The following is a 70,559-nucleotide window of genomic DNA, read 5'->3' on the forward strand; positions in this document are numbered from 1 at the left end:
TAGAGAGTGCTTTGTCACCTTAACCACGACTTGGTACTCAATCTCTGCGTTTCCCCTGCGCCAGCACAGTACACACGCCTGCTTCCCACACATAAGCACACACACACACACTCATTTCTGATGGGCATTGACCCATATTTCCATAAACATTGTTATAATGCAAGAGTACAGACTGGGCTGCGAAGAGATGGCTCAGCCTGGCTAAGCGCACGACCTGCGCTTCCAGAGGTCCTGAGTTTCCCATTCCCGTAAACCCACATGGTGGCTCCCAACCATCCAAAAATGTATACCCCTACAGACATAATAAATGCTGAAAAAAAAAAGAAAGAGTACCGAACCACCCCCCACGTAACACACCACACACCACTACACACACACACACACACCCCCACACCCACACACACCCACATCCACAAACACATCACACTCACCTAAATTCAGTCCCATCACCGTTTTCCCCACTGTGCTTCTGTATACTGTGTTCTAGTATGACCGAAACTTACTAATAATACCATCAATTGACCTATTATCCACGGGCTATTTTGTATAAGTATTTCTCATTCTATTTGATATCCCGATTTTCCAACCTCTGCCATGGCATCTCATTTATGATTAGACTGGACCTAGATCTTCCTTAAATTGCATTTTAGGACTTTATCTTATCTATTCACAATAGCTAACCTTTTGGTTTTGGTTTGTTTTGGCTTCATTTGGATTTGGTTCATAGATTTCATTTCTAGTAAATTATGGCCAACAGTCTTTGACTTTAAGATCTTTGAAGCATTAAGCATATTCTTTACTTTTCCCACTTATTATTTCCTACCTAATTTTTTTCTTTCCTCTTTTCTATCATTTCTCCTCCTCCTCTTCCCCCCCCCAACTCCCTTTTCTCCCCCTCATTTTTTTCCCCCTCCCTACATCTTTCCCTCTCATTTTTTTCCTTTTTTTTCCCCCTTCTTTTCTTTCTCTATTTCTCTTCTCCAAAACTTTCTCTCCTCTTACTTACTAAACCACTCCTTTTTTTTTCCACACCTTTTTCTTTCACTAAATCCTCCTCCTTCTCATCTTCGCTTCCCACTTACCCCCTTATTCATGATTAACCTCATGGTTCTCCTTTTATACATTTAAAGTCCTGTGTAATTTGACATGTAATGATTGTACAGATGTGTGGAGTACAATGTGACATTTTGATACATATCCAAAGCAGATAATTATTATATCAAGGTAATTAACACATCTTTGACCTCAAATTTTTATTAATTTTTATGGTAATAAAAATCTTATGCCAGGTGGTGGTGGCGTATGCCTTTAATCCCAGAACTTGGGAGGCAGAGGCAGGTGGATCACTGTGAGTTTCGAGGCCAGCCTGGTCTACAAAAGGGAGTCCAGGACAGCCAAGGCTACACAAAGAAACCCTGTCTCGAAAAACAAAAACAAACAAACAAACAAAAAATCCTCTTTTATAGCTCTTTTGGAATACATAATCTATGGCCATTCCCCCTGATTGCACCCAGTCTTATCTGAAATGTGCAGTTGATCGTAGTCACTCTCCTGTGCCAGAGAACACTCCACTCGCCCCTCCTGTCTGACTGGTTTTTGTCTTTACATTTTTCCAGCCTCTGGTAACCATTACTCTACTCTTGACTTCTGTAAGATAAGATCAGCTTTTCTAGCCTCCATTCATGAGTGAGAACATAAAATATTTTTCCTTCTGGACCTTCTGCATTTCATCCCCAAAGCAAGTCCTCTAGGCCCATCATGGGGGCACAGATGCTCTAACACTGAAGACCCACTAAGTGTCGGTTTCCCATGCTCTCACCTATGGACCTACTGAGTTGGCAAACACTTGCTGCAAAAGCACAAGGACCTGAGTTCAGATCCTCAGAAACCGTTAAAACCGCCGGGCCCAGCTCTCGGGGGTGAGGGAGCAGGGACATGACGATGCCAGGGGATCCTCCTGCCTCTGCCTCCCAGGCCAGCCACCGCGCCCAGCTTCATTTGTGAGGTCTTAACAGTTATCTGGCCCAGGTTTATAAAAACGTGGCTATTAAGACCAACAAGTAGAAATGCCGGTAAGTGAATGGTGAGTAATAATCTAAGTTATTGAAGTATAAAAATAAGTTTGAAACAAACACTGAAAGGCCTTGTGAAATTCTGACTTCTTTCGTTCTACATTGCAACCATGGATCATTTTGTGCCAAATTCTTTTTTCCCATAGGAAGAAAAGACTGGTCAGAAGCCGTCTGAAGCCAGAGAGATAAAGCTGTACGCCCAGATCCCCCCAATAGAGAAGATGGACGCATCTCTCTCCACACTTAGTAGTTGCGAGTAAGTCCCTTTCCCATCCTCTTGTTAAGTTTTCCTTCCTTTTCGTGCACAAACTAGAAAAATGCTTTGTTTCTTTCTGTGGTCTTTGTTGTTGTTTATTGTAATTTCTCCCTTGACAAAGCCAAATGTGAAAAATTACTGGTTTGAGCCAGGTGTGGTGGCGCATGACTGTAATCCCAGCCCTTGGGTAGGCAGAGGCAGGCCTTGTCTACAAAGCAAGTCCATAAGAGCCAAGGCTACACAAGAAACCTTGACTCAAAAGACATATATAGGGAGTAGGAGCAATGGCTCAGACGTTAAGAGCACTGTCTGTTCTTCCAGAGGTTCTGAGTTCAATTCCCAACAACCACATGGTGGCTCACAACCATCTATAATGAGATCTGGTGCCCTCTTCTGGTGTGCAGGTGTACATGCAGACAGAATAAATTGAATATATATATATATATATATAATATATATAAACATGTTTATGATATTATTGATAGAGTGATACTGAACAATACAGCTTTTTTTTTTTTACAGTTTTTGTAAAATGATTGTAAATAGAAGTTTCCTAGCACAATAAACTATTACTGTGTTATACAGTCTACTTCCTAAGCAGAGGATAGTAATTCAGAGTTAGCCTAGGCAACTTGTCAAAACTCTGTCTCAGAGTCTCAAAATAACATAAAAAAGAGGAACAAAAATGTCTGGGGAAGGAGACTGGAGAGCCGGGCCAGTAGCCAGACACTGGAAGCAGAGTTCAGTCCCAGAACCCACATCAGTGCAGGGTAATTCCAAGCTCAGAAGGCAACCAAGGAATCACCAGGGCAAGCATGTCATATCAGCAATTGAAAGGCCTGCCCCAGTGAAAAAGGTAAAGAGTGATGGAGAGTCACTCAGCAGCATGACTCATCAACACCAGGCCTCCACCTGTGGACACACATGCACAGCACACACACACACACACACACACACACACATAGACACACAGAGGTCAAAGTCATTGGATGAGTACTTGCCTGGACCTTGTATGTGCAGGGCCTTTAGTTCCACCCACAGTACAGCAATAAAAGAGCGAAACAAAGTTTAACAGTATTGCTTATTACTTTCTCTTGGAATGTTGCCTACCAAAATCAAAATCATGTTTATTTACTAGATGCCTAAGAGACCACTTCTTCAAAGAAAAAAAAGAACTTTAAAATATAGTTCAAAATGCCTGGGAAATACAATAAATATGACAAAAGGAATTAACATCAACCTAAATGCAAGATATTGAGGGATTAGTATTAGCACTTTGCAGATAATCCTAATTAGGCTGGGTGTTGTGGCAGAAGCCTGTAATCTCAGTCCCTGGAAGACTGAGGCAGGAGGAACATTAGCACAGAGTCAAATTATGAGATCCTATCTCATAAAAACAAACAAAAGTGGGCTGGAGAAGAGCATTGACTGCTCTTCCAGAGATCCTGAGTTCAATTCCCAGCACCCACATGGTGGCTCACAACCATCTATAATGTGATCTGATGCCCTCTTCTGAAGTGCAGGAGTACATGCAGGCAGAACACTGTATACATAATAATAATAATAATAAATAAATTTTTTAAAAAACAAAAGATTCTAATTGGGATCAAAGTCTGCTCATTTTGTAGTCTTACTTCCCAGGCCCTTAAATATCAGGTTGCTACTCATTCCTTTCATTTATCTTCTAAGCATTCCATACAGTTTTTAGCAGGGTTCTGTGGCTAATTGAACCAGTTGTGCTTTTGTGACAGCAAACCCAGGCCTCCACGCTTCCCTGTCTCTGCTCAGGCTGTAGAATATGACGAGCTCCCGAGTCCTCTCCTCTTCTTCACCCTGGGTTTACCTAACTGTCTTCCCATCGCTTGCCCTTTCTGTAGGAGAGAAGCCGAACCCAGCTTCTCAGAAGCACAGTGTCTCCTAGTGCAAGCTTAGCATCTCAGCCAGTGAGACCGCTCTTGGACACACGTCTGTGAACCTGTTAGACCGATAGATACCTTTGGATTAGAAGGAAAAGCAAGCATGTTTATTACTGCGTGCACTTGTTCCTTGTGATGAAAGGAAAATGTTTGCTTTAATTGTGATCTTAAAGTAATCAAAACACATTTTTGTAAAGTCACCCGAGAGGCAGTGAATTTGAGGTTTGTGCGACACACCAAAGCGTGTGCTCAGGGAGCACGTAGGAAGAGGCAGCCTGCTCGTATGTTTGGGGACATCTCTTGGACAGGCTGTCTAGAGAGGAAGTAGACATTGCTCCCCAAGCACAGCCTCAGGTTTACAGGCATCGCTCTTTCCACTGGTAGCATTCTAGAGTGGGTGGTGACTAGAAAATATGCAGCTTGGACCCTTTGCTTGCCAGGTATGTATATAGTAATCACCTTTGCTGTTTCAAGCAGATTACAAATGCACAGTTCCCATTCGAGTCAGATCATGAGGGTAAGATGCTTGCTCTAGGATTTTAAGTTTGGCCTTGCCACCTTGTAACTGTGTAGTATTGGGGAAATTGTTTAACAGCTTTGCACCTCAATTTCATCTATAAAATGCAGTAAAAATACCTCAGGAAATCAAAGAATACATGTACTAACGTTTAATAGAGAACACCAAGTGCCCTTAAAACATTTGTTTTTAATTCTCTACAATGAACGTGGATTAACTTGTCTAATCAGTGGGGGAAAAGATTTCAAAATGAAGAAATAAATTCTATGACTGAAGGGAGGAAATGGATTCAGTATAAAAAGAAACATGAATTTAAAATCTTCCGTGGGCATTACTATTGAGAAATAACTTCTGACATTCCACTTAGGCTTTTCATGTTAATTAAAGTTTTCTTCTGTTCTCTTAAAGGAAGCTTTCCCTGTCTACTAACTGCATTGAAAAGATTGCCAACCTGAATGGCCTAAGTAAGTGATCCACAGTAACAGACAGCTCTTGAATGTCTAGTGATTGGAGCAGACATTCCAGAGACACTGTGTCATTTGGAGCTGCCACCTGTTCTAACCACAGCACATGTCAAATGACGGAGACTATATGCAAACCATGTCTTAAGTTTTGTTATCAGGGCGTGGGGGGGGAGCTGAATATTTTAAAGTCCTTTGAAAACTTTTATAGAGTTAAAGTTGAGATGGCTGAGACAACCAGATTTCTGTGTGTATTTTTTTGTTCAGATCTGTCTTGCATGTGTTTTGAACCTGCTGTACTTAAATTTTGGTCCTCACCGTCCTGTGGTCTCCATGTTCCTTATCCTTGTGGACAGAGCCACCAGCCTCCTGGTTGCACTTCTTCTTATTTCTGATGACGAGTTAGTTTCTAGTGGCTGCTGCACGGTAGTGAGTTAAGTGCCAGAAATTTATTCTCTCAGTTTTAAAAGTTGCAAATATGAAATTAGTTTTACTGAGCCAAAACTGAAGCCTCCCTCTGAGGTTTTTAGGAAGAGTCTTTCTCTTGTTTGTTCTGTTTTCCGGTGGCTGCGTTGTTCCTTAGCTTCTGTCAGTGTCATGCCAGTTTCTGCTTTTGTGGTCCATGTGCCTTCTCTCTGGTCTGTGTTGAGTCCTGCCTCTCTCCCATGAGAACACATGTACACTTCTAACACACCAGGTAGTGAGGACCCTCTCTACCTCAAGATTGTTTCTTTTATTCTTCTTTTGGTTTTGGTTTTGGTTTTTTCAAGACAGGGTCTCACTATCTATCCTTGGCTGTCCTGGAACTCATTCTGTAGACCAGGCTGGCCTTGAACTCACAGAGATCTGCTGGCTTATGCTTCCCAAGTGCTGGCACTATGGTAAGATCTTTAGACATCTGCAAAGGACTTTTCTGCTCTACAGAGCAACAGTTACAGGCTCCAGGGATTGGCATATAGGTACCTTTGGGGGAGCCAGCATCTGGTCTGTGACCGCTGAGTCCTCTTTCTCCTCCTCTGTGAGGGGCATTCGGGGGACCCCTGCTTCCCTTCTCCAGGGCTGAGCCTCACGTCCAGAGCCTTAGCTTCCTCACAAGTCTTGCAGAAAGAGTACATCTGAATGTATTATACATCCCTATAAATACACAAATCAAATGTACACATGTAAACTGGGACCCTTTGGAAAACAGTGCATGTCCTTTGTAGCATAGGATCTAGTGTACATTTTAAACTTTTGTTGTTTTTTTTGCCACCACACCCAGCTAAACTTAATTTTTTTATCAGTCATAATACACAAAATTTATGTGTTTTAAGTGTGTGTAAGTGCACGTGTGCATGTGTGCATTTGTGTGTTTAGGTCAGAGGCCAACATTGGGTATCATTCTCCAGATCTTGTGTAAAAAAAGGGCTTTCTTACAGGTTCACTGTGGTGGTGCGCACCTGTAATCCCAGCGCTGGAGACGCAGAGGTCGCTGGATCTCTGACTTCCAGGCCAGCCATCCAGGGCTACAGAGAGAAACCCTGACTCAGAAAACCAGAAAATAAAATAAAATAAGGCTTTCTTTACTGGCCTGACACTGGCTAAGTAGGCTAGCTAGCCAGCTAGTCCTGGGCATTTGCTTCTCTTGAGTCACTTAACTGGGATCACAAGTGTACAACATTCCAGCTTTTGTCACGGGTTTTGGGACTCAGACTCAGGTCTTCATGCTGGCACTGAACTAGCCACACAACCCACAACACACTGAATTCGTTTCCTGACCTGTTAAAATGCTTGTGTGGTTTGAAAAGCACCGCCTCTCAATTTTCCAACAGCATCCTAGCTGATTCTCTCTTTCTGTTCTTTGGTTACTGTTACACTGATGCCAGAGTTCTCTTTCTGACAATACTGTTCTCCCAGATCAGAGACCTCTTAGTTGTCCATCTCTGCCTGTGATCCCAGCACTCGGGAGGCAGAGGCAGGTGGATCGCTGTGAGTTCAAGGCCAACCTGGTCTACAAAGCGAGTCCAGGGCAGCCAAGGCTATACAAAGAAACACTGTCTTGAAAAGCAAAACAAAACAAAACAAAGAGTTAATGTCTGATATTGCAGTCAGAGACATCTCAGACCTTGCACTGCCTAGTCAGTCTCAAACATAAGCATACTTTGGTTTTGGTTTTGGCTTATTTGTGGGTTTTCTTTGATTTGTTTGTCTTCATTTTTGTTTCAGACAGGGTCTCACTGTGTAGCCCTAGCTGCCTTGGAATTCACTATGTAGACCCAGGTGGCCTCAAACTCACAGAGATCCACCTGCCTTTGCTTCCTGGGTGCTGGGATTAAAAGTGTGCATCACCATGCCTGGCCATACCATTCTTTTTTTTTCTTTTTTTTTTAAATAACATTTGTGCATTTGCTTATACAGTGCTTCTCACTAATTACAGCCTCATCATCCTACAAGAAAAACCCTTAAGAAATTAAGGTCAGGATCAAGAATACCACATTTAAGTGCCATCTCCTGTCTAGGACTTCTCAGATGTCCACCATCAGAGTCCCTACTTTGAGAATATAATAATTTACCTTGGATTTTAATATTTATCTACTAAAATAGCTAATGTAAAGATCAAATGATCAAACTATATATATAATAGAATTGGATATGGCACATACCAAATGGCGACTTAAGCTGGGTGTAGTGTACATATATATAACTGAGCTACTTGGGAGGCTAAGGAAGGAGTTTTGAGTTTGAGTTGTTAGGACCCTATCTCAAGAATAAAACTTTGTTTAAAGGCGGAAGGACTGAAGCTAGCTGTGGCAGCTCATGCCTGTGCTTTCAGTACTTGGGAGGCTCAGGCTACAGAATGAATTCTAGGTCAGCCTGTGCTGACCTTTCTCAAAATGTGGGGAAGCTGGTGATGAACTTCAATGCTAGAGTGCTTGCCTGACATGTATAAGGCCCTGGGTTCAGTCTCCAGAACTAAAAACAAAACAAAAGCCCTCAGGAAAGATCAGCAACGGTCATAGCTGGGAGCATGCTCTGTGCTTTGGAGCTTCTGCACAAGAAGCACCGCAGCCTGGAGACCTAACTGTCTGCAGGCGAGGAGGCCGACTCTACCCCGTGAGGAGTGCTCAGGGAAAGTGCAGGAGGAAGGATTTGCTGTGGCTCACGGTTTCAGAGCTTTCAAGTTCAGCTCATCGGAGCATTGCTTTGGGCCTGAGACAAGGTGGACCCCGTGACAGGATGTCATGTCAGGAAACTTGGCTGTGCTTCCCAAAAGAGCGAGGCAGAGGCTGTGAAGCAGGAAAATCTCCCCAGGATGCATCCACACTGGCCTGCTTCTTCCTCCTCGTCCTCACTTCCCATTCCCACCACCGCCTGCTAATGCCACATATTCTGTGTCTGTTAAGGGATTAATCTGTTAACGAAATCAAAGCCATCATGATCCATTCACTTCCCCCAACGTTCCGCCTCTGAAAACTGCTGCATTTGGAACTGAGCCTTAAACACGTGAGCCTTTTTGGCTCACATCCTTAGTGTCCACGCAGAGCACTCTGCACCCCCACACCTTAGTGCTGGAGGGAGGTGTTGACTGCTACTAGGCCTATGTCTAAAATGGTGCCTTCGTTTCCATTTTTACGGACCCATTAATAAGCTTAGACTATGTCAGATTTTTCCTCTGCCTTGATTTCTTTATAATTAAAGTAGCCTGTATGAATGTGGGGATCAAAGGACCACTTGTGGGAATCTCTTCCAGTGTGGATTCTGAGAAGGTGTCAGCTTGGCAGCGAATGTCTACTAAACGCCCCCACCACCCCATGCCTGCCCAACTCCATGCTTGCTTTGTAATAGAACCTTTCTAACTTGCTATGTGGAGATACTGGTTCTGTAAATGGCTTAGAATGTTGTTCCACTGGATTCATAACAGTTGTGTGTCTATTTCTCATAAACAAAATGTTTTCTTTCCATGACAGAAAACTTGAGGATTTTGTCCTTAGGAAGAAACAACATAAAGAACCTAAATGGACTGGTAGGTTGTTATTACTTTTTTAAAAAAGTAATTATAATTTTTAAAGGTATTTATAAAAATAATGTTTTGTTTTTCCAGACAGGGTTTCTCTTTGTAGCCCTGCTGTTCTAGAACTCACTCCTGTAGACCAGGCTGGCCTTGAACTCAGAGATCTGCCTGCCCCTGCCTCCCTCTGAGTCTGGGATTAAAGGTGTGTACCACCATGCCCAGCTAAAAATAATGTTTCTATGTTTGTAGAAACTTTACCAAACCAAATATGACATGTAGCAACAAACCACTGACAGTTTAAACTGCTCACATTTTGCCTGACTGCTTTATTTTTTTCAATTCTTTGATGAGTCAGTAAACTGAAATTGTATTATGCATGCTGTTTTGTATCTCCTTTTTTATCTTTATTTTATTTATTTATTTATTTGGTTTTTTGAGATAGGATTTCTCTGTGTAACAGCTCTAGCTGTCCTAGAACTCTCTCTGTAGGCCAGGCTGGCCTCGAACTCACAGAGATCCTCCTTCCTCTGCCTCCCGAGTGTGCGCCACCACTACCCAGCTTCTTCATTTATTTTTAAGTTATATTTATTTCTAGTGTGTGTGTTTATGCTTGTGCCGTGGCATGAGTGCGGATGTCAGAAGACAGCTTGAGGGGCTTGGTTCCCTTCCACTTGTTGGTCCTGGGAATTGAACTCAGGTCATGAGACTTGGCAGAAAGCATGTTGATGCACTGAGACGTCTCAGTGCATCCGAATCTCCATTTGAAATGTAATATGCAAGCCTGCTTTCATGTGATCCATTCAGTAACTCCGTGTGTTTGTTTGTTTGTGTACACACCCTGACATGCCTGTGGAGGTCAGAGGAATGTTTGAGAGCGTGTTGGAAGTGGGCACTGAATTCAGGTTATCAGGCTCAGCAGTCACCTCACTGGCCTACATTGGTGTGTGTGTGTGTGTGTGTGTGTGTGTGTGCGCGCGCGCGCGCACGCGTGCACATGAAGGGGCTTAGTGGGTTTCTCCCCGCTAAACGTGTGAGTGAGTTCCCGCTTGGCTAGTGTCCTCTCATGCCCTCATAGATTCCCGCTGCCTAGCTACTGCCTTCTTTTCTTTAGCTTTATATTATTTTTGATATCTGCTTGGACAAGTCCTCTCTCTTTTGCAAAATGTCTGTGACTTTTTTTGAGTGTTTACTCTGGAGAAATTTGAGAATTACTCTTTCAAATTCATGAATATAAATGCCTTTTGGGGCTGGCAAGATGGCTCAGTGGTTAAGAGCACTCACTGGCTGGTCTTCCAGAGGACCCGGGTTCAATTCCCAGCACCCACATGGCAGCTCCCTAATGTCTGTACCTTCAGTTCTAGAGGATCTGGTACCTCACACAGACATATATGTATGCAGAACATTAATGCACATAAAAATAAAGTTTAAAATAAATAAATACATTCCTTATGAAAATCTTAATAGAAACGCACTAAATGTATAGACGTATTTGAAACGGATTGATGTTTTTACTGCAAAAAAATTCTTCTTACAGGAAGATTTATTCATTTTGTTGTTCTTCTTCAATAAATTTATATAAATTTTAAATTCTTTAAGGCAGTAGTTCTCAACCTGTGGATTGCGACACCTTCATGGGTCGACAGACTCTTTCACAAGGTTCATATAAGACCATTGGAAAACACAGAGGTTTATGTTATTATACGTAACAGTAGTAAAATTGCAGTTATGGAGCAACATTGAAAATAATTTCATGGTTGGGCTCAGTACAGCATGAGGAACTGTATTAAAGAGTTGTAGTGTTAGGAAGGTGGAGAACTGCTGCTCTAAGGCCTTCTGCATTTCTTGAGCAAAATGTGTCCCTGGGAATTTTTGTTCTTATTGCTTTGATGAATGGGGTAGCTTTTCTTCAAAAAGTAGTGGTGTATGAGACAAAAAGCTATTTGCTTTAGCTGTGGCTGTGGCTTAGTGGTAGAGTATTTGCCTTGTGTATATATAAGGCCCAATTTAAGCCCAGAGCTGCCTAAGGGGTGGGGGAGGGGAGGAGGAAACTTATTTATTTTATGTACTTGAGTAATCCGTTACAGTCCTTAAGAATTTAGAAATCGGCCAGGTGTGGCGTGTACACTTTTAATGTCAGCACTGGGAGGCAGAGGCAGATGGATCTCTGTGAATTCAGGGCTAGCCCGATCTACATAGAGAGTCCAGGACAGCCAGGCCTACACAGAGAAACCCTATCTCAAACAAAACAAAAGTTGACAATCGCAGAGCTGGGGAAGTAGAAATGGGGTTCCTGAGGCTTACTGGCCTGCCAGACCAGCCAAACAGGTGATCCCCAAGCCAGTGAGAGCCCTCGTCTCAAAAATCAAGGTAGGCAACTCCAAAGGAACGAGACACATATACACAGAGACTGACCGACAAGATAGGATAGATACAGCCCCATGATGTGTTCTGGATGTGTGGGCTCTTAGAACATAAAAGTCTCTCTGTGTTTTGATTTTTTTTCTCTAACAAATGTTAGGAAAACTTGAATTTTAGAGCAAGTTCTAGGACTTAATATAAATGAGATCTTAGAGCCCTATATAACACAAATAAACTGGTTTGTGTAAAATAAAATTGGTTTATCTACTTTTAAGTTTTCTCAGGACCAAATAATATAACCTATTAGAAAGTAATTTGAAATTACCATTCAATAGAAATGACGGTGCCATTGCTTCTCCTCTTGTGACTTCAGTAGTTATTCTTGAGTGTTTGTGAAGCAATTGTAGAACAGAGTTCAGATCCACTTGCTCGGGGAGGGGATGTCCTGTTCCAGTGTCTTCATGAAGCAGACCTTCCACAGAGCGTCAGCTCTTCAGCAAGTGTGCAGGCAAGTCTTAGATCTCTTTAAAGCCAGTCCATGTGAGCCGGGCGTGGTGGCACACGCCTTTAATCCCAGCACTCGGGAGGCAGAGGCAGGTGGATCGCTGTGAGTTCGAGGCCAGGTTGGTCTACAAGGCGTGTCCAGGACAGCCAGGGCTACATGGAGAACCCCTGTCTTGAATAACCTAAAAAAAAAAAAAAAAAAGAAACAAACAAACAAACAAAAAACCAAGCCATTCCATGTATTTGTAAGGAAGAAGGCAGGAGCAAAGAGTTAAAAATAAGTGTGTAAATTGGATGCTTTCTTTTCCAGGAAGCAGTAGGAGAGACATTAGAAGAACTGTGGATCTCTTACAATTTTATTGAGAAGTTGAAAGGGATCCATGTGATGAAGAAGCTGAAGATCCTCTACATGTCTAATAACCTGGTGAAAGACTGGGGTAAGCTGAGCCAACAGGAGCTGGGCATGCACGGGATGCCCAGCTGCAATCCCCACACTCAGGAGGCTGAGGCCGGGCAGAGTGAGGGAGTGGGACCACCTCACAACACACTAAGAAGAAGCGAAAGCACCCAGTCAGGGAGAGTACATGAAATAGGAACCTTTCTTTCTAAATGCAGAGAAAAACAGCTCCAGGCATAACTAAAGAAATTCCAAAACTTTAAATACAAGAAGTGGATATTTAACTAGTTACTTAGGCTTGCCCCACAAACATGAAGACCAGAGTTCAGATGCCCAGGGCCCGCATAAAAGCTGGGACTAGACAGCGGACATCTGCAAGCCACGTGGTGGTGGGGAGAAGGATCTGGGCCTGAGGAACAGCCAGTCAGGCTGAATCGTGAGCCCAGGTCAGTGAGAGGCCGTCTTAAAAAGTAAGGTGAAGAAGATTGGAGGAAGACATCTGATGTTACCCTCTGGTCTCCATGTAAACAGACACACACACAACGTACTTACAAACACTCATACACACTTGACTTATAGTGAATATCGTTGTGTACGTCCTGGTCCTATTAATCATGAAAAAAAAATGTAGTGTCCAAAGGCTAAAGAAATTGATTTAACTTTAATAAACATGGAACTCTGATTTGATGCCTACATTGCTTTCGGTTTTTTTGGTTTGGTTTTTGAGACAAGGTTTCTCTGTGTAGCCTTGGCTGGCCTGGACTCACTTGGTAGACCAGGCAGGCCTCGAACTCACAGAGATCTGCCTGCCTCTGCCTCCTGAGTGCTGGGATTACAGGTGTGAACCACATGCTGCTTCCTTTTTTGTATGTTATTCTTTCAGCATGTTCTAACAGCCTGCTGTATACACCATGAAATATGCCAAACATTGTTCCAGCCACCACGTAGCTCACAGCTGAGAGAGGACATGTTTAATAAGCTAATGTTTCTGAAACTGCTATAAGTTCTGTGGTGAGGATTTGGATGGAATGCTTTGAGAATTCAGTGATGAAAGGAGGGAAGTGTAGAGGCAAAGGCAGCTTAGCTTATCCTCCCCTGATGCAGTGGCTCAGAGATTGGTTTGCTGTGCTTTTCAACACCAACTCTTCTCTGTCCCCCCATCATTAGGGCAGCATTAAAGCTAGAAGAGACAAGTCTTTACCCCCCAATCCCATACTCTTCTCAAATAATGGCTTTCTATGGTAGAGTTCCCCTTAAATCTTCAAATCCAGTTAGTGACTGGATTCTGTCTCCAGAACCATGAGAGTGTGACCCCACAGTTTATCAACAGGGAAAGTGTTCTTTGTACTTGCAGCTGAGTTTGTGAAGCTGGCGGAACTGCCATGCCTGGAAGACCTGGTGTTTGTGGGCAATCCCCTGGAGGAGAAACACTCTGCTGAGGGCAACTGGATCGATGAAGCGACCAAGAGAGTGCCCAAGCTGAAAAAGCTGGATGGTGAGTGGCTCTGGGACTGGGAAACGGACTGGGATTGTTGGGTTTTTGTTGTTGTCTGTCTTTTGAGACAGTGTCTTACTATATAGTCTAGGCAGGCCTAGAACTCCCAATATAGTCCAGGCTGGCCCAGCCACCACACCCAACTATAGTAAGATATTGTTAATATCTCTCTGAGATGTCATCATTACAGAGTAACTCATTAGGAACAGTGTGTATAAGTCAGTGGTCCCTGACAAGTATAACAGATGTATCTATGGTCCCCATTCCCAAGGCTCCTGTAGGACTCGCTCTGACTGCTCCCTGCCACAGCCGTGCTGCACACCTATACTGTGGAAATGGGTTTTTTTGTTTTATTTTGTTTTTTTCAAGACAGTGGTCCTCTGCATAGCCTGGCTGTCCTGGACTCACTTTGTAGACTAGGCTGGCCTCGAACTCACAGTGATCCACCTGCCTCCTGCCTCCCGAGTGCTGGAAATGGTCTTTTTGTTTGGTTGGTTTTTGTTTTTGTTTTGGCCTATGGTGGTCATAGGATTCTCTACTTAATAAATCACAGGCCTTCAGTTCTTGCTACTGGTGTTAAACGCCAGGGCCAGGATGCCCTGCTCCAGAGCCCCCGACTCTTCTTCCTGCATCCTTGGGAAGGGCCGGTCTAGACTGGAAGAATCATCACCCTCCTGCCTTACATTATCCTGTGTCTTTCCACTCACAGAGACAGAAGCAAGTATGTCCATGGTCTCTTTTTGCTTTCTGTCCTGTCCCTAAAATAATTATGCACACAGATGACTAGCCCAACTGACTAAAAGGAAGAAAAGAAAATGCCCAGCACTGGTGACGATGGCAACAGTGACTACCATACTGTGTCAAAGGCATATTTCCCGTATTCCCTTCATCACTGCACTCACATGGACAGTCATTCAAAGTAAAGGACCTACTCACCTGTCTCTCCACAGCACAGGAGTGTAGCACAGCTGCGGCAGGGAACACTCAGAATGAATCCTACAGGAGGCTAGGAAATGGGGACAGTAGATCTGCCTCTTATTGGGGACTGCTGACTTTAAATAGTTTCAATGTGTATAATCATTACCGTTGTCAGGAACATGAACATGGGCTACAGTGATGCTCAGTTGCTCAGACATTTGCCTTACAAGTATAAAGCAAGTACGTCCTTACATAAGGACTTCAGTTTGACCCCCAAAACCCATGTGAAATAGCCAGATGTCACAGTGCAAGCTGGTGGTCCCAGCACTGGAGAGGTCAGGTGTATCCCTGGGCTTGCTGGGCAGACAGCCTGGCCTAATCAGGGGGTTCCAGGCTAATGAGAGACAGACCTCTCCCTCTCTTCCTCCCTCCCCCCCCCCCCGCGCGCCCCGCGCGCGCGCGCGTGCACACACACACACACACACACACACACACACACACACACACACACACACAGACATAAGGTGGAGGGGCTAGAGAGGTGGCTCAGGAGTTAAGAATACTTACTATCGGGGGCTGGAGAGATGGCTCAGTGGTTAAGAGCACTGCCTGTTCTTCCAAAGGTCCTGAGTTCAATTCCTAGCAACCACAAGGTGGCTCACAACCATCTATAATGTAACCTGGTGCCCTCTTCTGGCCTGCAGGTATACAAACAGACAACACTGTATACATAATAATAAATAAATCTTAAAAAAAAAAAAAAAAAAAAAAGAATACTTACTATCATGAGAGCTGGGTTCAGATTCCAGCACCCACCTAACAAGCCATGCATCCCACAAACACTTGGAACTTCAGCTCTGAGGGATCTGACACTGTCTTCTGGTCTCCAGGGACACATTACTCATGTACACAGACCCACAGGATCTATATTAGGGGTATTGTTTTATTCTTCTGTTGATTTGTTTTTTAGATAGGATCTTGCCATGTAAAATTAAAAAGTATGTAAATTATTAAAATCTTTTTTTTAAAGATTTATTTATTTATTATTATGTATACAGTGCTCTGCCTGCATGTACATCTGCAGGCAGAGGAGGATATCAGATCACATTATAGATGGTTGTGAGCCACCATGTGGTTGCTGGGAATTGAACTCAGGACCTCTGGAAGAGCAGACAGTGCTCTTAACCACTGAGCCATCTCTCCAGCCCCAATTTTTAAAATCTTAAAGGAAGAGCAAGGTGGACAGCACCTCAGGAACCACACCTAAGGCTCTCCAGTATCCACATATGTACACATACGCATGTGCACCTACACACATGAACACACACATAGCCAAGGAGATGAACACCATAAACCGAGCTTTCTTGTGCTGTTGTGGCCCCTCATTCCTTCTCCCCGCCACCCAGTCTCTGATCTTGGTCTCTGGATCAGCTCTGGAAAGTCAGAGCTTTAAACAGCCTGCTAAATGGCTGCCTTTAGACACACAGCTAGGCCTAAAGGGATGTGGCGCAGGAGTGACCCTGAGGCGGACCAGCTTCCGAGATGCTGGCGAAGTGCTGTCCCAGGCGTGCCGGAGCGCAGGGGGCTGTGGGGCCCTTCGAGTGACTTAGAGCGCATGCGCGTGAATGAATATTTCACGTAAAAAAAGAGGGCCAAGAGTGTATAGTTCAGTGGAAGAGTATGTCCTTAGCATGTGTAAGGCCCTGGACTCAGTCCCCACACCAAATAAAGAAGGGGGTGGCAGGTGGAGGAAAAGGAACACAAGGTACGTTCGACTCTTGAATTTGCTGCCATTCTGTGTTCATCTTTGATTGAACTCTAGAGGCCCTTTGAGCCTATTAGTCTTCACTTCTTTTAGAGTTGCATAGAGGACATGAAATCCTTCCTTTAAGAATGAAACAAGAGAGCTGGGTGGTGGCACACACCTTTAATCCCAGCACTCAGGAGGCAGAGGCAGGCGAATCACTGTGAGTTCGAAGCCAGCCTGGTCTACAAAGTGAGTCCAGGACAGCCAAGGCTACACAGAGAAACCCTGTCTCGAAAAACCAAAAAAGAAACGCTACACATTCAAACACTGTCTTGAAAAACAAAAACAAAAAACAAAACAAAACAAAAAAAGAATGAAACAAGACAGGCAGACAGTGCACGCCTTTAATCCCAGCACTTAGGAGGCAGAGGCAGGTGGCTTTCTGAGTTCAAGGCCAGCCTGGTCTACATAGAGAGTTCTAGGGCAGCCAGGGCTACATAGAGAAACCTTGTTTCAAAAAACAAAAAGAAAGAGACCAGAAATAATTTTCTTTTTCATTTCAGGTACTCCAGTAATTAAGGAGGATGAGGAGGAGGAAGGCTAAGGCTGTACTTTCTACTTCATGTTAATTTATTTAAATGTTATGAGAAAAATAGATGAGTTTTGTATAATGTCTATTTTAAAGATTTTGTGGGGGCAGAGTTCTTAGCATAAAACACACCTCTCACTTCCATCCTTAAAAACCCTATTTCGTGTTTCTCCCTCAGACTGATAGCACTAACTTTAGTTTAGTCTCAACTTGGAAACTACACATTTCCTGGTTTTGTCCAGTTACATATGTCATCTGTCTCCTAAAATTTATGGACCACAGTCATTTTTAACAGCAAAGGGACCTGCTCTCTGCACTCAGTTGCTTAGTATTTTTTTAGGCCAGGCATTTAAAAGATATACGTTCAATTCTATACAAGGTTCATATCCTTCTAACTCAAAAGCACAAATGTATCAGCGCAGCGGTTCAGGAGGCAGCGTGGTGATGGGAAACACTCTGTGAGAACCCAGCTGTGCCTGGGACTAAGAGGAAGAAGGACTGTCTTGGAGCCTTCTTAGCTCAGCTTACCCTCGCTTACTTCTTTTTCCAAAAATGTGTGCACCGTCAACTGGAATTCAGGTTATGCCACATGGATGGCCACTCAAGTCATTATATGTACAACCAGACACCCATAATCCCATCAGTGGCTAATGCATCTGGCACACTCACTCCTTTGATAGTAAGGGTTAACTTTTGTGGACCTTACTTTATGCAGAGTTTTAAAAATAATTTCTCATATGTTTAAAGCAGTAGAGAACAGTTCTAAGTATCTAAGATTTGTAAAAACTTTGCCCTAATGATTTAGCCTGGTGCCCTTTGCCTCATGGCTATAGGAGTACAAACTTAGAGACTGAATCTGGTGCTTCTAAATAAATGGAACAGTATCTCAAGATATATTTTTGAGAAGATCTAAGTTAAATAGCTTTTAAAGTGTATCATGTAAGTGGTGTGGAGGGAAGAGAGAGCTGTTTGGGATGGATCCTAGGCAAATGGCAATATGCTGCAGACTGTCGCCTATGGAACGCTGTAGGTGTCTTAACCTCAGATCTGCAAAGCAATAGGTGGGTATGGAGATTAGAATTTACCATGTAAGAAAATATTCTGAAAAATGTAAAAGGTCATCAGTGCCAGACGACGTCTTTAGTGGCCTGTGACGGAATCATTGACTGATGGCAGAGAAGTCAGGAACCCCTGCCAAACTGTGCCTAAAGTCTCAGCCGGGGCTACTGATGCTTGCTCCTGTCTCCACGTGATTTGATCTGTGAGTAGTCACAAGGAAAGGAGGCAATCCTTTTTCTAAATGATTGCATAAGTAGTCTTGGTTTGAGAAACTTAAAGCTGTCATTTCAGTAAGAATGACTTGATTTCTGTAAGAGTCACACTGATCAAAAAGGACCACTGCTTTGACAATCAACTCTAAATCCAAGCAAGATGCCTAGTCTTGGGCTAGAGAGATGGCTCAGAGGCCGAGAGCATCTGCTGCTCAGGACCTGCGTTTGCTTCCCAGCACCCATGTGGAAGCTCACAACCTCCCAGGGCATCCGATGCCCCTTTCAGGCCTCCCTGGATACCGGGCACACACATGTTGCACAGACATACATGGAGGCAAAACACCATACACATAATAAAGTTTTAAAAGGAAACATAGTCTAATAACACATATGTTCCTCTTTAGCTTTTCCTATGGGAAGAAACTTTACGCTGACTGGCTTAACCATTCAAAACCATTGATATTTCTGTTGCGAGCCTCTGTGGGGAGACTTCATTCTCCTTCGTGGTGCAGAAGGCCATACGCTGAGGGGAACAACACATTTGTTACTTGTAGTTTACGCAAGACAAGCCCCGTTACTGTGTATGGCTATCCTTCCTGAAAGGTACCCTGGGAGTGAGTATGGGAAATGGATGACTTCTTACTGGATCTGTGAGATGACTTAAGAGTATGTGTGTTTGGTTTTTTCCAAATTCTGTAATTGGGAAACACCCCTCTGCTGTTTCTTAATGTCTTTTAATCACTGGCAGTTCTCACAGATACGCCAGGTGCTTTTCTGTGTCCATTTTGCACAAAAAGTATTTTCAGCTCCTCTCTACAAATATTGGAATGATTTTGATACATCTCTGTTCCTGGAATTAAAGCTAAAATGCATTCAATTAAAAGTGGGATGGAAGGCCAGCCTGGTCTGCAGAGCAAGTTCCAGAACAGCCAAGGCACAGAAAAACCCTGACTTAGAAGGAAAAGAAAGAAGGAAGGAAAATGGAACGGAAGGCCTGATAGAGGAAAGAGTTAAGAATATAGAAGGACATCCTTTCAGATCATTCCTTAAATCATCTTTTACTGCTAAAAATGTGGTTGAGATGAGGTGGCCTTATGCCAGTCAGATGGATCAGCCAGCTTGGACTAGATGCTTTCTGTGTTTGTTTGAGCGTCTGTTCTTATGATAATGGTAGAGGGCTGGAACGCCCTGTATTTTATTTTGTTGGTATTCTACTCTCTTTGTTTCCTAATTCTTAGCTAATGCCATATTATCTAGCCAGGCCTTGGAAGGCTTTTGTGCTCATCACTTCCTGCTCCAGAGGTCCTCAGTATCGGCACTGTTTACAGTTTGGACTGCACATCTCACTGCCATGGGGATGTGCACTGTAGGCTCTTTAGCTGCAGCCCTGTCTTTTACTCCCGACATGCCAGTAGCTCCTCCTCTCCAGTTATGGTGACAAAAGATGGCTCCAAACATTGCCCACTCTTCCCTGGTCACGGGGAGACAGGCAAGATCTCCCCTAGATAAGAACCAGTGGGTCTTGCTCCTGCGTTCCTCTGTCTAGGCTCTGTTTACTTTCACTCTCTAGTCAGGGTCACTAGGAAGTCACATGCTTTACCATCATGGCTGCAGCGCATCAGCACTGTTGCCCGTTTTGTGCAGTGCTCAATTTTATGTTCTGCGCAGTCTAGAAACTCAGAAATCTGTAAGATGTCTACTTCAGTTACTCATCCCTGCCCATTTAATCTACCTCTCTCACCATCAACAAAATCCAACTTTATAATAGATTTTGTTTGGTCTCTAAAGCTTAATATTTGGAATAAACTTTAGAAAATGTGTCCTCGTGCACAGACTTTTTTGCAGGCTTCCAGCGCCACTGTGGTCTGAAGGGTGCTATCCCTGACTGGTCAGGAACTTGGCATGCTTCCTGCAGCTGCCCTCCATGTGGCTCCAGAGCGCAAATAGGTTGAATAGGTATTTCTTCAGATAGATAGATACCTTGTCAGGGGTCTGGAAGCAGCAGAAGGAGCAATGAGAGATAAGTCTGTAGTTGGCTCAGAGTTGGTGAAGTTGAAAACAGAATTGGAATGTTACTTTTTTCTTTCTTTCTTTCTTTTTTTTTTTTTTTTTAGGTTAAAGTGAAAAAGCAGATGGCCAGCCCAGAACGTTTACATTTAATCATTCACTTTGAAAAACGGGCAGGGGAAGAGAGGGAAGTGAGGCGCTGCCCTGACTGAGGTAGTGAACGGTGAACAAACAGCATAGGCAAAGGGAGAAAACTAACTGCAAGCTGCCCTTTGCGCATGCGCGGGCGGCTGTGGACATGCATCCTTCATGTGGGCTGCTGATGAAGGAAGACCCAGTGCGGCAGAGTTGGAGCTCATTCTGCCCGCACTCGGTACTCTTTTACTTTACCCAGTGTGACCTGCACACCGCCACCCCACAGAAGCATAGAATAGGTAAATTTGTAATTCTTAGAGAGCTACATTAAGAATCACTGGACTTTTAGAATTCCATGTTTGTGTATCTATCCCTGCCTTTTATTCATTATTAAATGTAAGAAAGGAAACGAGGGGGCTGGAGAGATGGCTCAGAGGTTAAGAGCACTGACTGCTCTTCCAGAGGTCCTGAGTTCAATTCCCAGCAACCACATGATGGTTCACAACCATCCATAATGTGATCTGATGCCCTCTTCTGGACAGAAGGTGTACATGCAGGCAGAGCACTGTATAAATAAATAAATCAAAGAAAGAAAAAGGAAAAGGAAACGGGAAAAACCTGACTTCCGGCCTGATAGAAATTGGCTCACTTAGCACATAGGAAAACTGTAATCATATTCTCAATAATTTCCCATATTGGACAGATTAGAGAGGACCAACAACCAAATTATGGTGTGACAAATTTAACAAGAAAGTAGAGAGAATAAACTTTTTAAAAGAAGATTTACACTTTAAAATTATGAGTGTGGCTGATGGTGGAAAGTACTTCCAAAGGGGAGGTGGGGAGCCACGGAACCTGCACACAGGTCTCCCAGACTCAGACTTCGAGGCTTGCTCCCTCAGGCCACAACTGCTGTCTGTCTGCGCGGCCATTTAGGAGCTCTTGCCTTTCTTTCCTATTTGGGTAGTTGTGTTCAAGATCATCCTTGTGGGAAGATAAAATACTTTTCCTAATTAGAATGGAAACTCTGGGTATTTTCTCTTCTTTCTTTTGTTTATTTTCTTTTTCTTTCTTTTTTTTTTGTGTGTGTGTGTGTGTGTGTGGGTTTTTTTTTTTTTCTGTTTTGTTTTTCAAGGCAGGGTTTCCCAGGCTGTCATGGAATCACTCTGTAGACCAGGCTTGCCTTGAACTCAAGAGAGTTCTGCCTCTGCCTCCTGAGTGCAGAAGTTAAAGGCATATGCCGCCACCACCTGGCCCGTTTTAAAAATTCATTTACTGTTGGCTACATAACATGGATGGGAAATGAGCTTCTCAGTCACTGGGTGTCCCTGCCTGTGACCCTGTTGCCCAGTGGGGCCACTCCTGTCAACAGCCTGTGAAGAACAGAAAACAACATACACAGCCCAGCTGCTTCTCCCAGGCTGTCCTTCGTGGCCAGGAGCATCATTCTCAAAGCTTTGGCTTCTAGAACCATGTTCATTCTGACGAACATTTTAACATCTGTTAATGCTTTGGTAATAATCTTTTATACACAGGACTTTTGTAGCATGACTTTATGACTAAACTTATTGTGCGTTAAATTATTTAGTAATATTGAGTTTCTGAATGTTATTTTGTGGAACTTGTTTTAAAATATATGTAATAAATCATGTTATTTTATAAAAAAATTCCTTTGGTTATTATGTTTTAGTTAATATAGAGTAACTTCCATGATATTTTATTTTTGAAGCAGTTTGGCTTTTTTTGTTTGTTTGTTTTTGGTTTTGTTTTTGTTTTTGGAAACAGGGTCTCTCTGTGTAGCCTTGGCTGTCCTGGACTCGCTTTGTAGACCAGGCTGGCCTCGAACTCACAGTGATTCGCCTGCCTCTGCCTCCCGAGTGCTGGGATTAAAGGCGTGCACCACCATGCCCGGCTAGCAGTTTGGCTTTTGAATAATATAGTCCATGTGATGGGGGTGGGGGGAGGGACACAGAATGGGAGAGAAGAGAAAGGGGGGAGATAGAGTGCACAACAGGGGCAAGGAGACTTTCTCTTCCTTCCTTTCCTTTTTGAGACAAGGTCTCAGTGTGTAACCCTGGTTGTCCTAGAACTCACCATATAGAGCAGGTTGGTATCAAAGCCAGAGATCTGCCTGCCACCCACGTGCTATGGCTAAAGGCATGTGCCACCACACTTGGCTGAACTCATTTCTTTTTCCTAATTTCTTCATCATTTACTACCAGTAAGAACGTCCTTTCCTGACTTTCTAACTCAGCCACCATTATGTATCCACTGCAGAGAGTGCTTCTGCGGTCAGCAAGTCGCTCCTGCACTGGACCATCCCTGATAAGGCTTAGCCAAGAGACTCCTGAGAAGCAGGGGGACCCAGCAGGACAGGAGCACCATACACCTTGCCAGTGAAGTCTGTGCCATCAGCCAAAGCATAATTCTGTTAGACTGGAACTTCCATGCCCCTTCTACTATCCCACAGTTCTTTAAATATGCCTTTCTAAAAGAGAATTCTAAAATTTCTGAGCTTATAGTGAGAAAACTTCAAATCAAACCAGTTACTTTTAATTCACTGTTTTCTTGCCCAAAGGGTGTGTATCTATCAGCATCTCAGGAGACCAAGGCAAGTTCAAGCATAACCTCGACTACAGAGGAAACTCAGTTCCAAAAGGCTGAGCACAGGGGACTGAACACCTGTGGTTCTGACCTTGCTTTATGTAATGTATTACATACGGATGGATGGGCATGTCGATATGCATAATTGTTACATCCAATCAAACAGTGAAAAATACCTTTCCTCATAGGATGCAATCAATTCTTCAGCTATATAGAGAATGTATAGGCTACGCATGTTGGAACGGGACTATAGTACCAGCACTAAGGAACATGAGGCAGGAGATTGTAAGTCCAAAGCTACATAGCAAGTTGCAGAACCTCTTCCTCAGTACAATGGGAGACTAACAAGAAGGAACAAACTCAATGTGTTGGGGGGGCGGGGGGCTGTGGCACAATGTTAGAGTGCTTTATCGGCAAATGTGATCTTATATTCACTCTCTGCTACCGAAGACAACAATCTAGCAACCGCTGAGCTGAGATTGTGTTGGCAGGACAATGTAGGCTGGTAAGGTGACACAGAGGTAAGGGCATTTACCATCAAGGCTGCCATCCTGGGTTTGATCCCTCAAACCTGCATGGTAGAAAGGGAGAAGTGACTCCTACAAGCTGTCCTATGTCCTATGTCCTCCACGTGTATGTGCCCACACTCAAGAGGTGTGCTACGTCCCTATGGGAAGTCAAGGATGCTGACGTCATGAAAACGCAGAATCCAACTTGTTTTTAAGAATGTGTATCTAGCTGGGCATGGTGGCACATGCCTATAATCCCAGCACTCAGGGAGGTAGAGGCACTGTGAGTTTGAGGCCAGCCTGGTCTACAAAGCAAATCCAGGACAGCCAAGGCTACACAGAAAATCTGTCTCAAAAACAAAAACCAAGAAGAACGTATATCTAAGTGTGTGCATTGGGAGTGGGGTTGGTCAGCACGCGATAGCAAAGTGTGTGCATGTGTAATAGAATCTTTTTTTTTTTTTTTTTTTTTTTTTTTTTTTGGTTTTTCGAGACAGGGTTTCTCTGTGTAACCTTGGCCATCCTGGACTCACTTTGTAGACCAGGCTGGCTTCGAACTCACAGCGATCCGCCTGCCTCTGCCTCCCGAGTGCTGGGATTAAAGGCGTGCGCCACCACGCCCGGCCGTGTAATAGAATCTTATGTTGAGGGAACCACATGGTAGGAGGAGACTGGACTCCTGGAATTCGTCCTCTGACCTGCACACCAACATACATACACATGGTATTTTTAAAAAGAAAAATCTGGAAAAACACATACCAATATTAGCACTCAGAAGTTACTAGTCACAATTAACCAGTGGCCCCAGAGTCCTGCCATCCCATTTTCTGCCCCTGATTTGTGAGTCTAGTGGTGCCTCCAGGGATGACAGGCTTGTGGTTCATAGCACATCAGCTCTGACCACAACCCTAAGTGAAAGCTCCGTCGCCCTTCCAGATTTACCTAGGAACTCAGAGATGGGCATCTGCAGTCACTGACTCTAGAGCCAAAGACACAAATCTTTTCTCATCTTGCTATGAAATGGCTGCTGGGAAACAAATGCTCGCTTTGCACATGTGTGACCTCCCACCTCTGATTCTCCACTGAAACAAGGTGTTAGTCACACAGTGACTTTAAAAGAAAAAGGTCTCTGGATATCCTAAGCCCTATTCAAATTGTTGCCATATTTCAGAGAAGCATATCTTCAGCCATTATCGCTCACTTGCCTTGAAGAAGTCATGGGAAAATTGAACCCACTAAAAGGTATTGCAAAACCCGGATGTGGTAGCACCCAGGAGGAAGAGGCTGGAGGACAACATGTTCAAGACTAGCCTGTGCTTCAGTGGGACTGTACCTGAAAGAACTAGCAGGGTGCAGTGGCTCATACCTGTGACCCCAGCGCTGCAGAGGCTGGGAAGAGGAGAGCTGCTACAAGTTTGAGACCAGCATGAGCTACAGAGTGAATTTCAGGCCAGCCTCAGCTACGGAGTGGGACTGTGACAAAGAAACAAAATCCCCAAGGAACCAGCCGAACAAGATGTGTAGGTGATATTGGATTTAAGCTCATAGCGAAGGGGTTAAAAAAAAAGACTTTTTGACATGAGCAAAAATCCTTAGAAAAATGTATGGAGCTGAATTACACTGAAATTTTTTATACATGTTAGGGAAAACAGAAAGAGAACTTTCAATTTTTTATTTGTATACATCTATTTGATAGCTTCAAATTTAGAACATCAACATGACTAATAATTAACTGACAAATATTTGAAGTCGGGGAGTGTAGCTTGTCCATGGTACCTTGCCCTATGACACCATGAAGAACAGATTGTAGTGCGCTAAAAAAAGCACATTTTTCTAACAAGCCACTCTTGCTCCTAGAACACTTTTCAGGAGTCCTAGAACACTTTTCAGGTAAACTGATTTCAGTGTCAACGAACGCCACAGGAAGTTCGAAATCTGCATTTTCCAGATGAGTAATATCATCTGACAGCATCCCATTTTTTCCCCCACGGATACAAATTAGGAACAATTTACAGTAAAACTATCCACAATGTTAGAAACAAATAGTTTGAGCTGCCCAGCCTGTGAGCCAGGCGAGCACTTAGCATCTGAACCTGGAGGTTCAGTCATCTTGACAGGAAGTGTCACAGCTTTGCGAGTTTTTTCCCAGCAGTCAAAGATGACATCAGGAGGACTTGCATCAGGCATTCATTTTAGGCACTGTGCCCACCTCTACTGTCGAAGCTCATACCAACCACAGGGTCCTGTCAATGTTACACGAATATGCAGGCCTGACTCCCCTATGCCATCCCTCAGAAAACCAAACCAAAACCAGGAGGCGGCTCTGTGTTTACTGTGAGAGGCAGGCTTTGTAGAGCAGCACAGGGAAAATAACAAAATCAGCCTGGCCAATCCGCGGATTCAGAAGTGCCCGTCCAGGCCTAGCTGCAAGAGCGCGGCTTCCGCCTCCTCCTCTTCCTCTTTGGCTTCCTCTTCTCGAATCTGCACCAACAACTGGAAGAGGTTGGGTGCGGGTCCTTCCGCAATCCCCCTCAGCCACAACTGCCTTCGGATGGCCCCGCTGTGGTTGGCCCCCGCGATGACCTGCTCCAGGCGAGCCTGGTTCACGTTATCTTTATCAATGGCCCCCTTCTCCACTACCTTCTGCAGCAGAGGCTCCAGGCGAATGACATAAGCAGATAACTTTTCTCCTGGGTTCTGGTAAGTGTTCAGAAATCTGACCTGTACATCTCTAGAGCTCTCCACGCTCCCAAACACCTGCTCAAGAGCCTTCAGGCATTCTGCGGTGGTTATGGCAGGGTTGTTGGTCTTGAGGATGCGAATGACATCAGCAGCAGGGCCTCTCAAACTCTCCATCAGGCGCCGTCTCTTTTCGACATCAGCCACCTGCCATTCCTCTATGACCTCATGCGAGTGCTCCAGCCAGGAATCAAAGCTCTCCTCGCCAGGCCCGGGAATGTCCTTTCCGGAGAACAACGTCAGCTTCTTGTACCATACGGACTCAACAAGAGGCTGAATAACATTATCTAAAATATAGTTGAGCAGCTCTGCTGGCATTTCTGGGCCTGGAGCTGGAGCGGGGTTCTGAAACCCAAGCACACGACCAACATCTTGCACGGTCCACCCTTCCCTAGCTAGAAAGAGGTTCAGCCTTTCCAAAAACTCCGCGTCGGAAGTGGGGGGTTTAAAGACTACTTTCCACAACCCTCCTTTGCCTGGCATCTCCCTGGGGATCAGGGAGTAGTCCGCCGCTCCGGTGAGCTCTAACAAGGCTGCTTTCGCATTTTCTTCCCTCCAAAACATTCTCCCCAGTACTCGGTAGGCCACCTGGGGCATCGCGGCTTGGAGGGTCTCTTCGATTTCAGCCTCGTCACAGTTCACAGGGATCCCCCAGACCAACAGAGCTCTCTGAGAGTTCACATCCATTCCCCTGCACCAGTCTTCCAACAGTGTCATCGCCATTTCGCCCAACTATTAAGGTGCCAGTTCGATAAACACCACTTGGACTGGCTCACGGTGCTCCAGGGGCCTAAAACAATACAGCATGCGCAACTCCCCCCGGTAGGCTAGGGGGCGACAAGCTTCCAGCAAACCACAATTACCAAAGGACAGCAGAGTCCCGTCTCGTCCCTTCCGGGTCCCAGAGTCAGTGTAGGGAAACCACGGGTCTCTCCGCCTATCGCTCTAATGTCGTCCCCTTTGGTCCCGGCAAGGGTGGCTGGCTGCAGCTGTGCGTGGGGTCACTGCGTGGAGGGGGAGAAGCAAGGCTGGCGGAGGGCGGCGGACTCCCCGCGGGAGACGGCCAGCCGGGTGCGGCCGCGGGGCGTGGCAGCTCCTCCCTCCTCTCCGGGAGGGCAGGCGAAGAGCGGTCAGCTCGGGCGGAGGGTCGCAGAAGCCCGGAGAGGCGGCACTCAGGCCGTGCGGTGGTAGCGGGCGCCAGCTGGCGAGCACTGGGGACCGAGGCCGCAGGGAGGCGCGGAAGGCGGGATGGAGCCGGGCTGGAGGCAGCTCCGTTCAGAGCCTGTGGCCGCGCGCTCCCGCAACGGCCGCGGCTGTGCAGCTGCAGCGGAGGGCGGAACCGGTGCGCTCGCCGCCCCAGTGTCGCCGTGGCAACCATGTCCATGACGACCAGAGATGCGCGAGCTCCAGCAAATCTGGCGGTTGCTATGGTACCGAGGAGTTTGAGGAATCTATGCTGGCGCATTTCTTTTTTTTTTTTTCCCCCCCAGACTCTTTCTTAGCAATATTGCTAAGCATGTTTCTTTTTTAATTATCTAATTTTGCTGTAAATTTGTTGGCCTTATCAGTATTCATCTACCATGACGGACTTGTCTCGTTTTGCTCATCCTTTCTATGCATTCGTACTGCTATGAAAACACCCTGACTTTCTTGTACCAACTGATCCCACTCTGCAGCTGCTGTTTCCCCCCATACCTACATATCTACAGGCTCCTATGAGAGACTCACTTGGCTTTCTTGTCTAACTTTCATAAATATATATGTATATACACACATATATAAACATTTACATGGTATTACATATATTAAAACATTTGTTATATGTGTATGCATGTAACAACATAACCCTGTGACTATTTATCTTTGTAGCCAGGCAAACTGCAAACATTTCCCCTTCTTGGCCTTACCGACATACAGGATAACAAAACAGAAGTTCACTTCAAGCAAAGCAAGGCCCAGCTGGCAGAAACACCCCTATAAGAATGTGGCATTCACTGGGCAGTGGTGGCACATGCCTTTAATCCCAGCACTTGGGAGGCAGAGGCAGGTGGATCTTTGAGTTCAAGGCCAGCCTGGTCTACAAAGTGAGTCCAAGACAGCCAGGATTACAAGAGAAACCCTGTCTCGAAAAACAAGACAAAACAACAAACAACCCCCCAAAAACAAAGCAAAAATAAATAAATAAAAATTTAAAACCCCAAGAATGTAGCATTCAACAATGAATTTTTTAAAACCTTATTTAATAAAAGGTCTTAAGATACAGAACATTCAAAAGTAAATAAGTTACATAGGTACATTACAATCACATCAGCAAGATTCTCTTTAGTGTATTAATTTTTTTATAAAAAGCACACAAAAAATAAAATTTTCAGTCAGGTCTATCACAACTGTACAGCAAAGAGGTAATATTTATATATATGTACACTATTTTTAATATGTAACAGTCTTTTTTAAAAAGAGTGCCACAGGCAACAAACACATGAAAGGCAGTGTCTGATCATTTTGTTTCAAAATAAAAGGAATATACTTATTTTTATGCTATTAAAATATTTGTACAGTAATTACAGACTGTCAAGGCTGTTCCTGTGCTGTCCTCTCCAACAAGGCCTTCAACGTAAGAGACAAGTGAGGAAAAGTTCTAACAGCTGCAACTTTTTTTTTTTTTTTCTTGAGGCAACAAACACAGCCAAATGTGGGTTAGACACAACTGTTTTATAAAAATATGCATACTTCCTGTAAAAACCTAAGGGGTTAGGCTTCGCCAGTCTAGTAATAAATAACAACCCAGAAAAGTGAGCCCCAATAAAAACACTTCAACAGCTGAGGCGTGAGTATACGCTATATTCCTCCTTCATCTTTTAACACCTGGCACGAGAGAAGAAAGAGGTTAGGTGACTGAGGCAGTTAAATAGAGGCAGTCCCTTTAGACAGCAGCAGCACAAAGCCTCTGTGCCGGGGGTTGGGGGTTGGGCTGAGGGGGTAGTGGTGGTGGTGGTGGTGGAGGTGGGATGGCACAGGGTGGGTGTGTACCTTAGCTAGGGGGCAGCAGAAGGCGTGGAGGACAGTAGTCAGGGCACTGTCTCCTTAGGTAGGCAAGAGACCTCAGAAATGGTCCAGAACACAGGCACTGTGTCAATTTCATGCCCTTCTCTGAATGCAGGAGGAGGCTGGGAGGCAGGCAGGGTGACCTGGTGTAGGGAGGCTATGGTGAAGCTGAGGCCCTGACTTTATTCTTAAAGAGCTCTGAATAGGACGAAAAACAAAACAAAACAAAAGCCAAGCCCAATGTGTTCATATGAGAAAGCACCAGTAAGGATGCGCCCGCGCCAGCCTCTGCCTCAAAATGTTTGTTCTCACACTGCATCCTGGAGCATGGATGGCTCTAAAACAGTGTGTGGTGGAATCACTTCCTGAAGGTACCATCTTGATCTTTTTTTTTTTTCCCCTGCCCTCTGGCTATATTCATCTGGTCTTTGTAAACTTAGAGAAGTAGAGACTTTGTATTAAGATTTCCAAGGATCAATTGGTACCACTGAACACAAGCCTCATGAGACTGAAGACGTCTGCTAATATGTCCATCAAGGGGCCTGAGGCAAATATTTAAATAGAGAAAAAAAAAAAAAAAAAAACCACCTTGGGAAATATAAGTAGCACTTCGGGGCTAAGCTATGAAGGCACTCTTTATACAAGTGGTTTAGAAGAGAGCCTAAATTTACTGCCCTCCTGCCTGTAGAAGGTACTAGAATTTTGCAATCTTGGGACTTCGAGTTTGTAGAAGCCTATGCAAGAAACCAACAGCAAAAAAGCGGGATGTTAAATAGCCGTACGGGTACGTAGGGGGGACATTTCTGTTACTTCCATAGGCAGCTCTCATAGAACCATACTAACTTGTGAATGAACGTAAAACATACCCAGCGGGGCACAGCTTAAAAACAAACTCCACCTCGTTTCCAGTTCCGACAGGGCTGTAGGCCATTCCCCAAGGAATACTGAACAAATCAACATTAGCTCTTTACTAACGTTGGCCAGTCAGCACACAGTCATTTAGAATTTCTTCTGTATAACTAAAGTTAAGTAATGATATGAAAAAACAAACAAAAAACAAACAAACAAACAAACAAAAAACAACCTAGGCGCCCTATAGAACTGGAAAGCGAAGGAGCCTCTAGAACATTCTGACCCTTCAAGTGATTTCATGCTAAATATGTTTTGTTTTGTTTTTTTTCCAGTCAGAATCCAGACTGATAAACAAAACTACAATTCTGGCATCCTGCCAACTCCCTCAAGCATTTTGAAAGCACAAAAGGGGGAGGCCTGAGAACTGCCTTTGATCTCAGCTACCTCTGCTAGTTTCCTGTGACGCGCAGCCCGTTCTGTGCTACTCTCATCCCTATTGGCAAGAACAACAAGTTAAGGGACCCTTGGGCCTTGGCACTGAAGGAGGGGCTGGGGATGCCAAGAAGGTGCCTCATTTTAGGATAAATGCACTTGGACCTCTGGAAAGCAAGAGGCCCCTGGTCCCTGAGGATGTTAAAAATTAAATATTAATAAGAATAAATAAATAGTTCCCACATGACACGAGTCAAGGAATGAAGGCTCCTGTCTAATCTAGGTAGGAGACATCCCGCTTCCAGGGAAGGATCCAGAAATCTCCAGCATGCAGTATGGGGGGAGGGGTGGTGGTAGAAGGGAGCTATGAATATCGACATTGAGTGAGGTGTACTGGGGTTAAGTGACCGCTACTGTGAACAGGACAGGTTAAGAAGGGAGCTGGCACCCAAGGGCAGGCCCCGCCTCTCCAGGACCTGCTTGAGGCTCCCTTAGCAGGTATAAAATGGTAGGTAGCAGGTAGGGTCATCGGGCTTGTCAGAAGATCCCTCAGCCCTAGCTCTGCATCTCCCTGCCTCGGTACACTGCCCTTCCTCCAGCAGGCTGAGAGCCGAGGCCTGACCACCAGCCTCTCCCTCAGATGTTTCCCGCCCCAGACGGGCTGTTCATAAGCAGCAAAGGGCTTGAAACGGCTCTCCAGGATACTCCTAAGGAAGGAAGTGATGTCCTTAAGACGGAATCACTGGAGCAGCTCCATGCCCGGGCACGGTTGCACAGGGACAGCACAGGGGCTAAGGCCACCATTCTCTAAGGAGTCCCTTTTGGGGGGAGGGGGGAGGGCGCTGAGGGCAAAGTGTACACAACCTTCCAGGTCCTCTGGGGGAAGGAGAAATAATGCTGCCACGGGGTGAGCTTGTGCTTGGCTTGCCGTGGTGGCCTACCAGGGACCTGGGATAAAAGAGGCAGAGATGCAAAAGACAGGCGACAGCAGAGATCAGCGGCAGCAGCTGCAGAGCCCGTCCCCCTTCCCAAGGAGCCAGGCCTCTCAAGGCTCCAGGAAAAGAGAACCCTGGACAGACCAGATACTGAGAGAACTGCATCCTGCAGCCCTTAACACTGTCCTTGGCCTTTGTAAATAAAAGAGCCTGTTTACTTTTCGTTATCGGATTCTGTTTTGCAGAGCAAAAGTCCGCGTGACCCTCTATCCTGGCTCCCTCTAGAGGCTCCCGGGTGCAGGTTGCAGGGCGAGAGGATCCGGTAGAGCCTCAGCCCTTCTCGCCTTCGCTGCTCTCTTCCCTCAGCGCCTGCTGGTGAGCCGCGGCGGCTGCTGCAGCCTCCTTCTCCTTCAGCCTCAGCGCCGCAGCCTTCTTCTCCTGCTCCGCGTGACTCTTCATGTGGGCGCTGCGGCTCTTCACCTTGTAAAACACCCTGCAGCAGCAGCAGCAGCAGCAGGAGGGTGTCATCAGGTGAGAGACAGCCACCCAGGGCCTGGGGTGTGGCACCCTTCACTCCCTCAAACCCCAAACCTTCCTTCCGGGGATCCTTACCCCTCCCACTTGGGATGCTGCCGCTCCACCCCCTCCCGCCCCTTCAAACCAGCCTGCCCCTGTGATGTCATCACCCTGGAAACCCACTGAGCCAATCAAAAAACAAGTCCACCACGGTGTCCCGCCCCTGCAGTTCTTAACACCCAGAGCTTGCTTCCAGGTCCCTGTCCCAACATTAATAGGTCCCTGAGGAGACATGGCAGGGACTTCTTACCTGCCGCACTTTTTACACGGGAAAGTGTTCTCCTGGTTTTGGGTTTTGATAAATGTCTCGGTTTTCTTCTTCTTCTCTGTGAAGGGCAGCGCCCTTCTCGACTTCCCCGGCCCCTCCCTTGGCTTCTCTGAGGTCTGAGCACCTACAGACCCTGGGGCATTGGGTTCCTGGCTCCGGAGAATGAGGACATCATTGGCCTGGAGACGACGACAAAGAGAGTGTGTTTTAGAGGCAAGTGTGCATTCAGAATTCTGACATCTATCAGGAGACAGTCATACATTCCTGCCACATGGTCACCTAGTCCCCCCCTCCCCCCAGGTCCTTCCACTGGCAGGACCCTTTGGTTGCCTCCGGGAGGTCACTGAAGCTTGGGCTGGCTCTCAGTGGCTGGCACAGTAGTTCTATGCCACACGCTGGCAGTTACAGGCACTAACACTTATGACTCTGTGCTCATGTTTTGTGACATTTAGCCCAATCATGTCTCCATGCCAGAAAGAGATGTGTTCATGCGATGTGCCAAGTGGTAGGGAGACAGGAGCCCCGTCTCCAGAAAGCTCCTAGTATGATGAAAGGGACAGATGTGATGGTCATGCTGAGGGAGTGCCAGTGGGGGGGGGGGGGGGACAAGAGAAAGAACAGGTGTCAGAGAGCAAAGGCCCCATGTGGGCAACCCAAGGAGGCTACTGCTTTGGCCCCAGGCAAAGAAGTGATAAATGTGGCCTGGGTCACCCTCAAAGGGTTCACAAAGACAGCAGAACTAGGCACACAGCTCTTGACAGGAGAACAGCAAGCTCAGAGGACGCAAGCAGCTATGCCTGGCTGACAGGTCAAAGTGGACAAACACGTTCCTGGGAAAACCCTACGGACAGAGGAGTCTCAGTAAAGTCCCTTGCTCAGCCTGTGAGCGGGACACAACACAAAGACCTGGGGTGTACCGTTAGCCAAGTCAAGTGGCACCTCTGGACCTGATTTCTCCCATCTTCTGAGTGGGCGTTAGGACTTTGTGTGGTTATTTTGAAGAATTCATGAGGTGACGAACACAAAGCACTCAGCAGAGAGCATAAGGGGCCATTATTGGTGTTCTCATAGTCTCAGCTCTATTTCAGACACTCTTGCCGGGCAATGCACTAGGGAAGCTGGGACTGAGCTACAGCTTATAAATGCTTCCCCCATGTTGCACACATCTACTGGGTTTTCACAAGGCCTTTGACCTCTTCACCTCAGACCCAGAAAGAAAGAAAGAAAGAAAGAAAGAAAGAAAGAAAGAAAGAAAGAAAGAAAGAAAGAAAGAAATATATATATACACACACACACATAACATATATATTATGTATGTGTGTACACATGTATATTTACATATATACATTATATATGTGAGCATATATACATACATATTACATATAACATATATGTTGTTTATCTCTGTGTATTTACAGTGGAAAAATAAATTGCAGACCGAATCAGGCTGTCTGCAAGCTACATAATGTTCAACCTCACTTTGCTTAGCTGTAAGATGAGATTCATAATAGGCTTTCCCACACAGGGTTGAGGCCCAAACAAGAGCATAAGACACCTGGCCCACTTCCTGAGCTAACCACGAGGATCACCAAGGTCTTGCGTCCTCCCACCCACACCCCCAGGCCTAGCTCAGCCTTCCTGACCTGGGGAAGTGAAGATGGAGGTCACTTACCGCCTCATTGGCCTGTAGTGTCTGTGTAGCCTTGACAGCAGCGGCCCGCCGGCTGCGCTCTCGGCCCTCTTCCTGCTCTACCTTCTCCTGGGCTTCTGGCACTTCCTCCTCCTCCTCCTTCCTGGGCTCTTTTGCTTCCCTCTTGGGCTCCAGCCTCTCTTCGCTTGGGGACTCTCTTCGGGGAGGCAGCACCCTTGGGAACTTCTGAGAAGTCTATGGGGGACAAAGGATGAGCCCAGTCACTCCAGAGTGCAGACTCCGATCCTGCCGAGGCTCCAGAGCACCTGCCGGTCCTGCGGCCCTATCTTGGCCCTAGTACTGGGCCTCTACCGTAAGTCACAGGCCTCCCATGGTAGTTGGCCCGGAAATAGGATAGTCTTGACCCTGGGTGCCCTCAGGGTGAGACTGAGCCAGGGGTATGGAGGAAGTATGCCAGGACCCACAAACCACCTGGCCTCCTGGATAGATGCCCAGAGTCTTCTGAGCGCCCTTTGGGCAGAGGGACCTCTTGTGTCAGGCAGGAGCTCTGAACTCCAGCTTAACTATCTGTGACACTTTCTGTATCTGAAACTCTACTTCCCATCTGCAATACGGACACCAAACTACTCCGTGGTTTCAAAGTAGCATGCCACCAGGTATGGCCGTGTAACCTAGAGACAACGCCAAGAGGATTCATAGGCACAGGATTAAACCCCTGCATCTTTCAAGGACACAGTCAGGGTTTGTGCTAATGTGCCTCTTCTGCTTTCCTAGACCTGATAATCTGTTTGAAAAAGAAGGCGGCCGTGTCTCAGAGTCCTCCTGGCAGGCAACGGAGGCATCCAGCTGGCATCTGGTAACAGTGTTTGGTTTCCGTGTGCACTTACTTTTCTCAGCCCCTTCTATTTCTGGGAAACAATTTATGATTGTAATATAAAGCTTCCCTTTTGAGAAAACAAAAATGAGTTGACTCAAAAAAATATATTAATAATAAAGGTTGTGTGGACCATGACAGACAGAAATAGCAACAGAGGCGTGTGTTAAGGCGCAGGCAAAGCGGAAATCACAAAGGTGGTGCAAGAAGGGCTAGAGCTCAGAAGCAGCGTTAGCTGTCTGCTCTGAGGAGGTCGCCAATGCTCTACCTCAGTGCATCACTGTGATCCCTGGGGAGAACTCAAAGGTCCAGAGCCTGCGTCACCAGTTCCTGGGGCTCTCAGGGACCTGCTGTCCTCTGCCTACCCTCTGTCCTGAAAACTCCAGGAGAGTTAAGTCCTGGCCCCAGGTGCTACCAAGTGTGAGGCAGCAGAGGTTGGGAAAGGACTCACCTTAATGTCCACTTCAACGTCCTCTTGGGCTGACTTCTCGTTGCCCGCATCCACGTCGCCGAAGGTGAGTGTCCCATTGCGGCCGATCTTCACCTGTTTCTTGTAGGTGTAGTAGAACTCCACACACTGGGCCACGGTCTTGGTCTGGATCTGAATGAAGGCCAAAACGGAGTCAGAAGGGGCCCGATGTGGCTCACCTTTCTCATCTCTGCATGCCCACTCTTGAGCCTTAGGCCAAAAAGCTAGATCCAAAACCCCATCTCTCAATGTCTGACCGCACCATGTCAACGGATAACACCGAAGGACCAGAATTTCTGGGATATCTGACTGTGGACAAATATGAGCGGGCTGTGACCTATAAGAGTCCCAATACAAGAGGCTGCACTGCACCAATAGGGGCAGCAAGGGGCTCGGGAGCCTTGGCTGGGTCAGCATCTGTACTGCTCATATCCCTCACAAGCTTCCTCTGAAGTTCACAAGGCTCCGCCCCGACTCCCCAGGGGAAAGGGACTCATCAGGTAAGCAATGTGATGCCTGAACCTCCAGATCATCTCCACAGGCCTCTCAATTGCCTGCCGATGTTTAGGGAAGTTTTATTTGAAAATAATCCCCATGCCCCTGCACTAGGATTGAACACGTGGCCTTGCACATGCCAGGCAAGTGCTCTACTGCTAACCAGTGCTTACGATACTACCCCCTTCTTTAAATTTGGGACAGGGTCTGAGTTATCTAGGCTGGCCTTGAACTCACTCCAGTAGCCCAGGCTGGTTTTGAACTTGCAATCCTCCTGCTTCACTCTCCCAAGTAGCTTCAATTACAGACCTATACCTCCAGCCCCAGCTGTAGCTTACTTTCAATGATTAGCTGACAGAGGGAGGAAGAAGAGATCGCTGTGTCTATGTTGTGGGTGTGTCTAATGGGACAAATGGTAAAACTGTAAAATCTCAGCAAGGCATTAATCAACGGGTGTTCGTAGGATTGCTCTTCTCTTTCTCTACATTTGAGGGTTTTTTTTCCTTTAAAAAAAATTCATGTATTTTTATTTCATGTGCATTGGTGTTTTGCCTGCATGTCTGTTTGTGTGAGGGTGTCAGGTCCTCTGGAAACAGTTGTAAGCTACCACATGGGTGCTGGGAATTAAACCTGGGTCCTCTGGAAGAGTAGCCAGTGCTTTTAACCGTTAAGCCATCTCTCCAGCCCCCATCTGAACAACACTTCAAACTAAAGTAAAAAATTATCTGGCATCTTCCACATCCAGAGCTGGCGCAGCAGCACAAACTCCCTGTACCAACCAGGGGAACGGTTTCATTCCTCTCCAGGGAGCAGTGCCAGGCAAGAAGGAGAGATGTCACAGTGTCTTGTCTGGGAGGATTCAGGAAAAACTGTTAAAAAGAAAGCTTTGGAAAACCCAAAGAGGAAGCAGAAGGCCCTAGGCTTGCCACCCTACCTGCCTGGTTTCTTCCTGTGTGAAGATGCTAGACCCACAGGATCACCTACCCCCACGGCCCTCTCTAACCCGCACAAGTAGCTCTCCCACTTCGCAGATCTATTTGACCATTGAGTGTGGTCTGGGCTATCCATTCCCTGCTACCTGGCCACTTGATGGGTGGCCACTGGACCCCTCCTCCCTTGCCCCTACTCACCAGCTTCTGCACCAGGAAGAAATCTTTCTTGTAGATGGCAATGCCCTTGTTAAACAGCTTCCTCTCAACCATCTTCCACTGGTCAGAGCCTGGGGGGCAAAGAGGGAGCCAGGCCGTGAGTCAGGCAGGGATGCACACCTGCACTGTGCAGATGACTCTGACCTACTGGACTCTGACCATCTGCTTTGGTCACTCACTAGCAGCTTCCTGAACCCTCACCCCGCTTGCTCGTCACATGGGAATGAACGTTACAAGCTGCCTTTCTTTCCAGGCCCAAGAAAGACTACTTGCTTTAAGGCAGGAAAACCTTTTGGGGCTCTGCCTGGTACAGACAAATGGTGGCCCTAATACAGGCTCAGCAGCAATAGTAGCTGGGATTGCATAACTGCGCCAATGTCCCTCTCATAGTACAGCGTCTAGGATAAGACAAGGCTAAACGTCCAGGTTCCAGTTTTGATTGCATTCCCTAGGTTTCTGACCTTTGCACCAGAATTGGGCTTTTTTTTTTTGGCCTGGATTTCCTACCCACTTCAGGCTTCCCCCCTCAAGGGCATGAGGAGCCCCAAGAGAGCTACCTGGCCTTGCTACTAGATTCCTTGCTCTGACTGTTGGCTGACTCTCTCTCCCTGTCCCAACTCTCATCCAGGGCTGTCACTCAGGACTGAGTAGGGCCCCATCAATGCTGGACACCCTTGAGGCTCTGGGCCACATGAGCACCCCAGTCAGGCCCACCTGTGTAGTGATAAGTCGCCAGTGGGTGATTGTGGGGCCGCAGCGGCTTCTTCAGTAGCAGCTTATTCAGCGTTTCCTGGAGGGGAAGAAAAGGCAGTGAGGATGCCGGGAACAGTCACAGTGAACGATGAAGTAGCCCAGGCCTGGGCAACACGCAGAGGGCCGCCTCAAGCGTCTGGGCAGAGGAAGCACTCACTCTTGCCTGGCCTAACTGCTGACAGACAGGGGGCACAGAAAGGTGGGCTGCTGAGGAGTCAGGCCGTAAGGCCATTACAAGGATGCTTTAAGGGAACCGCAAGCATCAAAACAAGTGGTACGGACGGAGAATGCTCTCCTGCTGAAGAGCATGTTGGGGGTGGTGGGGGTGCGGGTGGTCTACTGATCTAGAATCAGCCATAGTTTGAGACTAGAGTTCCTTTAAGCCAAACCCAATGGCCTCTTCTTCAGTCAAGACACCTTGTAGCTGCCTCAAGTCACCATTCTGCGCCATTCCCATACTCAGGAGGCCAAGACAAGGTAGACAGTCATAATTGTGAGGTGGGTTTAAAAAAAAAAAAGGAAGGAAGAAACAAACACCCATTAAAACATATGCAAGCCAGGCAGTGGTGGCTCATGCCTTTAATCCCAGCACTTGGGAGGCAGAGGCAGATGGATCTCTGTGAGTTCGAGGCCAGCCTGGTCTACAGAGTGAGTTCCAGGACAGCCAAGGCTACACAGAGAAACTTTGTCTTGAAAAGCCAAAATATTAAAACTTTTTTAAAAATATAAATGATATGTAATATATAATATATATAAACAAAAGAGAAAATATAAATCAATAAAATTTTATACCACCAAGCCTGGTTCTGGCAGCAGACAGGGAGAGACCCGTTGCTGCTTTCCTAAGGGACCCCCTAGAATTAACAAGGCTTTCTTACCAGGATGTCCCCCCTGGACTCATGCAGGTAGTGCAGGGCCAGTTCCTGGTTGGTGCCAGCACCAGGGAAAATGCTTGAACAGGCAGCTGTTAGCAGGTTATCCACTGGATTCGCCAGAAACATTGGGAGAACAACAGGCATGATGCTCAGAGCTGGACCTCGCAGGACCCAGCCCGCCCACCTGCCCGCCAGCCCATTAGGCCCCGCTCACTGGAGAGCTCTCCTTACCTTGCCTCTGCTTCTCCCAGCTGCTCTCAAGATGTTCCCACGGCTGCCACACTAAGTCAGCCTTATGGGGATCTGTAGCTGCCAGGGCACGGTCTCTCATCGCGGGAATTTCTGCTTGGAACCGGGTCCCGACGTTGATCCGTCTGCAGGGGTGGAAGGGCAGGGAGTGAGGCCTCACCTTGTGGGGACAGAGGACCTGACTTTCTCCCTAGGATGGGAAGAAAATGGTGCAGTTGGCAGATGCTGAATGCACCAAGGCCATAGGTGGGTGTAGGGTATCTGGCTGTTAGGGACAGTGAGGACAGCCTGGCACCTGGAGGCTAAAGAGGGGGAAAGCTACTCCACATTTGACAAATATGGACAGACTCTTGGACCCTCCTCCCCCAGCTCTCCCCTGTGACAAATTCAAGCCAACGTGGTCCTTCTCTTTCCTTTCTGCAACTTCCACACAAGAGCTAGCAGAAGACGGTAGCGCCCAGGACAGACTACAGAGGCCAAAAGAGACTGCTTGGCTCTATGCAGGCCCCACAGAACCCTCCTCTTGCTCCCAAAGCTCATCTGCAACCCATTAGGCCCACCTGGCCACCCCCACGCCATGGGCCTGGGGCAGGGCTGCACTTACGGTTCGATGCTCACAGGGGTGGCCTCCCCCATCACAGAGAGGACGGGTGGGGTGACTTCAGAACTATCTATGGACAAAGAGCATATTGGTAAATGGCCCCTGCGTCCCTTCAGGAAAACACTCCCCGTCCTAGACTGCTGTCCTGCACGCCAAGGAGTCACAGTGGTGACTCACTGAGCACACGCAGAACTCGGGTACCCTTTGTCCTTGCTCTGCTACCTGATGACTGAGCAACTCAGGCCCTTCCTTAAACATGTGGTGCCTCAGTTTTCACATCTCCAAAAAGGGGTTATTTATTTCTGTCTCCTAGGGTGATGAGAATTCTGAACTAAATGAGAGACTGGCACTCCGTGACCATTAGCTGTTCTCGCCAGTGTGACCACCGAAGGCCAGCTCCTGCTTCCAGGCGCTCACACTCTGCACACACGCTGAGGAACAGAACTATGCTTTACTTTGTTTTATTCTCGCAAAGAGGGTGAAGCGAGGCGTGCCAGGGAGGCGGTAAAGGGTCTCTCTAATAATCTTTTCATTTCCTCTCTGTATTTTTTTTTTTTTTTTAAGATAGGGTTTCTCCATTTAACAGAGCCTTGGCTGTCCTGGACTCACTCAGTAGACCAGGCCAGCCTGGAACTCACAGAGATCCAACTGCCTCTGCCTCCCCAGTGCTGGGATTAAAGGCGTGCACCATCACACCTGACCCAGATTTTTATTTTTTTCCCCCTCGCTTTCCTCTGACAAACTTAAACTCAAGGTCTGACTGAGTCAAGACACTCCCTTACTCAAAACAACACACAAAACCTCTGTTGTCCTCCCCCCTGTAGCACTGAGACAAAACCCGAAACCCTCAGCTGTTCAAGGCCGTTCCCCTGAGTCTGTGCCCCCCCACCACCACCCAGGGCCCAGACTCTCGACCGTAGAGGCCCACTAACCTCATGGCCCTCCTTCCCTGCTCAGCCCCAGTGCACGGCTGCTGGGCCCTGCCCACCACTCCCTCCCGCTCTGCAGTTCCCAGATCAGCTCGGTCTCCACCCTCTCCGGATTCTTTCCTTATCTATGCAGGCTAGCAACTTAGTGTCAGCCTCATTCACCGGGCTCTGGCCTCACCACTGCTAGGAACCTCTGCTTTTGTTTCTCCCAAGCTTTCTTGTCAGGCCCCTGGCGATCCTGCACTACACTTTTAGACCAGAGGATGGTGTCTCTCCCATACATTCTTGGAGCCTGCACAGGACCCAGCCTCACACCCAGTGCTCAGTAAACACTTGCTGAGCAGGCTGACATCTTCTTGACTGTCATTCTGCCCTCTCAGTGACTTCAGCACAAACCGGGCCAGGGAGAGAAACTTCCCAGGGAAGCAAAACCTACTGCTTGCCAGCATAGGGCAATTTCCACCCACAGACACCAGGAGGCACTAGAGAACTTCACCATGGAGAGATCTGGGGTCAGAGGTTAACTGGGTGAAGAAGGCACCAGGGCAAGACAGCTGCTGTAAGGTTCAGGTGATCCCACTTTCCAATGGAAAAGAACCCCTTTGTGAAATGGGAGTTTTTTTAAGCCTCACAGCACCCAGGCCTGTTCTTCACCAAGAAGACTGCTCAGCAGGCCCAGGAGACCAGGGCCTGTTTACTTACTATGAGCAATGCTAAGGTAGTCGATCCCCGACCACAATCCAGAGGCGGAAGGCAGCCATTAGGCTGAACCGCAGGAAACTGCTATTTGCCGATCAGCTGAATACCAGCAATTGCATCGTCGGCCAAGCACGATAGGCCAATCCCTGCTGAATATTGAAGCAACTAGAAGTCTGAGCAGTTGGACTTGCATAGGGGGCGTGATCGTAAACGACAGAACCCGGATCAGAATCCAAGCAGGAGGACCGTGCCTTCCTCCCACCCGCTCAGGGGTGATGGCAGCAACCATCCTCCAGCCTCCAGCCCCTCTAACCCAACCACCACAGCCACCGCGGTCACTCACTCGAGTGGAGCAGGGTCCGATGGGCACTCTTTGGCGTGATAGGAGGAGGGGCTGGGATGCTGCTGGTTGAGATAATGGCATTGAAGTAGAGGCCGGAGCCTTCTCGAACCGGGCTGAGAATGGGGGGTGGTGTGTAGGGGGGCAGCTCAAAGCTCCGCTCAGAGGGGTGGTCAGCAAGGCGGACGGGAGAGCGCAGGTGGCTCTGGTAGGGGGTGATGTTGGCGTAGACAGGAGGCGCGATGAAGGTGCCCGCCTTGGTAGGGATGATGAGGGGCTCCGGCCGCGGCCGCTGCTTTGGTTTCCTCATGGAAGGCTCACCCTCCAACTTGACATTCAGGTCTTCAGCCTGGAGAAGGAAAGACAGCAAAGAGGCTCAGACTCTTGCGCCCTAGAAACCTGTCGTCTTGACCGGAGTTTGCCAGCGTCGTCTCTGGAACTATCTGCCTGCTGTACCAGCCCAGGCATCCTGAGAGATGAGAAGGCCCCAAAGCCCCACTCTTTGTCTCCCCCAGGCAAACGTCCTGCAGAGGCCAGAGTAAGTATTTAGGACTTGGAAGCCACTTGCTCTACTTTTAAAAGAAAGGACTCAATCCTGTCGGGACCTAGTTCTAAATCTGAGTTCTGAATCAATGCTGTGAAGTATGCAATGGGGCAGAGGTCAAGCCGGAAGGCCACGGTGTTCAACTGCTTGGACAGGATCGATCGATCTTGCTGGCCATTTAAAATGACACTTCTAAGCCGGGCGGTGGTGGTGCATGCCTTTAATCCCAGCACTTGGGGAGGCAGAGGCAGGTGGATCTCTGAGTTCAAGGCCAGCCTGGTGTACAAAGTGAGTTCCAGGACAGCCAAAGCTACACAGAGAAACCCTGTCTTGGAAAAACCAAGAAACTAAATAAAACTGAATTTGTTTTCACTTATGTGTACACATGTGTTTGGGTGTCTGGTGTCTGTGTGTCTGTGTCTGTCTATGTCTGTCTGTCTGTCTGTGTGTGTGTACACCCAAGGAGTGCATGAGAGAGAACAGGGGCCCTGGAGCTGGAGTGACAGGTGGTTAGGAGCTGCCTCAGTACTGCCAGGGACCAAACTCAGGACTGTGGAAGAACAGCAAGGGCTCTTAGCTGCTGAGCATCTTCACCTTTAATGTGGGGGATATAATAGGAAATGCCTATCAGACCTCGTTGCTATGAAGATTAAATCAGCTAGCATGTGGAAATTAATAAGCATATTTGTTTTTGTGGTGGTGGAAATTGAATCTGGGGCTTTGTTGTGTATGCTAGGCAAGCACTCTGCCACTGAGCGAAGCCTCCAACCCCACGGCACTTCCCTCTCTGGTTTGACATTCAGATCCTCAGCCAGGACAGGGAAACAGACCGAGGCTGGCTCAGCTCCTGTAGTAATATCTGTTATTACTACTTAAAGTCCAGATTCTGCACAGATAGAAGCCAGCACTGTGTGCCAAACCTAAGCTGCGAATGAGTGTTAACTCTGAGTATCAGATCTGCCGGCAGAGGCTAGCTCACCTGTGTTGTCAGAGGCTGGCCTTCCTAGCTCATACTTTTTCTACATGGTATACCTTATGGGCTCCAATACAGAATAGAGAGCAGGGACAACAAGAAACGGCCTTTGCTTAGTCCATGCCAACCATCTTGAAGGGGGAAGCATCAGCTACGGCACCTCCAGGCACACAGTAAGCAAAGGTCAGTCGTTTTGACTGTGGGAGCCACGGGCTCTCTCCATTCGGGGATCCTGCTCCTACTACACATCCCAGCCAAGGGGGACCCCTCCTTCTGAGGCCTTCCTGTCTGTTCTTGTTTCCCTTCTACTCACTGGGGTGAACTGAGAACATTCATTCCTCTGCCTTTAAGGGAACAGTGTGACTACACATTGGAGTGGGGGGAAGGGAGGGAATGCAGCTGGTTGGTTGGTTTTGTCAACTTAACATAAACAAAACTTATCTACGGAGAGGGAATCTCAGCTGAGGAAATGCCTCCATTAGATTGGCCTGAGGACAAGTCTGATGTGGGAGGGCCCAAGCCACTGTGGGCAATCCCACCCTTGGGCAGGTGATCCTGGGTTCTTATTAAGAAAGCAGGCTGAAGCCGGGCATGGTGGTGCACACCTGTAATCCCAGCACTTGGGGAGGAAGAGGCAGGTGGATCTCTGTGAGTTCGAGACCAGCCTGGTCTACAAGGTGAGTCCAGAACAGCCAAGCCTACCCAGAAGGACCCTGTCTTGAAAAAAACCAAAAAAGAAAAAGGCTAAGTGCGTCATGATGAGCAGACCAGTAAGTAGCAGCAGCAATCCATGGCCTGTTCAGCTCCAGCCTCCTGCCTTGACTTCCTGTGCTGACTCCCCTTCATGTTGGACTGTCAACTGTGAGATGAAATAAACTCTTTCCTACTCAAGTTGCTGTTGGTCTTGGTGTCTATCACAGCACAGAAACTAACTGGAACAGGAACTAAGTGCCTTCTGACTGTGCCAGACAGTCCACATAAAACCAGCTCTCACTACTTATAGGTCAGAGATTTACATTGTTTTGAGTGTTTTTTACTTTTAACGTGTGATAAGCTATTGAGACTTTTAAAAAGAAAAAGAAGGGAGACAGGGAGGGAGAGGGGGAAGGAAGGAACGAAAGCAAACAGATCATATGTATGCATTCTGGTGCAAGCCAGAAATATTTATGGATGAAATGATACAATATGTGAAATGTGCCTCAGAATAATTAAGGGTCGGAGCTGGTTGGTGGTCACACATGCCTTTAGCCCCAGCTTTTAGGGAGGCAGAGGCAGGCCTGGTCTGTAGACGACACCCAGGACTGCACAGAGAAACTGTATTTTGAAACAAACAAACAAAGTAAGAATAATTCAGGGTCATGAAGGGACAACATAAAACGGTCTGTATTTTTACATAACTGTGAGAACTGGGTAAGGACAGCTTTCACCCAATAGACCCTTATGGCTTTTTTTGTTTTGTTTTTCGAGACAGGGTCTCTCTGTGTTAGCCTTGGCTGTCCTGGACTCACTTAGTAGACCAGGCTGGCCTCGAACTCACAGCGATCGGCCTGCCTCTGCCTCCCAAGTGCTGGGATTAAAGGCTTGCTCCACCACGCCCAGCCAACCCTTATGTTTTTATGCATGATTGGAAATGCCTGTAATACAAAGAAACACACTAAATATACAAATAACAAAACATAAACTTCCCCAGCCACAAAGAACCCAGAAACAGCCAACCTTGGGCTATCCTGCAGTATTTCACAGCAATCTTGGTGTAGCAAAACCCCTCAGAGGTAGGGACTCAGAAGGGGCACTCCAAGGTCAGGTCTGCCCCACGGCCTTAGGTCAGTGCTAAGGTTTGCAGGGGTGGAGATGGGGACAGACCCGGGGACCTGCGAGTGTTTAGGCGAGTGCCCTACCGCTAAGCTGTACCCAGTGCTAAAGTTGACTGTCATTTGAACCCCCAGCACAAGCTCGTGCAGGGGTTTAACCTCACAGCCTGATGTCAACAGAAGGCAAAACTGAAATCCGGATGGTATTTAGAGGCACAGAGGTGATTGATTAGGCTTAGATAAGGTCATCAGAGCGAAGCCACCACTGTTGAATCCTGGGTGGCCTCAGAAGAATGCAGCCAGGAGACCAGAGACGCAGACAGACCCAGGTGCTCCCTATCCCTACCCCCCTGTGACGTGCTGCAATTAGCTTGGAACTCTGCCTGCAGGATGACATCACCAGAAAAGGCTCCTGGACTTTGTACCTCTAGACCAACAAAGCCTAACTCAAACTCTTCCTTACGTTAGCCTGCCTCGGATGTTTGGTTATAGTGATGAAGAGCGGCCTGACACAGTCTCCAGATGTTTCTGGACCCAGTTCCTTGGCTATGAAATGGAGGTATGACTACGTAGTAGCTCATCAGGCTCCTTCCTACCCACTCTCAAGACTCCACCCCCCCCCAACCACACAAAGCAAGACCCCGGAGAGCCGATATGCCTGAATTAATTACCTCACGATGGTCTTGAAGGCCCTGCCTCTTTCCTACTACAGAGAACAAGCATGCAGGCCGGCTCTCCACCAAATAAACAGGAAATCTGAGCTGAATGGAAAAGACATTCCTGAAGATATCGGAACAAATAGCTTGGCAAAGAATCAAAGACCCAAGACCTGGGGTGGGCGTGGGGTCAAACAGTGGAGCCCAGCGTCTGAGCTGCCGTATGCCAGCAGGTGAGTCCTGTCACTGCAAGAAGCAACTGGGGGGTGCGGGGTGGGGGGTTAAGGGCCAGGCAGAGTTTAACAACGCCAAAACTACCAGAATTAAACCTGTGGCTCAGAAGAGCGGTGAGTGGCGCACAGGCTTGCCCTTATAGGGAATAGCGCTCAAATCGCCTCATCTGCTTCTGATTAAGTAAAAATGACTCGGGAGTTTCGGGCTCTTGGCCTGAGGGCCCTTCAGAGGTCAAGATAAATGGGAAGATGAGAATTGGAGGGACACGGGAAGACAGACAGGCAGGCAGGCAGGCAGGCACCCGTGCTGGCTTTTCAGTTAAGTTTTAACAATGAAGTCGTGGCTTCTGATCTGGCAAATAAAAATGGTAATATGAAGAAGAATTCTAGAAGGTGGAAAGATGTTACAGAAGGCTTTAAAATGATGTCCAAAGTGGGAAGGTGTTAACTGAAAAAGTAAGTATGGGAGGGCTGGAGAGATGGCTTGGCAGGCAAAGTGCTTGACCTGAGTTTGGATTCTCAGAACCCACATTAACAAAAAAAAAAAGCCAGATGTGGTGGCAAACATCTGTAACCCCAAGGCTTGGGAAGAGGAGACAAGAGGACCCCTGGGGCCTGCTTAGCCAGCCAGTCTAGCTGAAGCACCAAGCTCCAGGTGCAGTAAGGGACTGGGGACATAATTAAGAAAGACATGTCATATCATTCTCTGCCCATCATGGGCACATATCACAAGCACACACATCTGTACACATGTGCACACATATAATAAACTCTAACATGCAGTGCTGGGGTTATTTATCCATTTTTAGGCTATCTAGTGCTAAAATAATAGGGGGGGGGCAATAATAAAGGTCTGTAGAGATAGCTCAGCAGTTAAGAGAACTGGTCACTCTTCCAGAGGACCCAGGTTCAATTCCCAGCACCCACCTGGTGGCTCACAACTAAGTGTAATTCCAGTCCCAAGGGAACCCCCTCTTCTGGCCCCCATGAGCACCAGGGCCATATGTGGTACATAGATATACATGTAGGCAAAATATTCATTCACACAAAAACAAGTAAATAAAACTAAGCATAGAAGCCAGCAACAAAACAACAAAAAGTAGAGGCAGGAAAAGTACTGTAAAGTCAAAGCCACCTTCAGACATTATTTTTCTTGAGGCCAGGATGGCCTGAGCTCAGAAGATCTGACCGGCCTCTGCCTCTAGGATTAAAGGTGTGTGCTACCACACCCAGCTCACATTCGGGCATCTTGCTCATATAATCTGATGCTATGATTTGGATGTGGCATATTCTCCAAGGGCTCACAGTGCAGAGTCCTGGTTCCCAGCACAGGATGCTGAATGGTAGAACGTTAGGAATGAGAGCTAGTGAGAGGTAATCAAGTCTCAGGTGTGGCCTTTGGAAGACATTGCTGCTACTTAAGAACTGAGTTAACAGACCGGGTGCATATCTCTAATCCCAGCACTGGGAGGTAGACGTGGGCGGATCTTTGTGAGTTCAAGACCACCCTGGTCTACAAAGTGAGTCTCAAAAACAAAACAAAAAGAACTGAGCTAACCCTCATGAAACCAAGCTGTTGGAAAGAACAAACATGGTCCTTGATTACTCTGCTTCATTTATGTCTGTGTTTCTGTCTGTCTCTGTCATGCCATCAACATATTGTGAAGGAGCCAAAGGGCCCCTTACTAGAAGCCATTTAATCTTGGACTTTCAACCTCCAAACCATAAGAATAAGAAGATGCTGCTGCTGCTTCTCAGAAGCACTGTCCCCGCTAAGGTAAGCAGCAAACCTGTCAAAAATCTAAGACAAAAACAACCAAACTACACCCCAAATCTTGAGAGTAACAAGATAAAAATATTCACTAAAGCTGGGCACACGGTAGCGTGCGTCTGTAATCCCAGCACTCAGGAGGCCTAAGCAGACAGATCTCTGTGAGTTCGAGGCCAGCCTGGTCTACAAAGTGAGTCCAGGACAGCCAAGCCTACACAGAGAAACCCTGTCTCGAACACAAAATAAGCAAACAAATAAAAGAGTGCGTCCTTGGTGCAGCAGGGGCAATGGAAGTCTGAAGAAAATGAGGTCTTTAAAATACTAACAACAACAACAACAAAATTCACTACAGACCTAGGATCCCCTGTTCAGCATAGTCATCAAACAAAATACTTTCCAGAAATCAAAAATCAATAAAATTCATCAATATCAGACTCACACCAAAGGAGAACACTAAGCTATGTTCTTCAAGTGACATGTAACATTATCTAAGACAGGAGCTGGAGATATGAGAAAAATTAACAAAAGAAGGCACATGTAAATGAAAAAATTAGAATAAACTGACAATAATTATATATGTGTGGGTGTGTATGTATGTATATTCTGTTGATGTTAAAATATACAAAAATTAAAATACTTGCCAATTATTCTTCAAGTTAGGGATTGGCATAAAATGGAGCCAAATAAAACCCTGTAGGAAGTTTGTTCTATCCAGGAAGTGGTGAAAGGACTTTTACATTAGATTTCAATAAGTCAAGGTTACGTTAAGTCTCTAGAGGTCTCTTCTACCAGGGAATTAAGCTCTGTGCCATAAGGCGGTCACCGTATATACCCAGCTGGCCTCTCTTCTACACATCTAAAGGGTGCTACTCATACGATACCCTTTAGTGAACTAAGACAGCAGTCACCCTGCAGAAATCCTACTAAAATAACCACTGACAGAGAAATAAGCATATAACTAATATGTCGTTGACAAAGAGTAGACAGGAGTGACACCCCAGGGAATTGAAAACAGGAGGGGGGAACACAACACACAAACCAACAGAATGCAACAAAGACAGGACGATGTAAGCAAGCACTAACAGCAGGTGATAGAGCTCAGCCTAGGTATATCAGCAATTACGTAAAGTAGAGATTCTATCAGTGGAGTCTGAGAAGGTAGAACGCTCAGGCAGACAAGAGAACGGCTGTTGCCAAGGGCTGGAGCTGGAGTGAGGACTACAAAGACAAGGATCATCAAAGGAGACCTAATTTCAGTAAACAGGAGATACAACATACTGTAGACCATGCATACACTTTTTATTAATAAGCAAACAAAAAGAAAAGCGTAAATTGTACTGACGTTCTTATTAAAAGGCAAAGGTTGTTAAGGCAGAAAACAGCAAGCCACAATTATACATTACTTGAAAATATTCCTGAAGGATAGAGAGAAGATGAAAGTGGACGGATAGAAAGACACCGCGCTGCCAACACTAATCAAAGGAACACAGAACACCAAAAGATGCCAAAGATGAAAAGGAACTCCTCACAGTAAGTCTCATCCAGGTCCAAATGTGCACACACCTAAACATCACCTCAAAGCATACAGAAGCAATGACAGAAGTAGAAGAAAAAAATACAGCGGCAATCTTAGTGGGAGATTCCAAGGTGCTCAGCTCAGAACTGAGCAGAACAGGCAAACATTTTTACATCCTAGAAGCTAGCTCAGGGCGTTCACTAGGGGCCATTAAAATCTCCTGGCCCGCAACAAAAAGAGACCCACATCCTAGGCTCTCTCTAACGACCACCATTTCAAGTATGAGGCTGTCACCCTCTGTGCACCTTAGTACAAGTTTGATTTGAAAAATAAAAATTGTATCTCTCTGACAGGGTGACTGCTGTCTTAGTTCACTAAAGGGATCAGTGGCTAAGAGCACTGGCTGCTCTTCCAGAGGACATGGGTTCCATTTCCAGTACCCACCTGGTGGCTCACACTGCCCAAAACTACAATTCCAGGGAGTCTGGCGCTCTCATCTAGATGCCAAGGGTACTGCTTGCATGTGGTAAACAGACATAAGATATAAAACTATTTTTAAACTTTTTTTTTCTGGTTTTTCGAAACAGGGTTTCTCTGTGTAACCTTGGCTGTCCTGGATTTGCTTTGTAGACCAGGCTGCGTGGGCCACCACGGCAAATTATCTTAAATTTTATACTGCTCTGGGCATGGTGACACATGTCTTTAATCTCAGCACTGGGGGAAGCAGAGGCAGGAGGATCTCTGTGAGTTCAAGGCCAGCCTGGTCTACATAAGGAGTTCCAGGACAGCCAGGACTACATAGTAAGACAGAAAATAGTATCTCCCTGGATTACGTCAAGCATTCTACTGCTTCCCGTGGTATCTTTAGAAGGAGAAGCACTGCAGCACTGGATGAGCTGGTGAACAGCCTCTCGCTCATACCTGAGGTGAAGCATCTGTCCCGGGAACTCGGGTGGACCGCCTGCGGGTAACGATGACCGACGGCTTGTGCTCAGCGGGGTACTGTTCGAGAGCCTTGTCGTCCTCGTCGGCACTTCCCCCTTGGGCCACCTCAGTTGGACCCACAGTCCTCACAGGAACAGACACTGGGATGATGAGAGGTACCATCCCACTCTCCTCCCGAGCTCGCTTGGCAGCTAAGGCAGGCTCAGAAAACTCCACCCCGCACTTGGTAGTTGAGGCTAACACGCTTTTCCGCTTCTCCTCGGAGCCATTGGCATCCTGGATAAAGAGGGAGGTTGAGGGAATGGCAGTGAGGTTCAGAAAAGGAGTCCACCTGCCTGATCTAGGACGCCTATGAACCCTCAGTCTAGCAACTCAACCACCCACTGGTCGGTCTTTGACAGCCTGGCCTTTCCTGGATCACCCCTCTTCCTATGCGTTTCAAATATTCTCCACAGCCTCCCGTGAGCCTGGTTGTGCCACCCGGCCTGAGGCAGTGGATTCCAGATGGTTACTGATGGCTTGCAGATGTTTTGTTCTGTTTTGTTTGTTTTTCGAGACTGGGTTTCTCTACGTTATCCTGGCCGTCCTGGACTCGCTTTGTAGATCAGGCTAGCCTTGAACTCACAGTGGCGATCCACCCAAGTGCTGGGATTAAAGGCGTGCGCCACCAAGCCTGGCTCCTCAGATGTGTTTGATCTAGCCTATAGGATTGTGGTGGTAACAAAGCATCTCGCTGCGGCAAAAGGAAGGGAGGTCTTTGCAGCTACTTCCTCGTGAGTATCTGACTGGAGTGAAGATCTAAAATGCTGTACCTCCTGTGTGTCAGCCTGGACACAGAGGCTACAGTGACTGCAACTACTAAGGAAAGAGAGTAGAAGTATCTATCCTGACTACATGGCTCAGCTTCTTCACTGAGACCTGCGACAGGTGACATACACTTGCTATTGGGTTTGAGAAGTTACCTCTGAGCACGTATAAAAATACAATTAAAATCCCAGGGTTAACAAAAGGGCTCAAATTCTGTTTGGTTTTCCTCTGTTTCTTTTTCTTTACGCCGGGCGTGGTGATGCACGCCTTTAATCCCAGCACTCAGGAGGCAGAGGCAGGTGATCGCTGTGAGTTCGAGGCCAGCCTGTCCTACAAAAGCGAGTCTAGGACAGCCAGGATCGTTACACAGAGAAACCTTGTCTTGAAAAACCTAAAAAAAAAAAAAAAAACTTTAAAAGATGGCGCATGCCATTAATCTCAGCACTCGGGAGGCAGAGGCAGGTGGATCACTGTGAGTTTGAAGCCAGCCTGGTCTACAAAGTGAGTCCAGGACAGCTAAGGCTACACAGAGAAACCCTGTCTCCAAAACAAAACAAAGCAAAGCAAAAACAAACAAACAAACCTATGTTAGGCCACTGCTAATGCACTTTGGCATGCACCATCTCTGTGTAACCAGAAGCACATTCTTGAATATTAAAATGCTGGCTCTAAGCTCCCTGACTCCCTGTCCTCAAGTTCCACACGAAGCTAACAAAAACTTTCCTATCCACCAAACTCCGTGGGTAGAAACCTCAGCAGCCCTGCAGGCCTGGGTACCTCAGGGAGGGGTTTTCTGAATGAAGAACTTTTCATTTCCTTTAAATAGTTGGGGGGAAAAACAAACAAAAAAATAAAACCCTGCCCCATAAGCAGTACATCCTTTGTTATTTCCCACCCACCCCCTCCCCACGCCAGACGCAGCCCTCCTTCTCACCTGAAGTGAAGCCAGCTCTACCGCCTTCTGGGCTAGGGTCAGCAGATTCGCCTCCTGGGACGCCCTGCGTCTCCGTCGTGTGCTCTGAATCACGCCCCCTCGTATCATCTGTCCACAGTCTCCTAGGCCCCCCGCTCTCACCACCTCCTCGTTACCCATGGCAGGTGCCTCCCGCTCCCGACCATTGGGTGCCAGTCTCTCCCCGTCAGCCAACAGCTGTGACTCCCTCAGTTCCAACGGGAACCCCAGGGCTTCAGGATGGGGCTGCCCCAGGGCGCCCGGCGGTGGCTGCTGCAGAGGCCAGTGGTGAAGGAACAGGCTGCCTGTGGGCTCCTGCCCAGGCTGGGTGCCAGCTCCATCGAGGGGGTTGGAAGGCAGAATCCCCTCCTTGGAGAGACGGCGAGAGCGACGCGGGAAGGCCATCGGGGGCTGAGGTAGCACAGGCTGTGTGGCAGAGTCCTGCAGGAGGGCCTTGCGCAGTTCTGGGTTCATGTCTGGGTTGTGGGGAAACGGATAAGGGGCCATGCCGTGGTGAGCCAAGTGGGCCTGTCCCAGTGACCCACCCGGTGCCAGGCCAAAGTCCTGGGGCTGCTGCGAAGGCGGCTGATGCATGGGGTAGAAATTCTCAAATAGCTGCATCTGGGGCAGGGCTGCCGGTTGCTGCTGCTGTTGCTGCTGCTGCGGTTGCTTCTGAGGCGGGAAGGAGGTCGTGGGGTTAGGGGGCTGGGGGCCCTGCCGGAAGACCTGGCGATTCACCTGGTGGCCAAATGCCAGCTGGAAGGGTTGCAAGGGCAGTGTCTGGTTTGGGGGTTTCTTGGCTGCATGAAAGGAGTTCAAGGGTGCTTGGGGCCTTCCTACCTCCAGCTGCATGGCATTGCCATAGTGGTCCAGCTGTGGACCCCCAGGTTTGCTCCCCTTCAGTGCCTCAGGGTGGTTATAGTAGGGAGGGACGCCCACACCTGGATGAGGGTTCCCTTTGGGTCCACTGTAGAGAGACAGGCGGTTCCATGTGGAGTGGGGCGGGGGCTGGCCAGGTTGTTGCTGCCAGCCGCTGTCACTGATGCCTCCACCCCCTCCTCGCTCCAGGCCCCGCCCTGGAGCCATCACAGCGTTGGGCCACTTGACTGAGCTTACTTGGGCCTGCTGGGACAACATGGCTGCCGTGGTTCTCTCAGATCCATATACCACATTGTTCAATAGAGCCAGGCTATTGGGAGGCGGGGCCAGCTCCACAGGCTGTGTGGTGGAGGCAACCCCTGCAGGACCTTCGTGGGCCCCGTACTGTTCCTCCTTCACTCTGAGGGACTGTGGTGGAGCCTGCAGGGGCGGTGGCTGTTCCTTGGCAACTGGCTCCTGATCCCCAAAAGGGCAACGCTTGCGCTTATTCTGAGCCTTGGGCTGGGCCTGGAGGTTCATGGTGTGGCCAACTAAGCCCTGGCAACGAGGCGGTCCTTCAGCGGCTGCCCATCCCTTGGGAGAAGGTCCTGCTGGAAGCCTGGCCCCAGTCCAGTAGCCAGTGAGGGCCGAAGGGGGACAGACGACAACGCAGGAGGCCTCAGTCAGGAGCCAAGAAATGTCCCCTGGTCCTTCCTTGTCTGGAGAGCCTCTTGAACTCAACTACACTTCCCCAGTCATGATGCTGCACCCAGGTCCTGAAGCCTGCAGAGGAAAAAGCAGTGACAGTTATCAGCAACAGGATCCCTAGATATGAGCACCAGCGTCCCCCTGCCTCAGGTCACAGAAGAGCACTGTACATGGGGACAGCTGCCAGGAAGGCAGCAGATCAGTAGCCTCCTCAGGTGTCCCGCACTCTCCTCCTGTCCCACTGCCTTCTGGCTGGGCTCCACATATGCTGATTGTATAATTTGTGCCCTGTAAGAAGACACAGGCTGAGGGGCCAAGTGGGGCTGACATGTAGCTTAAGCCCCAAGGTAACCTGGGAAAAGGGAAGACAAAGGCCAAACAACCTTGTCCTATTAAACTAGGTTCCCTATTAAATTAGGTTCTGGCTCTGTGCAGCCTAGGTCCGCTCCCCCTTCCATGGCTGTCTACATAACAGCCCCAGACCCAGAAGACTTTTTCCCAGGCCACTGCCTGCTCCATTTGAAAGCAGAGGAAGTTACAGGACAGGGACCATTACCAGCATGGCCACCCATCACACCAGGCTCTTGCAAAGCCCAGGGCCCAGAGAGCTAGGCTTGCAAGCCTTTTATGCTGAGGCATGTAGGTGAGGCCCCACCCCTGGGAAGAGCTGCTGGGTGGGGCTCTGGCTGCCACAGTCTTTCTCAAACGAGCACAGAACCTGTTTTGCAACCCAGGCTGGCTGGGGCCCAATTTAGTCTAGTAGCCGGTCAGCAGCTGCCGCGGCTGCCACCTCCTTCCCCTCCACAGCTAAAGAGCGCCTGGCTAGGGCAGGGTCTAGCCCAAGTACAAAGGAACCCCAAGACTTCCTGCGATGTAAAGTGTTCAGTTTTTCCACTTTACCATAATTTGCGGGTGGGGTGGGGTTTGTGGGATAGGAGCTTTATACATGCTAAGCACATGTACAGCGGCCAGGTTCCCCACCCACCTCTAACTTCGCATTTAATGACTATTGTTGCTACACAACACACTCCAGGCCTCTATTTCAAAACATGCAGAGCTGCTTGCTTTATCATTACATTTTTTTGGTTCTTTCTACAGATCAAACTGTTTACTTGTTTAGTTTGTTTATTTTTCTCCCTGAGAAGTTGACAGGAGGAGGTATATAGCCCACCTCTTTCTGCAGAGTAGGAAGGCTACAGGTAAGCAAAGATGAAATCCACAGGTGCCGGGAAGTAAGCCCAGACATTGGATGCAGTAGACATTATCAAGGCAGGTGGGGCAGTTCCCAGAAAAGCAGCCTAGGACAGACCAGGCGTCACAAGCCCAGCCCACAAGAAGCCCTGCCCACACCTAGCCCCAGCTCCCCTCCCAGACACCCCGTGCTATCACTACTCTGCACGTTTCCGCAGCTGCAGCTCCAGCCCTGGCTCCCGGCCTGGCCGGCCTGCCAGCCTGACTCACTGGAGGCCCCCTCCCGCTCTTCACTTTCACCCAGCACCCAGAAGGGGAGTAACTTCCTCCTCCATTTCCTTCCTCAGCTCCTGGGCCGGTAGACAGCACTACGAGGGAGGCCCTAGCCTGTGTGTTCCTTTTGTTTTCATTTGTGGACATTGCAGCGACAGAGGGACAGAGGGACGGAGGGCACTGAATCACCCTAGCACCAGCAGGAAGAAGAGAATTTTGACAAGAGCTCAGGGCCAGGGAACCTTTTTGAACAAATCTTTCTCTTGCTTTTTAAACCCCCACCCCCTTCCTTGGGCAGCCAGACCAATTCACAGCAGAGAAGCGAAAGCCAGAGATGGAAAATCCCCCTGTGGCCTCCATGAAGCTGAAGGGTGACAGGCACCCAAGCCCGGTGGCGGCAAAACTAGAAATACGTGTGTGTCTGCAGCAAGGCAGAGAAAGGACGACCATGTGAGAGGGGAGGAGACAGGACAGAGGGAAGCCCAGTAGCCACGTGCCTCCAGGGAGCTGTAACTCAGGGATGCTCACACACACTTGTGCCTGTACCCTGAGAGCCACAAGCATGGGCTTTGGCCCCCCCCCCCCAACAGGGGAAGGCCCACGTGGCAGGCAGACATGGGTGCATGTGCAGACACTTTCCGGTCAGAAGGGGGCCTAGGCAGGGGAATGGCTATCCAGTGCCTGGTTTGGGGGGTTGGGGGACATGAGGCAGAGTCTGGGAAGGGAGCTCCAGGCTACGGTTGCTCTTGCCAATGGGTGTGTGGGGTGGCAGGAGAGGTGTAAGTCAGAGGCTGGGCTCAGCTGTTCTGCTCCCTAGCCTGCACACCAAGGAGAACCCGTCACTCAGCATACTACAATGGGACTTACTTAGAACCAGAGGCTGGTTCAGGGAAAGGCAGAATCTCCCCATAAGCCTCTTGCTGCAGAGATCTCCACAACTATGCCCTTCCTACCAGCCAAGCAGAGCACAAACACGCAGGCCTAAGAGAAGAGGAAGTGGGAAGGGCCACCTAGGCAGCCAAACTCTAAGTAGCCTTAACAGTGACAACATAGCCAGTTTGCCTCTGCCAGGGGAAGGGAGGAGGTCTAAAGCACTTTGTATTTTTTTAAAAATCCCTATATCAAGCACTGATACTTCAACTTCCATTTTGTAGGTAAGACTTACAGGAACAAGGTAATTTGCCTATGGTCATACACAATGATGTCACCAAGACTTGAAGCTAGGCATGTCTGCCTATCCGTGTCTCCCCCGCCCCTCTCTCTCCACACCCCACTCTGATTTTAGGCCCTATGCTCACCTTTCCTTAGGCCCAGGACAAGGGCTTGCTGGAAACAGACAGCTCTTCACTAGCTATGGCTAGTCCCCTCCTACTCCTGTTTGAGCTTTGGCAGGTAACCCTCTCCCATTCTCCCCAAATATAACTGAGACCCTCAATTTTTTTTCTCTTTTTCTTTCTTTCTTTTTTCCCCCCTTCGAGATAGCCCTGGCTGTCCTGGACTCACTCTGTAGACCTGGCTGGCCTTGAGCTCACAGAGATCCACCTGCCTCTGCCTCCTGAGTGCTGGGATTAAAGGCGTGCACCGCCACCATGCAGCCGAGACCCTCTTCTTAACAGAAGCAAGGAAAGGGCCTTACCACACAGAGACAGGAGGTAGAAGGTCAAGCCACAGGAACAAGGACACTTGTACTGGCTATGTTGGCCCACCCATGCCTGGGCTGTCTACCCCTGGCACTTGTACTGGCTATGCTGGCCCACCCATGCCTGGGCTCTCTACCCCTGGCACTTGTACTGGCTATGCTGGCCCGCCCATGCCTGGGCTCTCTACCCCTGGCACTTGTAGTGGCTATGTTGGCCCGCCCATGCCTGGGCTCTCTACCCCTGGCGCTTGTACTGGCTATGCTGGCCCGCCCATGCCTGGGCTCTCTACCCCTGGCACTTGCACTGGCTATGCTGGCCTGCCCATGCCTGGGCTCTCTACCCCTGGCACTTGTACTGGCTATGTTGGCCCGCCCATGCCTGGGCTCTCTACCCTGGCACTTGTGGCCCTGCTTCAGTCATGGTTGCTATGGTGGGAGTTCTCAGCTCTCAGACGACACTGACGCCTCCCATCCTTGTAAGACTGAGCCACTTCCTCTCATTTTTCCTGTCCCACCCTCACTCTCCTCAGTCCCTCAGGCGTCAGCCTGACTGACCTTCCTTGCAGTGAGGAAGAAGGAAGCCACCTTCTCCAAAGACTGCCAGCTAACGGGCCAAATCCCCGAGGTTCCATCAGAGGGTGTAGGGAGGAACCTCTGCAAGCAGGTCACCCCTGGGACCAGCAGCAGCAGGGCCTCTGACAACGGATACAAGAACATGACAGAAGGAAACCCACAGCCACCGTGGGGCCCCAGACCCTGCAACCACTCTGTCGGTCTATGTGACTGACTGTCACGCTCCCTTCTGTGGTGCCTTCCTCTACGAATGTCTTTGGTGCAACCAATCTCTGACCAAGGAGCCACAGGTCTACCTAGGCTGAACAAAATCAGCATAGTCATCAATGGGTCCGGGACCAGTGAGGGTCTCAGAAAAATCCATGGTGGAAATGATTCTCTCCACAGAAAGGGGGAAAAAAAAAAAAGCAGGCTGCACCAAGAAAAAGAAAGTAGCGCTGAACCCACATATGGGTTTCATTGACACACGTCTAGAATGCCCTTGGGTGTACTTTGTGCTGATTGTCATTATATTCTAAAGGGATGACAGCTCTTTGAGTGACATAGCAGCCCACTGCATTCCCAACTCTGGCTGGCCCATCCAGGAGAAGAAACCCACTGGGTCCTTCAACGCAGGGAGGAGGACCAGTTATGGCCCCTGAGAGAAGATTGGGCCACTTACCAGTCACCTGGGCCATTCAATTTGTTCATCTGAGACACAAGATTGCTGTGAGTTGGAGACTAAGGAGCTTGGTTCCAGGGTCACAGTGGCTCAACTCTGAAGGCAGAAACCAGCCTGAAAGCCCTGCTGGCCCTCAGAGGGCTAGACAATCCTACTCCAAACTATGTATTTACTAGGTAGCTCAGGCAAGCCTTGAACTCTAGACCCTCTCACCATAGCCATCTGAGTACTGACATTACAGATATGTGCCGGCCACTCCCAGGTACAGCTCAAGGGGTAAATGAAACACAACAGGGTATCCTACAGGACCCTAACCTCCAAGCAAGTCATGTCTCTGAGCACTTAAGAGAGCCCCTTGGGGCGAAGTCTGAACCACCCACCCTGCCCAAAAGTCCCCACAGCCTCTGGCTCCCAGTGCCTCTCTTAGCACCTCATGCATGAAGAACATGGTCAGGCCCCATCAAGCTACTTGCCCACTGTGCCTCTCTAGGGCTCTGACTAGGCTGTGCCTGTTGTCTTCCCACCCTCTGCATTTGGCCCCCCACCCTCTCATCCTTTAGCCAGGGCTTCCTCGAGGAAACTCTCTGACCCCAAGACTGGAAGAGAGATTACACAGTGAGCTTTATCCTGTCGCCTGACCCTACCACACACCCGTGTGCAGCACACTAACTCCCAAGTGCCTGGTTTCCTCATCTCTGCTGCAAACCCTTGTGGCTAGACCCTTGATCTGGAACTGCCTGCTCCTAAAATCTGCACTTCAGAACTTACCCTAGCAGGCGTGCAAACAGGCAGGTACCCAGCCTGGGCTCCTTCCTGCCTAGTCCTGAGGCCAGTTTATCTCCCAGATAGACAGCAGAGCTCCTCAAGCTGCTGAGGTGATATAAAGGGCCCGCATTTGCTCTCCTTGACAACACACACAGAGCTCGTGTCCTCTGCGACAAAGCTGAACACAAGTCCCTCTCCAGTGGCGGGCCCGTGAGTCATTTGCTCCTGGACCATCCTTCACTGTCCCATACTGCATGTAAGCCACCTGGAAAAGTACCAGCTCTCCTGTCCCCCAAGGCTTTTCACCCCTGCGTGGGCCATGACCAGGAACACAGGCCTTTAAGTCTGTTTATCTCATGCCCTGACATGGTTGCACTGGGTCTTTTTTTTTTTTTTTTACATATGAGTGCTTTATCTGCAGAAGAGGGTACCAGATCTCACTGTAGATATTTGTGAGTCACCATGTGGTTGTTGGGAATTGAACTCAGGACCTCTGGAAGAGCAAGCGTCGCTCTTAACCACCGAGCTATCTCTCCAGCCCTTGCACTGGGTCTTAAGATACCAAGATGTGTCTAAAACACTAAAAGACCATACCAAGGGGCCCAGCATGGCCTAGCTGGACCCCCAGTCCAGGTTAAGTTTCTGAATGTCCCCTTCTCAGATAACTGAGGTCTCTGGCTATAGCAAGGCTCAGTAAGTGTTCTAGAAATACCATCTTGGACCAGTGAGAGTTTTGAGGTCTTGGATAAACCTTCACTCTGGACACAAAGTAGCTGTCAATGAGCCATTTGTCCCCCACTCCACTGCAACAAGGAGTTCCCACTCAGGCTGCAGGTCTGTCTGGACCACTGGATACAGAAGCACTATTCTCAAGGGGTTTGCAAGCCAGTGAGAAAGAGGCTTTGATGCATAAGGCACAGACCCTACGGGACACAGGGAGCAGGGAGAGAGAGAGAAAGAGAGAGGGAGGGGAAGAGAGAGAGAGAGAGAGAAGAGAGGGAAGAGAGAGAAGAAGAAGAAGAAAAGGAAGAGGAGGAGGAGGAAGAAGAAGAGGAGGAGGAGAAAGCAGTGCAGAGCAGAGCAGGCAGGAGGCCTGTGACTGACCCATTCCCCACACTGAACTTAAGCTCAGAGATACAGAACCTAGGAGTCCCCAGGATCTCAGTTACAAAGTTGGAAGGGCTCAGAAATTTGGCCAAGGTTCAAGCTGGATGGAGTATGAGCTTTGACAGCAAAAAGGCCAACGTGAGGTGCTTTGAAAGGCTTGTGTGTGAGAGGGGAATCCTCAGCCCGATAAGATACTAGGGGCCCCAGCCTAGGCAACCACCTTAACTGTTTCCCCCTCCTATTACACCACAAACACCAGCAAGATGTCTGTAGGGGACCAGGATAACCAGTTTCCTTTTATTGGGGGGGAGGGGGGAAGCTCGTGCAGAGAGAAGTGCTGTTGAGGCAAAGCAGAAGGGCACGCACCCAAGCTTCACACAGCCCCGGCTGGCCGCTGGCACACTAGCCAAGAGTCACCACCAGTTATAGAAAACCCCTCCCAAAAAGACTCAAGGGATAAGAAAGCAAATGATGACATGGACAGTTACACGCTCTATAAGAGAAGATAAGGCTGAGTGGAAGATAAAGATGGCTCAGAAAAGTGCTTGCCACTCAAGTACAAAGTTCTCCGCTTCCATCTCCAGCATCTATATCCAAAGCTGGACATGACAGGGCACCTATAACCCCAGTATGGGGAGGTGGAGACGGGAGGGTCCCTCAGGCTTCCTGGCCAACCAGTCTGGCCAATTGCCAAGCTCCAAGTTCAATAAGAGATGTGACTCAGGGGTATGCATGAATGAGCAAGACACCCGGCATCGACCTCTGACCTCCACACTCACATGTCACACGCACCCTCAGCCCCAGGGCAAGAGAACGACAAGGAGAGACACAAATAACCCTGGGCTGCGTCCTCAGATGGCTGGAACTTGGGTGGGGGGCCTCTAGTCTGTCCCCTCACAACACTCTCCGTGCCTTGTGATGTTCACACCACCAGAATCTGCCCTCTTCTTCCCTTCTGGAAAGGTCCAGCTCCCTAGTAGGTCTAGGGCAGGGCTCTACTGGAGTTGGCCTGAGTGTCCCAGTGCCAACCTTGGCCCTGAGCCAAGGTACAGAGGAGGCCAGTCACAGGGGCCCTGCCTCTTCCCTCGCTGCACACACCCTGCTGCAGCTGTGCAGGTCTGCCTGGGCCCCTTCATCCATTCAACAGGCATTTGATGGCATTGGCTGCATGCCAGGCTCTAGGGAGACAGAAGACAAGGCATCGTCTTTATCCCATGGAGCTTCTAGTGAAGTGGGCAGAGACAGACACAGAGACAGACACGAAACTATAATGCAGGGACGTGCTGGGGGGTGTGGGGGGAGGGGTGCTAGAGATAAACACAGGAGGCAGGTGACCGCCAGGGAGCCAGTTCTCTCTTTGAGCCTCCACTGAAGTTGCCCCTTTTGCCTTTAAGTCCAGCCTCTATAGCTATAAACTGACACTGTGTCTCCAGCACATATTGTCGCCCTTACTGACCGGCTCTTCTGGCCAATCCATCACTGTCCCTTAATGCTTCAGGAGGCTAGAAGCAGATGGAGAGACTGGTGGATGGCAGGGAACTGGGTATCTGGTCTGATAATCTCCACTCACTCACTGGTTCCTGCATTTGAGGAACTTAAAGGCATGGGAAAACACAGGAACCAAAGAAACACCCACGTCACACCATCGGCCACACAAAGCAGTACCGCCAGCACAACCTGCACGCCTAGGGTACGCACACACGGTGTGCTTGTATAGACACTATTCCCAACGGAGGTTTAAGGAGAGGATGGCTCTGGAAAGCAGCTTGTCCCAGAATTCACAAGTGAGGAATCAGGCCGCTGACTCCGTATTATATAGCTGTTCCCTCCCGCCCCCCCCCCCCCCCCCATCACCACACTTCACAGCCTGTCTGTATCCTGCAGTGATCCTGGGTCTGAAAGAGGGGGAAGAGAGAAAACGGGAGGTAAATCCACAGTGCTTCATAAGGAGCCCGAGGTACCACAGAGCCAGGGAAAGAGGGCTAGTCAAGGCCGGGTATGAAGTTTCCTAGGAATTATCCACCACCTCAAGAGTAGTATTGGGGCTGGGTGTGGTGGCCTTTAATCCCAGCATTCGGGAGGCAGAGGTAGGAGGATAGGTAAGGTTCAGGCCATCCAAGCCCACATAGTGAAACTCTGTCTCAACCCACTCCACTGCAAGAAAAAGGAAAGAAGAGGGGGGAAAAAAAAAGAGGTGCTGGGAAGATGGCTCAGTCTGTAGTGTTTGCTGTAAGCATGGGGGCCTGAGTTCAGATCTCCGGCAGCACCCGCATAAAAAGCCAAACAAAGCAGCACACACCTGTAGCCCCCAAGGCTAGAGAGGTGGACACAGGAGGATGCCTGGGGCCAGCTGGCCATCCAATCTGGCCAAATCAGTAAGCTCCAGGCTCAGGGAGAGATCTGTCTCAAAAAATAAGATAGATAGTGATTGAGGAAGACATCTAATGTTGACTTAATACACATCTGGGACACACACACACACACACACACACACACACACACACACACCTGAATACACTTGAACACTTAAAATACTCACAAAATACACATACACACCAAATAGATACATAAAAGATAAAAGAATGGGAAAAAAACTAAGGAGCAAGTAGTATCCAATAGAGACTAGAAGGATAGCACAGTATTTGGGTAAAACTTATCTTTAGACAAAAACTGTTACTTGAGACAAAGCAAAAAGATTGTCATGATAACAATGATGATGATCCATCAAGAAACTACCAGGTAAAAACATATATGTACCCAGCAAAAACAACGGAACAAAACCACAAAGCAAACAGTCAGAATCGAAGGGAGAAGCAGTCAGTTCAACAGTTATCAAAGACTTCAAAATTCTACTTTTTATTTTACTTTATTTTATTTTTTGAGACAAGGTTTTTTCTGTAGCCCTAACTAGTCTAGAACTTCAAGCAATCCTCCTGGCTCAGCCTCTCAAGTGTTGGGATAAAGATATGAATTCCCCAACCCAGATTCAATATTCTATTTTTGTTGTTGATGTTTTAGAGACGTGGTTTCTCTGTGTAGTCTTGGCTCTCCTGGACTCCTTTTGTAGACCAGGCTGGCCTTGAACTCACAGAGGTCCGCCTGCTTCTGCCTCCCGGAGTGCTGGGATCATAGGCTCAATAGTCTATTCTCAATAATTGGGCAATGCAAATAAATAGAAGATCAGCAACAAAAAGAAAGCTTGAATGAATGTGACAAACCAATTCTATCTGTCAGCATGCATCACTTGCCCAATGACGATACCATATCCTCTCCTCAGAGAGCACATCCACTAGGATGGATCATAAATCTGAAAGTCAATGCATTTAAAGGGACTGAAATTATACAAAGTATGTACTTTGGTCAAAATGAACTAAAATTCTAATAATAAATCTATTATTATACTCAACACATCAGATGCCTTCTTCCTCTCCCTCTTTCCCACCAACAAACCTGAAAAGTTCTGAGGGGTCAAATGATACATTTGAGAAATTTACAGGAAACAAAGGTTCAAAGACCTCTTCATATTCTCTGGGTTTGTAAAAGCCAGTCGCCCCTCTGCCTATGTTCTCCACGCTGGGAAGATTTTGAACTTCTGCAAGCATGTAAGTGTTCTCTTGCCCTTTCCTCACACCAGACACACTGATTCTAACCCCAAGCCTGATCCCAGAATTAAAGTAGCTTGCAGAAAGCCAGGTGTGGTGTGGCACATCTTTGATTCCAGTTCTCAGGGTATAGAGGCAGGGAAATTTCTGTGAGTTTGAGGCCCGTCTGGTACACACAATGAGTTCTAGGCTTGCCAGAAATACAAAGTAAGTATAAAAAAAAAAAAAAAGTGGGGAGGGGGGATAAATAGCTTCGGAATGAAACAGCTTTTGCATTGCAACAGGTCATCGTGCAGCTTTGCTTTTCCCTGGGAAAAATGGCCACAGGCTGGTATTTCTGCTCAGTGGCCAGTCTACAGAATATCCTAAATGTACTTCTTCCCAAAAGACAGGAGCTCACACTTACAGGACACTCACCTGAACCAGGCGCTTTTCAAACCCTGATTCGTAACAACCATTTTCCCACACCACACAAGGAGGGACCCTTCCTAGATGCTGTCTGCCTCCAAGGTCCCTCCTCTTCCCAGCATCCCACACAGGTGGTTCCCAGGAGAAATGAACAATGCTTTTGAGAACCCTACAAAGACAGGGTGGCCCCTGCCTTTCCTCGGGCTCCATCCCAAGGCTGCTTTTCCTGGGGAGCATTTTCAGGCAGGGTGTGGTGTTACCACAGCCCTCTCAAGAAATGATCCAAATCCTCTAGAAATGCGTGCTGACTGGGAGTACTGAAAACAAGAGGAGCCCAGAGAGTATACAGGCAGCGGGGTGGAACCTGCAGAGGAAGCTGCAGACCAGCAGAACCTCAGTCAGGTAAAGGCCTCTACCACATCAGGATGGCTTGGGGCTCCCTCCAGAGCCAACTGGCAAAGCAGAGCTCAGCTGGGAAAGCTGAACAGATTCCAAGGATCAAGAGCTGTCCAGGTTCACCCAACCTACCTCCTCACTCAGCACAGTAATCCAAAGACAGAAAGTTGTCTCCAGACACAGGGCCAGGAGCACAGCGGGGCTCCAGTATCAAGGACTTCAAAAACAATGCTTCATGCCTTCATTTAGCAAGGCCCCAGCTGGCCTGGAGGTGGCGGTGCACACCTTTAATCCCAGCACTCGGGAGGCGGAGGCAGACAGATCTCTGTGAGTTCGAGGCCAGACTAGTCTACAAAATGAATACCAGGACAGCCCGGGCTATACAGAGAAACCCTATCTTGAAGGAAGGGAAAAAAAAAAAAAAGTAGGTCCCCCAGCTCTTAGCATGACACTCAGGAAAACCTGGAGCCAAGGTTAATGGCACCACTACACAAATGAGAGTTTTATCCATGCCTTTGTTCTCTCTTGGCACTAAGAACTACTTAAATACTCAACAAAGCAGATGCCTACTTCCTCTCCCTATTTTTCACCAACAAACCTGAAAAGTTCTAAGGGATCAAAGGTCAGAGGAGCAAGGAGGGGAGCCCAGAACTGGAGCCAGGATCGCCTGTCTCGATAACTTTCTGTAAACTGTCTCCTTTGAGTCTCAGGCCTGGGCTCTTGTTTGGACACCACAACGAGCTGTTTGAAGCAGATGACAGGAGAACAGAAGCCTCCAAAACACGACTTCTCCCTAAAGGTGTGTGTAGACCACCCTGATGCTCCGCAAGGGCGGCTAGCTGGAAAAGGCCCAGGAACCGAGTACCTCTGAAGAGGGTACAGTGATGCCCGTGCCTGAGGCCTATGGAAAAGCTGTGTCTTTTCCTTCAGGAGCCACAGGATTTCCATCCTCTCCAGCACCACACCTACTCTCCAGGCCATCAGATACCCCAAATGCCCATAAGGCTTAAGTTTTTGTTTTTGTTTTAAATTTATTTATTTATTAATTATGTATACAGTGTTCTGCCTGCATGTACACCTGTAGGCCAGAAGAGGGCATCAGACCACACTACAGATGGTTGTGAACCACCATGTAGTGGCTGGGACTTGAACTCAGGACCTTTGGAAGAGCAGGTGGCGCCCTTAGCCACTGAGCCATCTCTCTAGCCCGAAGGCTTAAGTTCTTATCCTTCCCCTGATGCCTGGAATTCTGAGTGCAGTCAGTTCTGTGCTTGCGTTCCTAAGAGCACATACAGCCCTTGCTACCCAGGCATCAATCAAGCCCTGGGCAATCACATCTCTGCTTGGAGTTCTACAGCTCCTTCTGAATTTAAACTTGTAAACACAAGCTGCCATGGCTTGTTTAAGGGAGAGGGGGACCGGTAACCACACACTCCTAGATCTCAGCAGAAATCCCTGTCTCATGGCTGATAAAACCAAGGCCCAGAGAGGTAAACTGATCACAACAAACTCATAGTCACTTGCCCAAAGGTCATACGGATGACTACTTGAATAGAGGTGTGGTCAGAGCTGCCAAGTGGATGCCCTCACATTTGGCACCTGTCTTAGCCAGTGCTCTATGCTGTGAAGAGGCATCATGACCAAGGCAACTCTTATAAGACAAAGCATGTCCTTGGGTCTTGCTTCCAAATGCTAGAGGCTTAGTCCCTTATTAGCATGATGGGGAGCATGGCGGCATGCAGACAGACATGGTGCTGGAGAGGAAGTTGACTGTTCTACACCCAGATCCACAGGCAGCAGGAAAAAAAGACACTCTGGGCCTCGCTTGGACTTTTGAAATCTCGAAGTCCACCCCCAGTGACACACTTCCTCTAACAAGGCCACACCTACTCCAAGGCCACACCTCCTAATCCTTCTCAAATAGTGCCACTGCCTGGTGACTAAGCATTCAAACAGATGAGCCTAGGAGAAGGGAGACTTTTTTTTTTTTTAAGATTTATTTATTTATTTATTATGTTTACAGTGTCTGCCTGCATGTCCGCCTACAGGCCAGAAGAAAGCACCAGATCTCATTACAGATGGTTATGAGCCACCATGTGGTTGCTGGGAACTGAACTCAGGACCTTTGGAAGAGCAGGCAGCGCGCTTAACCTCTGAGCCATCTCTCCAGCCTGACATTCTTATTCAAGCCACTGCCACACCCCTACAGACCTGCTAGGTCCTCAACAACTGTATTGGCTCATCTCTTCCCACCTTTGGGGTGAAGCTGGGGGTCTGGTGGGCGGCAGAAGCCTTCATCCCTCAAGGTTTTCCTGTTGCTCCAGCTCTAGAGAGGGACCAGACCCACCTGGCTGCCAGCCTTGGCAAGGAGGATATTGGTGTCTGCTTGCCTGAGGTAAGAATAAAGAATGGAGGTGAGTGTGTTTCCTGATCCTCCCAGTGACCAAGAAGCATAAAAGCTGGCTGCTTGGAACCTCTTGAAAGGACTGCAGGACAGGTGCAGAGAGCGGCCATCTTTCTTACCAGAACATAGAATCAAGCATCAAGGCCTTTCTCAGGCCCGGTCAGGATGCAGTGCCTCTGCCAAATGCTGGCACATTCCTTACATTTCTCCTGTCTTTGAGCAGCTGCTGTAGAGCCCTTTCTCCTATGTTGATTTATTCTTTATTGTTCCTGAAATACACCCAGAGGCCTTTGGCATGCCATGCCAGGCACCGGCAGAACAGTCAGCCTAAGCCCCAAGTACACACAAACCAGGGACTCTCGGACCTGGGCCAAGCCAGCAGGAATGACAGGCCCTAGGGTCAAACTCTGCAGTAGGAAGACCCAAGATCCCACCCAAAGCCCTACCCATGGTCTCCAGAGCTTTTCTTAGGACTGTCGAGGCTGGGGTACATTTGGGAGTGGAGACATTTGGAAGGCCTAAATCAAGCCTCATCGACCTCTCCCAAGCATGAGTGAATAGCCCAGCCACCCCCAGACCCAAAGTGGGTTTCTGGTTGCCCCATGAAGTGTATGGGGGGTGGGGGTGGGGTAGACAAAGGGATCTTTCCTGCTCTCCAATCAGTCCAGTGACACCCCAATTCTTACCATCCCACTGCATCTGTGGGGTGAAGCATCGTTCCCTGTGCATATGAGATCAGTCACAAGAAGAGTGGAGCTGTGTGGTAAGAAGGCTGAACCGGGAGCAGCCTTTCCCATTGCTAGCTTTTGTGAGCCTCAGCTTCCTAATCAGTAAGCGGGCATAACAGCATTAAAGCTGCTGCAGGGCGAGACGAGGTAACACATCGCTGAAGTGCCTGCACAGAGTGAGGACTCAATACAATGTTTTAGTCCCTTCCCCCCCCCCCCCCCCCGCCTTTGCTAGGCCTGGAAGAAATGAGTGGCTTGCCTCTCTCAGCGCCACAGCTGGCTGACAGCAGTCCTGGCCAGAAGGAGACAAGGAGTCCCAGCAACAGTGTTGGGCTCTGCAGACATACAGGACATCTGGTCGGCAGACTCAGGAGAGAGTGCTGGCAGGAACTACAGATTCACACAGCACAGGCCTCCTCTAGACTCAACCGTGCCAGCAGTGACTACAGGGACACAGCGGGACCAAAGTATTTCCCAGAGAACACTGGCAGGGCTTTCAGGCCCGCAAAGATGAGCCACCACCCTCCGGGAGTCACTGTAAGAACAGCAATAAAAGGGAAGGCGCCATGGCGGAGAGATGCTGGAGATGAGTGGCCGCGGGGAAGTAGGGACGGGGTGGCAGACGGTTGTGCCTGCTTTCAAAAGCAAGCAAGTGTGCCCAGAAGCCATGACAATGAATGTCCCACACGTGGAAGTACCCGCCTGGTTATTTCTGGCACTTCTACCCACAGCCTGCAAGGAAAAGCTGCCACTAGTAATGTGGAGGGACAGAAGGCACACCAGAAGCCACCACGTAGAGAGAGGGGCCATTACTCCGTTTCTTCCTTTTCTAGATGTCACTGTCAGATCCTATGTGTGCACTGTGTAGCATGAATACTTCTGCTTTCACTTAGATGCAGCTCCCCAACATAGTGTGTGTGTGCGCGTGCGCGCGCGCGCGCGCGCACTCACACAAATAATTATGGAGCCAGTAGAAGGCTGAGCCACACCCAGGACCTTAGACAGTATCCTTCTGGGTTTTTCCTGCAGGGCTCTCAGCCCTTCCAACTTACAAACTGATAGAGCAATGACCCTGAGCACAGACACCGGATGTAGGCACATCCCTTCTTCCCACCCTCCCAAGGCAAAGTGGGAACTGGCAACTCAGTCTCTTGGCCTCCCTATGTGGTAAGGAAAGAGTTTAGCTAGACGCCCCCAGATGTTTTCCAGCTCTGGGATGATTCCTCAAAGCTGGGGAGCCCGGAATGATGAACTAAGGCCAACTGAGGCCTGGGACCCCGTGAGGTCAGGTGAGGACACAGGTGCTTGCCCCAGGAGTTGCCCCACGCTGAGGAGAGTTTGCTGGGAGGAGCTTAACGCGTGGGCCCACCCGCACCTCAGAGTGGCAAATTTACTTGCATCAGCCTCTTTCGGAGCTCTAGTGGCTTTCCCTTCCCAGCTGGCAAATCTTGGCAACATTAGGCTGGACTAGGGCTTCTGCCTACCCTACCTGGGAAAAGCTGAAGCCCAAGCCACCTTCCCACCTTTCTTCTCTGGAGCCCATTTCCCAGAAGAATCTGGATGGCCTCGAGGGAGTCCCCGGCTGGCTGCAAGCCTACAGTACTTCCCTCCCTTCCAGCTTTGGTGACCAGATCTCATCAGGCGGCTCCCCTCCCCCTCCCAGAGCCGTGGAGGAAGAAGCACTCTCAGCCACAAGCTCCCTGTGGCTGGAAGAAAGGCGAAGGGAACTGGGGAGCACGTTCCCAGGCTGGCCACAATGTGGGGCACCATTCCAGGAAGAGAAAGAGTAACAGCTGCCAGGGAAGCGATGGGCCACTTGTCCTGGTTCTCCATACCAGTCCACACCGGCACAGAGAGCAACAGGCTCTCAAGGGGAGACCTTAGTCCCGCCCATCAAAGCCTCGGCTGAGTTAGTCAGCCCCTTCCTAGGTACTGTTACAGCGGTCCGCCTCATCCCTACCCCTACTTCAGTTGGGGTAAGGGCCAAAGTGCTCTTTAGTGGGTCAACTCCCACCCCAGCTCTACCTGAACCTCCATCCAGGTCACACTGTTGGGGTTCAGGTGAGGGGAGAGAGAAGGCGAGGTTGAGGGAGACAGAGACAAAAAACCTATTTCCAAAGCTGCAAAACACCTCTGTCTGGTCAGGTAAGCTGTCCAGGCAGCGGCCTAGAGTAGGATCCCCAGAGCACAAAGTGGCCAATGGGAACTTGAGCCTTCACCCTCCTCTCTAGGGAAAGACAGTCTCCGTTACCAGCCCGGACCCGGGTGCCCTGGAGTAGGGCAAGACCTATGGAGTCGGAAAATAAGCTTCATTTGAACAAGCCACAGCGAGCCCCAGAGTCTGATTTCCTACCAGGAGGAGGACACCCTTCATTTCCTCTTCCCCAGGCTTTGCAGTAGGTGAACAGGAGTTGGGCCTGCACCTAGTGAATGGACAGCTAGCATCTGTTGCAAACCTACTCCCCACCGGCCCATCGATTTGCATACGTAATCTTGTTTCACCTTTACAGCAACTGGACAAAGTACTGTAGTTCTCTCCAGAGGAGAAACTCGAGGCTGGGGGGCGGGGCACGGGGGGGGGGGTAATTAAGCAACTCACAAGGCCACACTGCAGGTGAAGAAGTGGAGTATGAACCTCGGTACTCTGGGGAGTCATCCTCATGCACCCGCAGGCTTCCTTCAGTCACTGCCCGGTGACTGTCCACACACCATCCAGGAATGGTGTTCCAGTGTGGAGGCGGAAGTGGGTGTGGACCAGTTTGGCTTGATGGCTCTGGAATTTGAATTGATGGCCCCCCCACACACATACACGACTATTACAGTTCCCAAATGTGTGACTATGTGTGACATAGAAGTGTGCAAGTGGTGGGGGTGGGAGGGGGGTGATGTGGATTCCAAAGAGCAGTCTCCAGCACAGAGGTTATGCCGTAATGCTTCTGATTCATAAATGAGCTCACAGTTGCAGAGTACCCAATGCTGCTGCAAATGCAAATGCTGGTCCTTTTACTAAGAACTGTGGATTCCAGCATTCCCAGCCCAGCCCAAGGTGCAATTTCACTTCCTTTAGCCTCCCAGGGCTGTGATGTGCAGCCACCACTGGCTGCATTTCCTGCAGTCTGCAATGAGTCAGGAAAACGTAGCGCACACACACACACAAACACACATACCAAGCTGTCCCTGCACTAGTACACGGACACACACCCAGGAAGGGTGCCAACCTGTCCCAGCCAAAGGAAATGGCCATTTTACCAGATCTCCAGGCAGGAGGCTCTAGGGCTTTCACTGTGAGGTCCCAGTGGGTCGGGAATGCAGACTCCCAAAGGCTAAATGCAAAGGAAGGCACGCTGAGGAGCAAGCTTGA

General features: G+C 48.3%; 3 protein-coding genes across 3 annotated transcripts; 1 reads left to right on the forward strand and 2 right to left on the reverse strand.

Annotated features, from left to right (window-relative positions):
• Positions 1-2,185: 2,185 nt before the first annotated feature.
• Positions 2,186-17,993, forward strand: Dnal1 (dynein axonemal light chain 1). Its single transcript, XM_051149043.1, has 6 exons — positions 2,186-2,328; positions 5,170-5,225; positions 9,170-9,225; positions 12,386-12,512; positions 13,827-13,967; positions 17,196-17,993. The coding sequence occupies exons 1-6, from the start codon at positions 2,294-2,296 to the stop codon at positions 17,234-17,236; spliced, it is 456 nt and encodes a 151-aa protein (XP_051005000.1). The 5' UTR covers positions 2,186-2,293; the 3' UTR covers positions 17,237-17,993.
• Positions 17,994-26,054: 8,061 nt separating this feature from the next.
• Pnma1 (PNMA family member 1) lies at positions 26,055-27,614 on the reverse strand. The gene has a single exon (XM_051149000.1). The coding sequence runs from the start codon at positions 27,207-27,209 to the stop codon at positions 26,148-26,150; it is 1,062 nt and encodes a 353-aa protein (XP_051004957.1). The 5' UTR covers positions 27,210-27,614; the 3' UTR covers positions 26,055-26,147.
• Positions 27,615-31,563: 3,949 nt separating this feature from the next.
• On the reverse strand, positions 31,564-53,440 carry Mideas (mitotic deacetylase associated SANT domain protein). The gene is made up of 12 exons (XM_051149079.1): positions 51,868-53,440; positions 50,103-50,402; positions 41,681-42,026; positions 39,713-39,779; positions 39,091-39,233; positions 38,863-38,966; positions 37,946-38,021; positions 37,214-37,302; positions 35,571-35,720; positions 34,267-34,479; positions 32,577-32,773; positions 31,564-32,243 (listed from the first exon to the last, which is right to left on the reverse strand). The coding sequence occupies exons 1-12, from the start codon at positions 53,281-53,283 to the stop codon at positions 32,081-32,083; spliced, it is 3,264 nt and encodes a 1,087-aa protein (XP_051005036.1). The 5' UTR covers positions 53,284-53,440; the 3' UTR covers positions 31,564-32,080.
• Between the last annotated feature and the right edge of the window lie 17,119 nt (positions 53,441-70,559).

This window comes from Acomys russatus, chromosome 1 (genome assembly GCF_903995435.1).
Source record: "Acomys russatus chromosome 1, mAcoRus1.1, whole genome shotgun sequence".
Classification (NCBI taxonomy): domain Eukaryota; kingdom Metazoa; phylum Chordata; class Mammalia; order Rodentia; family Muridae; genus Acomys; species Acomys russatus.

Coding starts and splice junctions, on each gene's coding strand:
- Dnal1 (XM_051149043.1), top strand. CDS start 2,294: ATGGACGCATCTCTCTCCACACTTAGTAGTTGCGA. Junction 5,226..9,169: donor TGCCAACCTGAATGGCCTAA/GTAAGTGATCCA, acceptor TTTCCATGACAG/AAAACTTGAGGATTTTGTCC. Junction 9,226..12,385: donor TAAAGAACCTAAATGGACTG/GTAGGTTGTTAT, acceptor TTTCTTTTCCAG/GAAGCAGTAGGAGAGACATT.
- Pnma1 (XM_051149000.1), bottom strand. CDS start 27,209: ATGGCGATGACACTGTTGGAAGACTGGTGCAGGGGAATGGATGTGAAC.
- Mideas (XM_051149079.1), bottom strand. CDS start 53,283: ATGAACCTCCAGGCCCAGCCCAAGGCTCAGAATAAGCGCAAGCGTTGC. Junction 39,234..39,712: donor ACCCCTGTGAGCATCGAACC/GTAAGTGCAGCC, acceptor CCACCCCTGCAG/ACGGATCAACGTCGGGACCC. Junction 38,967..39,090: donor CTGGGAGAAGCAGAGGCAAG/GTAAGGAGAGCT, acceptor TGGCGAATCCAG/TGGATAACCTGCTAACAGCT.